This window comes from Nuphar pumila, chromosome 12 (genome assembly GCF_984573655.1).
Source record: "Nuphar pumila chromosome 12, dmNupPumi1.hap1.1, whole genome shotgun sequence".
Lineage (NCBI taxonomy): Eukaryota > Viridiplantae > Streptophyta > Magnoliopsida > Nymphaeales > Nymphaeaceae > Nuphar > Nuphar pumila.
This window is the reverse complement of record NC_143260.1, coordinates 101,233,784-101,305,693: the sequence shown is the minus strand read 5'-3', so window position 1 is coordinate 101,305,693 and position 71,910 is coordinate 101,233,784. Positions and strand designations below refer to the sequence as shown.

At 37.2% G+C, this 71,910-nt stretch overlaps 4 protein-coding genes across 7 annotated transcripts; 2 read left to right on the top strand and 2 right to left on the bottom strand.

The window, feature by feature from the left end:
- Nucleotides 1-1,953: 1,953 nt before the first annotated feature.
- Nucleotides 1,954-7,465, top strand: LOC149821340 (uncharacterized). Its single transcript, XM_089983114.1, has 4 exons — nt 1,954-2,186; nt 4,538-4,641; nt 6,856-6,985; nt 7,074-7,465. Exons 1-4 carry the CDS (start codon nt 2,058-2,060, stop codon nt 7,110-7,112), a joined length of 402 nt encoding a protein of 133 aa, XP_089839240.1. The 5' UTR covers nt 1,954-2,057; the 3' UTR covers nt 7,113-7,465.
- Nucleotides 7,466-8,068: 603 nt separating this feature from the next.
- On the bottom strand, nt 8,069-14,909 carry LOC149821339 (uncharacterized). Its single transcript, XM_089983113.1, has 7 exons — nt 14,601-14,909; nt 12,514-12,576; nt 12,325-12,426; nt 11,965-12,202; nt 11,168-11,241; nt 10,178-10,276; nt 8,069-8,158 (listed from the first exon to the last, which is right to left on the bottom strand). The coding sequence occupies exons 1-7, from the start codon at nt 14,877-14,879 to the stop codon at nt 8,087-8,089; spliced, it is 927 nt and encodes a 308-aa protein (XP_089839239.1). The 5' UTR covers nt 14,880-14,909; the 3' UTR covers nt 8,069-8,086.
- A 23,123-nt stretch (nt 14,910-38,032) lies between these two features.
- LOC149821338 (protein IWS1 homolog 1-like) lies at nt 38,033-53,093 on the top strand. 4 transcript variants are annotated; one of them, XM_089982809.1, is made up of 13 exons: nt 38,033-38,171; nt 38,367-38,841; nt 40,314-40,433; nt 49,142-49,365; nt 49,496-49,625; nt 49,814-49,876; nt 49,976-50,053; nt 50,312-50,403; nt 50,502-50,567; nt 50,657-50,810; nt 52,308-52,437; nt 52,582-52,729; nt 52,825-53,093. In XM_089982809.1, the coding sequence occupies exons 1-11, from the start codon at nt 38,152-38,154 to the stop codon at nt 52,404-52,406; spliced, it is 1,521 nt and encodes a 506-aa protein (XP_089838935.1). In that variant the 5' UTR covers nt 38,033-38,151; the 3' UTR covers nt 52,407-52,437; nt 52,582-52,729; nt 52,825-53,093. The 4 variants fall into 4 exon arrangements, with proteins under 4 accessions (XP_089838935.1, XP_089838937.1, XP_089838933.1 ...); XM_089982811.1 differs by having other exon boundaries at nt 52,564-52,666; XM_089982807.1 differs by having other exon boundaries at nt 52,564-52,729.
- A 2,608-nt stretch (nt 53,094-55,701) lies between these two features.
- LOC149821337 (xyloglucan galactosyltransferase MUR3-like) lies at nt 55,702-66,769 on the bottom strand. The gene is made up of 3 exons (XM_089981936.1): nt 66,599-66,769; nt 62,502-62,564; nt 55,702-57,087 (listed from the first exon to the last, which is right to left on the bottom strand). Exons 1-3 carry the CDS (start codon nt 66,767-66,769, stop codon nt 55,702-55,704), a joined length of 1,620 nt encoding a protein of 539 aa, XP_089838062.1.
- Between the last annotated feature and the right edge of the window lie 5,141 nt (nt 66,770-71,910).

The following is a 71,910-nucleotide window of genomic DNA, read 5'->3' as shown; positions in this document are numbered from 1 at the left end:
GATTAAAACTGACATTTTTGACAATGGTAAAATCTTTTGCCATCACCAACATCTTATTTACATGGTCTACGACATTGCTGTTTTCCTTCATCCTACAAGAATTATATTGCTCTAGAAGGAGCTGGATATGAGTTTTTGATGTCATGTCATATTTTGCTACAATAGCAGAAAACATGCTCTTTATAGTAGGATAATCCTAAAAAACTCTAATGAGGTTGTTCGTCATATAAACTAGCATGATGGTCCTCACTATTAAATTTTCTCTTAAACTTTTGGAAATCAATTTTGTATTTTTCGGTTGCCTTGTCACCTGGTTTTGACATTTCTCTGTCCAACATATACTCTATGCCTTCTAGGGTTAAGGACAATGGGATTTTTTTTCCATACAGGAAAACTTATTCCATTTAACTTATCAATCTTTGCGATTTCAGAAACATAAAATTTGCTCATCATTTTTTTTCTTGATAGCGCGTGCAATAACTTTGAGTGGCACCCTCTCGTAGCGGCTTCAACATGGTACGAGGTTGATGTCGAACTTGTGACTCAAGCGCGACAACCACAAACACAAGCAATGCAACCAGCAGAGAAAGAAGATATCACAACCACAACCAAGGCTTTGATACCACTGTAGAGAAATAGAACAGTAGAGAGAAAAGTAGAGGAAGAAGAGGATGATTTTTGGCAAGTTAAATGGCTTGCTTCAAGGGATTTTATAATGTTTTGAAAATATGTTTCTTTTGTAGTTTTGGGTTTTATTTATAACCACCCTTGGGTTGCCGTTTCAGCTTGAAAAGCTCAAAGTATACTAACAACCCATGCGTCAAAGAAAGTGGGCCCACCAACTCTTTAATTCATGGATTCCAACGGTTCAGATCTCGTGGCAGAATTATGAGATGTGGTTCATACTATATGATAGAATTATTTGGTCCTACCCATTATTAATAGGGGTGTCAATAGGTCAGGTTTGACCCATACCTGACCCATACCAAATCCTGTACAGTCAGGGTTTTTGGTGATAAATAATTAGTTCCGATTAGAATTTGGGTCGGATTCGAAGGATCCGATTAATATAATGAGCTGGGTAAGGTTTGTGAAATTTCATACGAGACCTGGGCCCGAACTAAGTTCTAACTAAGATCCATAATTTTTCAATATAAAATTATAAAAATTATTCATATGGTGGGTCCGATTAGACCCGGATCTCAAATCAGGTCTGGGTCTGGTTTTACGGGTGTCTGAAAAAAACCCAGCCCGTTGACAGCCCTCATTATTAGTGAGTCCGATTTGATCAGAAAAACTACTGAAAATGAGTCATAGCATAGGTTAAAATCTGACCTTATTTTGGTCTAAAATTCTCGATAATCTAACCCCATTGTGATTAGATCAATCACATCAATCAATGGATCTTCGATTCCAAAAAATTATTTAGACCCGATTTAAATCTTTCGAAGGAAATGTCTAATCCTCTGTACCTCTAACCTAGGGATGTAATGCCTCAGATGTAACTTGACATCTGACCAGAACTGAATCTGATTACTAGAACTTGGTAGACAAATTCGAATCCAATTAATAATAAGATTTAGATTCGATATTGAGTTTTACATTCAAACCCAAACCCTAATCTGACTAAACCCGAACCCGATTGTAAGTATCGGGTTTTAAGTCAGTTTGATCTGATTTGATCCAACTCAAAGTCCAAATCCGAATTCAATTAGGTCGGTAATGCCTAGATCCAACCCGAGGGCACCTGTTTACATCCCTGTCTAACCCGAGCCAACTCAACTCGGGCTTATTAGGCGGGTAGCAGGCAAATATGATACCCGAGCCCAACAAGTCTTGGGCCCAACCCGATCCAAAAACTACCGGGTTCCGGGTCCCATACTCGGAGGGTCGGGAATAAAGCTTCCTGCCGTATCCGACCCGGCGTCTAACCCTACCACCATCGGAGTTTCCCGACTACTATTTTTCCCACTTCAGATTGGAAATCGGAATCCGATCTTCCCTTCTTCTTCTTCTTCTTCTTCTTCTTCTTCTGCTCTCTCTCTCTCTGGTGGACTATGGAAGAACGGCAACGTCTCGACGGCCGGAAATCCCAAAAGGCTCGCCGGAAACAGCAGATTCAGAACGGCCATGTCTCCCCGTTCACGTTCTCGAAGCTATTAGATCCAGAAGCTTCGTGGGATAAGGTCGGTGTTGTGTTGGTTCCCCCTCTTTCTTCCCTTCTTATCTGTGTAAAATTTTCTGCTTTTCCCCTTCGGGATTAGGGTTTCGTATTCTCAAATCGCATCCGAATTCCGTAGTCTTGAACGATCGAATCGAAGGGAATCATCTTCGTAAAGCCGGTAATTCTTCGAGATCTTTGGATATCGAGTGAACGATGAAGGATCTCGCGTCGTTTGTTGTCGATCTAGAAAACTTGTTTGGGATTTTTGCTTTCTATGCTCTCGTCTCTGAGTATCAGTTTGAGAGAAATTCCTAATCGATCGTTTCGTTCATAAATGTATGTCCTTTAGTTGATTGGAAAATTGGAGTTTTTTTTCTTTTGTTTCATGGAAAATTAAGTGGAAAATATATCAAAAGCGTCTGCGTCTGGTATCTCGTCTGTGTAAAGTGCATTTGATCGTAAAAGTGCGGAGGCAGCTAAGTTTTTATAAGCGAAGTGTTTTCGAGATCTATTCTGGTTGAATTGATAGACTATCTTATAAAGGAGACCGCTTTACAGCTTCAAATTTTAGTTGTGTTTGGTGTTTTTTGAAGTTCTAATGAGTTAGACCCCGCGCATAACTAGTTCCCAAGTGCTTAACAATTTGGAAGTTCACTTGTTTAAATCTCCTTTGTTTAGGGGAAAATGAATTGCATTGTGCATCTAGTTTAGATTGCGGCCAAGTTTTCGAAAGAGTCAGTAGTAGGATATGTGTGAATCTTAAGAAGGATGAACAAGATATTGATGACCTGATAGAATTCAAGGAAGCCATGCGCGAACTAGTGATCTGCATGGTTTATTTGTTCCTTCATCAATGTTAAATAGGTTTTATGGTTCATGAGATCATGTAGCATGAAGTTGGCAATCAAATGGATAGGGTTACAGAGTTCAGCATGGAGGGGATGTTGACAAATTCCCCATTAATCTTTAGTGCTTATATGTGATAAAAAACTTTTACTTTGTTTCCTAAATCCTAACATAATGATATGCTTATGGCTTACACTAAATCTGTCTTCCATATGCTAAAGACTACATTTCTTATTTCTGGTTTTCAAGTAAAAAAACAAAAAGAAAATCAGGGAGCCTTACCAGAGTGAACTAAAAAACTGTGCACGTAATGAGCAGATCAAGAATGCTTCGTAAATGATGGGTTGGGTGAAGAAGCTGTTCATCCATGAAATTCTAGTGATGTATACCAAACAAAATTAAGCACTTGCTTGTGAGTTGTTCTGCACAACAGAGTGCCATGGGCTTGACAAGCTTGCATGAGGAATCTTGCTTGGTCCTCGATCTTTTTTTCTCTCTCACGTTACAAGATATTCACTGTTACAACTATTGAATTGCTATTTTTATGATTTCAGGACATTTGTGATGCCTTGCTTTTGATTAGGAAGTTCTCTACGTAAGTTGTTGATTGCAAAATGAGAAACTTTGTTTTAACATAAGAATGCATGTTACAAGTAGTAATTCATTGATGCTAGTGGCCTTCCTTGATATCCTCTGTAAACCATGTTGGATACACGTGGCTGAGATACTCGTAACTTATAGTATACATATTCTGAATACATAGGTAGACCGTATAAACTTGGATATCATTGCTATATTTCTTAGATATTTTGGTATAACATCAGTTCAACATTTTTTTTTCTTATTTGTTTATTTCACTGTTAATATTATCTTTTATATATTTTTTTATCGACTCTTCATCAGGAATAAATTGGACTAGCTAGTTAGGAAAAAATGTTGTAGTCTCACAAGCAAAACTTTGTGTGCTAGTGATGCAATGATGTGATAAATTCATAGAAGACGTTATTTGTGTTAAACAACTATGAGTTTATCTTGCAAAGAACTCAGTTTTCAAAGTACTTTTGGTGGACAACAAGCACTTTTTATATGAATATTATGAGCAAATGTCATACAACTGGCAAGTGGCAATTGTTGCTTGACAGAAATCATTCTTTTAAAAAGCTCATCCATGTTGAAACAAACACTTTTCTGGACTGATATTAGATTTGATAAGTGTTCGTATCATTCTCCTAAAAATATCCATTATGTCTGGATAAGTCTCAAGTTGCTAAATGTGTAACATGAGCAGTTGATGCCAAACTGTCTATCGGAGGTTGCGATTCTTCTGGAGATTCTCTTGACTCCTAGCAAGTATCAACTCATAGACCAATGTGGCTTATTCCTTTAGATTGGTTCTGAGTCCAGCTGGAAGTGAGGTTGTTTTCAATTTCGAAGAGACTGTTCTTTCTCTAGTCATACTTATTTGCTCTGAACTTATGATCTTTAGGCGTATATGTACTTTTAGTGGTGATGATAATTATGTTACAGGATCAATTGGGGGATGCTCTACACTGGATTCGGCAAGTTGTTGCCCTTATATGTGGACTGCTGTGGGGAGCAATTCCTGTGGTTGGAGCAATCTGGATTGTCGTGTAAGTTTAAGATCTGGTTTTCTGTTCAAACTGAATTCCTTTTTTTGTCAGAGCTTATTTTTCTTATTTTAATTTCCTCGTTGACCAGCAGGCCTTTAGTTTTCATTAATTGCTTCTTCTGTGCATGTACATGCCTGTTGTATGGTAATTCATAATTGTACCTTTATTGTTATTTGAGTGGGAATTCTATGTTTAGGATGAGGCTGAAGTTGATTGGCCAGTGTCATTTTTGACACAAATCAACATCATCAACCAAAGATCATGCATATCTATGCTGCATTCAGTGGTCCAGTTGCAACCTCCTACTGCATTTAGGTGAAACTGCTGTAGGAGCTTCAAAGGTGCAAGTCCAACCTTCAAAGTCATGAGTACAAAATCTAAACCTGGGAAATATCGAGTTATATAATTAAATTTGTTTAAGGTGAAATCACATGGATTCAAGGCACCACAGCATAGAAGGCATCTTTCTCACATTCTCTTGAGCACGAGTGTTGCTACAAACTTTGGAAATGGATGTAGAGTTAGGAATACCTCCGTCCCTAAAAGTATAAAAGACAAATGTTTTGTTTGATAAGATTTTTCATGCCACCAAAATTTCATTGAAATATCCATAATTTGTATCATGGTCAGATTGTAAATGGAAGTGGTCAAAAAATTTCCATTCAAGATCCTTGATTCCATTCACAGTTATCTCTTTACAAGTCTAATGTGCAACGAATTCCATGGTTCTAGGGTTATACATAGGAAAACTTCTGGACAGGCTTTTGTGTGGTACGTTAGACTGATTGGTAGATTTTACTATTAAAAAGTTCTTAGTTTGTAAAGTAGGACAAAGTTTAAAGTGCTGCAAATAGGTTTTTGTATTGAGAATTATTTGAGGACAAAACTAGTGGATGGTCTCTTCTGATGGAAAGGATTTGGAAGAAAGTAGCTACCTGTTTTACTTATCCAAACTAAAATGCTGCTACAAGGTGTTCTAGAATAGTTTAGGGGGGCTGATCTTATGAAGCTTAATGTCCTTTTTCTGGATATACTTTTTCCTTTGTATTTATTGACCTCAGTTTGAATAAACCTTGGAGTTTCCTAGACTAACCAAGAAAAGGAGTTACAGTGTAAAGCTGGAATATAGCAGAACATAGCAGTTTCTGCATATTATAGTAATTAGGCACGTTACAAAGTGCACCTAGGTGGCATCATGCTGCCAAGATATCAACATAATTTGGCTCTGATGTTCATGGAGTTGGAAAGATTCTGAATCTCTCCAATTGTGTCGATAAGGTGATATGGTAAACCCACTGGCATCAACCTTATGCTTTATGGCTGATCTAGTGAAAGCTCCTTTACATTGATAGAACTTGCAAGAAATACAATTTCTTGCATTAAAAATTTCAAGATTTTATAGATGAGAAAACCTTCATTTTCTCGTGGGAAATTGAACTATGAAGGTAAATGGTCAGAAAAATACTTTCATGTTCAATGATTTTGTTTCTTGTTACAGGAAAAACAAGGTTTTTTCATGAGCTTCGTTTTCTCATAAAACTTTCTGATTTTTTTCAAGACAACTTTTTTGCAAGAGGTGTTAGATATTACTATGTTATCTACAATCTAAAAGAGTTATTTGGGTGCATTGGGATGGGAGCTGTGAAGCCTCTTTAGCTGAGGGGTGGGTCTCAGCTTACTGTCCAAATAAATAGATAAACATAAAAACTTGGAATCATTTCTTTTTGCTTTATGGCTTGGCAAATTATTTCTAGATCTGACATGGAATTTCTCTGCTTTACTCGTTATCTTTGAGAGGTGATGATAATTGTTTGACAGAGTTAAACATATCTCATGGTAGGGATAGAGATGAAGAAACAGCTCACCACTTGTATCATTAGCTTGTGCCCCAATCTTTGGGAATAGGTAAGCAGACATCATATGGAAGAATATAAGTACACGTTAATTTGCCTTGTAGGATAACCTTGTCTCATAAGATAAAAGCAAAGAATAGGAAATGGGCATTTCGCAGGGCTATCTGATGGGGTTTAGTTACAAAGTCCAGTGTGTGCTGGGTTTACCATTCATTTGCTGCATCTCTTAAGGCATGACCACCCAATAGAAAAGAATGAAAGCTGAAGAATGGCTCAAGCCTAAGAGTTTATTCAGCTTTCCTTGTCACCAAGGCTTCTCTATTATCAGATCCTGAAAAAAAGAAATTGCTTATGTCCACAGATTCCTATTGATATCCACATCAATCATATATGGGTACTATGCTCTTGTACTAAAGATTGATGAAGAAGAGTTTGGTGGTCATGGAGCACTTCTTCAGGAAGGTCTGTTCGCATCGTTAACTCTTTTCCTGGTAAGTACACATTTCTTTTCCTAATATATCCAGAAAAAAAGTATACATCTATAATGATAATTTTGTGATACTTGTATGGATTGTGCAGCTTGCTTGGATTCTGGTATACAGCTTAGCGCACTTCTAAGATCCATGCAACTCTGGTGGTGGTACCATAGCAGGGCATCTTTCTTTCATTTTTTTTGCTTTTTGATATAATTTTTTCTCCCTTGTGGACTCCCCTGGAAATACGTTAAGATATGAAGGGAAGGATGGAAGTTGGCACACATAAAACCAATGTTTGATATGGTTTGAGTGACTGCTTCACACTGATCTGTGTCACAAGGATACTCTTAAAAGGGCATGGGACACGGCACTTTGTGTGTAATTTTTCATTTGTAGTAGTATAAATGGGGACACGACATGGGAATGGATTGGAAAATCCCAGTGTCAGACACTTAGGTCACTGATGGTAATGTTTTAGTTCAGATTTGATTTCCAGTGTGCTTTGTTTCTGAATCTGCTCTCTCTCTCTCTGGTATACAAATCCACGTCCAGGTAAATAAATAGATTATATATACGTTAAATTGATGGTCTAATGCAAGTTAAAAAAATCAATACGAGTAGGGGTGTCAAAGGGCCGGGTTTGGTTCAGACTCAGGTGGAACCAGACTTTGACCAAATTTTTGGATATGGTATCCGGTCTGAACCTGAGTCTAATCTTATCTACTATAAGAGAAACCATACCTGGACCTGATAAGAACTACATGAACCAGACCTGGACCATACTTGTTAAAATAATATTTTTTTATCATTTCTACATTGAAAATTTATGGGTCTTAATCAGAACTCTAGTCGGGCATGGGTCTGGTATAAAATTTCACAAACTATACCTGGGTCCATGTATTAATCGAACCTTGAGATCCAGACCCAGGTCTTCTTACTTGTCATCATACCCGGATCCTATAGGGTTTGGTCTAGGTAAACCCGACCGGTTGACACCCCTACATAACAGGTAAATGACAAAACCAAGTATCAGCCTTGAATGAAAATCGTAGGCTTCATTTCCTTGATTTTTTTTTCTCTCAAATGAATTACAAGTTCCGTTGCCATCTCTTGTTTTCATGTTGTCCTCTGCTGAACCAAATAGATACGACCATAAACCCATCGGCCACCGAGCCTCGAGACTGATTTCTGAAAAGAAAACAACAAAAGGAACTTCAATTTGTACTGCTGCCTGTTAATTGGGGGATGGAGATTTGAATGCAAATGTTTTGTTGTATTGACTGAGATTCAGTATGGACCTCCAGTGCATTATGCACAAAACCCAGACCAGCAATTTTTGAAGCAATTAATATATAGACGCCATATATTTTTCAAACAGAAAATAACCGTACCATTCTTGTAAAATGCCTTACAATTTGCCAAAATCTTGGCCATGCCTAAAATTTTGGTTCTTGACTCACAGAAATATGTTGCAAGCCTCCTACCGTTGGTACAAATATATTGCAAACTTTCTCACATTCTTACAAATATGTAATAAATCTCTTGACGTTTGCGCATATATATTGTGCCTTACGTTCAAACAAATATGTTGTGAACCTCCTGATATTGAGAATATTTGTGTGAAAATGTTAAGAGATTCACAATAGATTTGTGTGAATGTTAAGAAGTCCACAAGTTCGTATGTGAATATCGGGAAGTTCACGTGTGAATGTCAGAAAGTTTACAAAATATTTGTGCAAACGTCAAGAAGTTCACAATATATTTATTCAAACATCCGAAAGTTCACAATATATTTGTGTCAACGTTAAAAGGTTCTCAACATATTTGTGTAAAAGTAAGGAAGTTCACGTGCAAACGTTAAGAGATTCAGAACATATTTGTGCAAACGTTAAGAGGTTAGCAAAAGGTAAAAATGTTAAGTCAAGAATCAAAATTTTGGGCATGAGAAGGATTTTGGCAAATTGTAAGGCATTTCCAAAATAACACCATTTTACAAGTACAGGACGATCATTTTCTGTTTTTCAAAGGTTTTTCTTTTTCACTCTCCTATATCTGAACCTTGAAACCAAACATAGGTATTTTTCATGGTGATAGAGTTTTTCCATCATTACATGGCTTCATTGTATCAACAACCAACATAAGATCACAAGAAGGTAAAGGACCTTAAATGATGCTGACATAAAACTACCATAAACATGAACTTGTTTAAAAATGCATCGTGAAGATACATGCAGATTTCGGCATTGCATCTCTTTTCCTTTTATCTTTTAGGTTCTGTTTGGGAGCCTTGAACCGGAGGTGTGGTGGTTTTACCCCATGTTCTCATGCTCTGTGGGAGCAGTGGTGTTGCCAAAACACTGGAGTTGGCAGTCCCAACACCACATTTTCAATATTTTCAACACCATTTGCAAGAGGATGCTTTGAAAACTCCATCCTCCACATTTTGGCAATACATGGAATTGGTGTTTCCATAACAATGAGGCTCACAAACAGAGCCTAATTTTCTTTTAATACTCCATGTAGGGATGCACACGAGCAGGGTTTGGACTGTTCAAACTCAGCTCGGATCAAAATCACTTTGTCCAAGCTCGGCTCGAGCTCGGAGCCAAGCTTGTAAGGCGTTCCAAACTCAGCTCAGTTCCAAGCTCGAGCCGAGCCGAGCTTAAACAATATTTATTAATTTTTTTTTTGTGGAGGGATTTGATCCCCCGACCTCCTTAAAGGAAACCAAAGGACCTGCCATTAGGCCAAAGCGTGTATTTTGATTATTATTACTGAAAAAATTCTATACATACTAAAAATTCTCAGCAAAAAAAGGCACAAAACTCAAGATTCAAACCCAACACGTTCTTAATAAAGACTAACGCCCTACCCATTACAGTAACAATGCAATTCTGATTTTTTTTGCAAAGATATTATACATATGGGGTTTGCAGTGAACCGAGCCTTATTAAGCCTGTTGAGCTTATCAGGCTCGACAGGTCGAGCAAGCTCGGCTCGATAGCTCGTCCGAGCTTCATACACTGGCTCAAGTTCGGCTCATTTACGAATAGGACGAGCCCGGGCAAAGTTTTGACCAAGCCGAGCCCGAGCCAGCTCGGTTCGGTGTGCATCCCTAACTCCATGTACAACAACAAGGGGGTCCAATGAAAATACCGGGGGTTACCGCAGCTTGCAAAAAATAATACAGTAGAAGCTGTAGCCTACCTCTACTTTTGTCCGAAACTCCAGAGAAGATTCACATACATGGCAATCTGCCCTATGGAAAGGCCTACCAGATTTCTCAGCATTCACAAATGCAAAAACCTGCACCACAGTCACAATTCAGCAGCCTAAAATAAGTGAATTGACTAGTTTATTTGCATACAAAATAAAAGATAAGAGCTAATTACTTATCAGGCTCGCCTAACCCACTGAAAATTTCAACAGAAACTAGTTTGTTCCATAGACAAGTTTTCTTTTAGCCTTCCTCCTAAAGATGCTATTGTTTTTACCTCTTATGAAGGAAGCATGCTTACACACACACACACACGTATTGGTTGAAAGTTGAAACTATGAATCAGCCTGCAACCCACATTGCTGGTTTTGAACCAACTAAAACAAATTAGGAAACTGCAGTGGGACTAGATCTTAGAAAGGAAATCTGAACTGGAACTGTCATATTTAGTAGGTTTTGGATCTAACCGAGCTGATCATATTTATTTTCCTGATGTAAGAGAAACCAAGAAAAAACAGGTCCAGCCTCACGAGGGCAAATTTCCTGGTTCGATTCAACTCCATGGAACTCGGACCTAAACATGATATAGAACCTCTGATCCAATGAATCCAGGCACAAGTCACTCTCTTTCATATCAGGAAAAGTTGAATAACAGTCCAGGTCTATGTCCATTTGACACGGAAGAGCCCTGTTGACAAACACAAACTGGAACCTGACCAACCAAAATGAAACATTCAGTTGTCTGTCAATGGGCTAGGTTTGGCTTCAACCAGTTTAAACTAAACTCGAAATCTTTTGACAGAATTGGATTCAGAACCTTTTACAAAGGATTAACTTCCCAGAACCTTAAGCTCCCAGAAGTAATTTTTGATGTTTTCATTCTTTATTTTTCAGACTTGTACAGTTTAGGCTCAACCATTAATGAGTAATCTAACGTGGATACAATTGTGACCATGAAAGTCCAGTTTCGCATAGCAAACCTCTTCTCCACAATTTGGGCACAAGCCTTTTAGAGCAACCAAATCATTCTTCCACAGCTGTTGAAGTGCTCGGACTGTTTGCAAACAAACCATGTTTTATACTGTCAGTGTCTTCTGAAGACCTCAGAATGTCACTGCAATTTACAAGAACAATCTAGAAGAAAATGTAGGCTATGAAGCCAAGGGCCACTCTAGAGTTAGCACAAACATATATATCAGAAAGAAAAAACTCAAAAGTGATAAGACATGGCCTTAGGTTTCTTTCCTTTTCATGAATGCTGATTTACAGAGGAAAAACAACCAAAGCTCTAAATTTTTAGGGTGAGCCAAGTGAATAATTTTAGCAATGATCACATAAACAAGTCTTGCATAGATCTGACAGAAAGTGCACAGTTCTAACCATTATATTCAAGATTCAACCTTGAAAGAGGTACTAGTATTTTTACACAGGAAACTGAATTGGCAGAGAAAGGAAATACTATAAACAAGACTTATGACTTGAACAAAGGACACACAGCCATAATGCTGCACCTGATCATGTTACTTCTACAGTTATACTACTCTCCATCTGCTTATGAAAGGTAAAATAAGCAAACACCTAATCAAAATATATGAAGATTAGGCATCATATTCATTATGATGACACAGTTTAGCAATCTAATGTAATAAGTCATATCAACTGTATAATTATGAACACCAGAAGTTATAACCTTAATGAACCTTAAATTTTTTAAGATCTAAACCATCATTATACTAAGAGAAATGTAAACAAGAAGACGTGAAAGAAGCAACCATACCTGAAGCCAATGAGATAGGAAGCCCAATTGAGGAACCTAGTCCCACGAATAGCATCCCTTTCACCGCGGAAAGAAATTCAAGTGCGGGTCTAGAGCTATGAAAAACCAGTCTCGAGTGGGCAATTTCTTGATAGGCTAGACCCAGAGTGTACACGATCGGTATGAAAATTGCCAAACTTCCAAAAGAAAGCAAAAGAGTCCATATAGTTGCCAATGCCAAAACCTGTGAAAGATCTTCCTGTCCCACCACCGTCCATAGAGGAACAAGTACAGCATAGTTGAACTTTGACTCAAGGAGAAATGCATTCTTCATATAGGAGAAGATACTACATAAACATTTTTATTCTGTCAGAGGAATACCTCAGCATCAGCGTATGTCAATTGTCTCTTGATGCTGCAACGGGGATACTTGACAACAGATTTTGATCCATAGCAGCGCAACTTTAACTGTTTCATGGATTGCTGTGTCAAGATACAGTACTTTTTCAACTAGAATAATGATGTGAATGGAGCACAAAATTACATCCCCTGCAGCAAAATGTCAATTACCTCTACTTTATCGAACATGTCATCAAGAATTAAAGGTTTCCCACTGTAATATGCATCTCGTGCCTACAATTAAAAGAACACCATAAAAAAATAATTTCTTATGCACTAAAAATTTCTCTAGATAAGGAAGGTGCAGAAACAAATCATGACTGGAATTGTTATGTAACTGAAATAAAACACTGCTACTCTTATTTGAAACGACAAACATGTAAACAGTAATATCACGATATTGGAAGCCTTACAGTTATTTTATCCTTGATCTCGTAAACAATAAGAACCTCAATAAAATGTGCAGGTTGCATTGTTTTGATGGTGTTTGACCATGTTAGAAATACAAGTAGAATTGCCATTTTTTCATAGGACATCTCGTCAACATAGTTGATACACAAGCATAGCAGTAATGCACTTTTCACTATAGTTTGGGATTCTCTTGAGGCTCTTTAGTAGCTTTACAATAGCTTCAAAGCAAATAGAGTTCTTTTGAAGGAGGGGGTGGGGAGGGAAGCTATTAATTTGGCATATGAATGGAGACTTTGTTCTTGTTAATTTTAGTTGCTTTCACAGGATTAGGAAAAAGTGCTGCACTTGGATACCTGGGCTTTGAAATGCTGATCAGAATTCCAAACAATGTCAAAATTCCCCACTGTTGGATGACTCGATATTGTGAAACAAATTCCAAATAATACCCAATGTCCAAGTTTTGAACTCCAAGACAAACATGTTGCAGTCCAAAATCCTGGACCTAACAAAAAATACACCCATCATGAAAATTCAGGAAATTCCAGGACCTGAGAATTCTAACTTTAACCTCTCATAGTTAATCCTTAACACAATCAAATACAGAGATATTTAGCATTCCATTCATCTGCAACTAAAAATTTGTCGCTTGTGCCGAGTTCCATAGCAGAAGATACAAAGACGAGTGAGCAGTTTACCTCCCCCTCCTACCCAGTACCTTCCTAAACGTTTGAATTGCTCCATAAGGTAATGTTTCTCCTATGCCTACTGTTTCACAAACCGAAAAAGACCATACCTTCTAACATATTCACATATTTTAGCCATACAAACATCCAAACGTGCCATCAACTCTGCTGAGTCTGCTCAATATCCCGAATTTGCTTTCCACCGATTTCCACTAAATTAGGCCAATAATCACAATGATAATGATAATGATGACGATGGAGGTGGTGACAATGATAACAATTGTTATCATCATCATCACCACCACCACTCTGTCGCTGCCACCACCACATTCCACCAAGTTCCCGCAAAAACTAAAATTGTAGTTCTACACCAAACTGGGCTAATAATAACAATGATGATGATAACGATGGTGGTGGTGGCAATAATAACAATAATAATAACAGTTGTTATAATCCTCACCACCACCACCACTGTCACGGCCTTCACTGCTGCCACCACCACCACCACCAATTTCCCGCAAAAGCTCAAATCGCATGTTCTTTACCAAATTGGGCTAATAATAACAATAATGATAGCCCCAAGGGGTTTGGCGTAGTGGCATAGGCCTAGGCCGCTAGAGGAGCGGTTTAAGCTCAAATTTCACTGGCATCAACCCCTGAGCAAGCCGAAGCAAGGTGCCGCTCTTGGGGTGAAGGGTATGCCACGGTTCTACGCTGCAGGAGAAGCGACTCTAGGTTGGCAGGCTTAGTTAAGCGGCCAGATCTCTTACTCTAAGGGTGGTTTCTCCGTCCTTATGGAAAAACAATAATGATGATGACGATGGTGGTGATGGCAATATTAATAATGATAATAAATAATTATTATCATCATCATGATCACCATCATCCGCCGTCGCTGCTGCCAAGTTCCCGCAAAAGCTCAAATTGCAGGTTCTACACTAATTTGGGCTAATAGTAACAATGATGATGATGGTAGAGGCGCCAAGAATAATAATGACAATAACAAGTGTTATCGACCACCATAACAACATTCTTTCTGCTCGTCCAAGCTCATTTGTTCAATAGGCCATTGAATTCCAACCCCAATGGAATTCCAACGCGAACAAATCCAAACACCCACAAACAAGAATTCGAGAGAAAAGGAAGGAAGGAAGAGGGACGCACCTGGAGGTAGAAGGCTTCGAGCATGTCCTTGCTCGCGGTCTCGATGGGCCCCACGAATATGCACGAGAGACCGTCGGCCAAGGCCAGCTCCGCCGCCTTCTCCCGCCGAGATGCGAACGCCGCGACGCTCCTCGGGGACGACGACGACGAGGGTGGGGTGGCGCAGATTGACGGCCCGGATTTCACGGACACTGGAGATGTGCGGTTCCCCAAGCGCGATGGCGTCCACGCGGGCACGTGCGCCGCGGCCGTGCAGGAAGCTCCGGCCGGGTGCACCATAACCCAGCCCACCGCCACAACCTTCTCCCCCCCTGGATTCTGGAGATTTTTCTATAATACCCCATGTATTGTTTTGATATTATAGTAATGTCATGATCATGCACCACCATCTTCAATTTCTTACTATTTACATCTTCAATGGCATCATATTCGAGCGTTGATAAAAAAAAGTTAAACTTTATTTCGGGATTTCTTTACCTTTACAAGAGCTTATATTACAAGTGAGAAGAAAAAGGAAAGACAGAAAATGGAGAAAAAAAGATCAAGGCTGATGGGATCCCTTATATTTTTTTAATAATATTTTTTTGATAGAACGTTATTTATATTTATAATCGCCCGCATGTTCCTTACCTTCCTAGTTTTTGGATATCGGTACATGCTCAAGAGTTATGCTGATTGATTTACCGTAACCAAAACAGGTTAACCTCTTTTATCGTAATCAGTTGGCACAATAAGAGAGATTTATCATAACCCGCGTTTTTATCTTATCACCTCTAAATGAGTATATATTTGACCATTTTAACACACTTGCAGATGAATTTAAATTATATATATATATATGGTACAAACCTCTCAATTTCTCTATGTACATAAAAGCAATTACAGGCATAAAGAAATCATCATTATTTATTTAGCATTTGGATTGTGGAATTAACACAAGATCCATTTAGATTTGAACCCATATTTTCGTTTGGGTTTAATAGCTTGGATTTGATTTATAAATATTTTAAAGATTCACACAATGAGTTGAATCTAGATCCACATGGATGGATCAGACTTTAGCAATCACTCAGACTAAACAGTTTTCTCTTTGCATCTCAATGAGAACTTGAATGGATCAGACTTTAGTCGATCAAATTGATTGTACCTGAATCAATCTGGCAAAATGCACAACCATTGAGTTGGTAGTTGGACTTTTGACTAGAGAAGAGTTCAGATCCATATTGGCATATAACCATCAAGGTAGTTAAAAGCGATGAGGCGAAGCGAGGCGTTGAGCATATTATGAAGCGAGGCGTTGAAGCGTAAGCTTTAGATTTCATGGCCATGTCCTCGCAGTTCTTTCGCTCGTCCACCAATTCCCGAACCCTCGCCGAAATCCGGCACGAATACTTTCTCAGGTAATTGACCGAAACCACCATGAATTTCGTCAGGATGATCGAAAACTGATTCGAGTTCATCGTGTATATCCATGACCTCTGGCTGAGATCGAATTCGTGTGATTGGGCGAAGAATCCGACGATCCTCTCCGGGTGGCTCTGCCACACCTGGAAGGTGAAACGGAGGGAGTCGGCATCGATTCGAATGTCGTAGACGGCCACCGCCCGCGTACGGATGAAGGGGCGGGGAGGAATCAATTATCAGGCTAGCGTTGGGGTCGCGAAGGAGGTAGATGGGGGCACCGAGGGACTAGAAGGAGAGGTTCCTGAGGGTTCCCGACGGGGTGGAGGGGTTGCCCCACAGGGCGTAGACGGAGTGGACCGCCGGAGATGAGGAATAGACGGTGGCGAGTTCCTGGAGGAGAGGGAGACGCGACTCCGAAAAACCGTTGATGAGGACAGTGAGCTGGTCCGAGCGGAGGGCATGGTGGTCGATCAGACGGCAGGAGTCCTCCTGGTGGCGAGTTATCGATGGCTGGGATGATGTCGTCTTCTGGAGGAAGGAGATCACGAGGATGAAGAAAAAGGGGATGATTTGCGTCATCCGCTTTGTCTCCATGGATGGTTTTTTTTTTCTCTTTTCCGATGTTGGTTTGTCAGATTCTGAAGGAAACGCCGATGGTTTGTTGGATTCCGACGAGGTTTGTTATGTTCCTGTGTTAGACTCCGTCGCAGATTTTGGCCGTCGGAGGAGACGCCATCCAGTTCAGTACGCTTCAGGTACTGACTGTGCGCCTCAGTACCTTGAGCGTGCGCCTCGCCTCTGAGGCGTACGCTTCAGGTGTACGCCTCTCACAACACTGATAACCATCTCTAGTAAATATTAAGGCACTCATATGTGCCACATCATGGTCTATGGTCATGGATCCTCCACTCAATGCATTCAACTGCCATTGATGGTTGAGCCATCCAAAGACATAATAAGCCATGTTGATGTTGATGTAGTGGTAACCACAAGCAACAAGAACTTTTCTTCCTGTAGACATTTGTGCTGCAAAGTTATAAATAAGAATTGACCTTTGGGATTTATATCCCATGTTACTATTAAACTGCAGGACCATTCTCTTGTACAGAGTAGTGATTAGTATGATCACGAATATAAACCAAAAATCAAGCCTGGAGGGTCATACTGCCACCTTTACAAAAAAAAAAAAAATTTGTACGAAAAAAATTCAGGATTCATCTACGGAAACAACCAATTATTGAGGCTTTATCCCCAAATTCAACTGGTGAGATGTTTTGTTGACATCCCACAACACTGTAAATGACTTCCATACACGAAGTCCTATTAAAAAAAGTCGCTGCAATTTGTGCTGTCAACCTTTTTGTTCCCTTCATTGTGCAGACAAGGCTGAACCACAGTGTTTTGCCCTGATCTTCACACAAATTTTTTTGAGGTCAGTCCATCCATGCAGATGCAATCAAGTTATAACTTTATCAAATTTTTGTAATTGATTCCCAACTCATTGTATGAATCCACTCGTTTTAAAACACAAAATTAGAACACAAACAAAAAAAAGGCAGAAATGATAGACGGGCTTATTTGGATCACTGGCTGGGTTCTGAGAGTGTGAGTTTTTTTTTTTTCGGGTGACTGCCGCTTCATCACCGGCGACCCCTCTGGTGCGTCGTCAGCTATTTCAAAGCTGGTCGTTGGCTGGCTGGTTGTTGCGGGTGACCACTGTGGTTTCGCCGGTCACGGAGGTCGCATACATCCCTTTCTTCTGCGTCGCCTGAAAGGGTCGGCAGGACATCGCTACAACCTCTCCCCTTTCTTTTTTGTCTACTGCGTCGTCGGCAGAAGTTTCAGCAGGGAGCGACATCGCCCTCTTTCTCTGGGCTTCCTGATCGTCCAGAAACCTCTCTGGAAGGGACGGCTGCGCCTCTCTCTTTCTTTTTTTTTTCTTTCTGTGTTGGTTTTCAGCACCGGAGACCTCTTGGAGCGGTGTTGCCGGCGATTTCTTCGGCTGACGGCCGGTCGCTGCAGGTGACCGTTGCAACTCTGAATCTTTGGCATCAATAATTTGAAAGGTATTTCTCTCTTTCTTGTTTAAGTCTTTCCTCTGTGTTATTATGAATTATAATTTCTGTCTGTTTTTTTTTTTTTTTTGCAGTTCTACACTTCTTTTTAAATCCCCATTGCTCCTTAACATGCTTTTCCCACTCCTTCCTATGCTTCTGGTACACAAGCAGAGTAGCCCTGGCGTCCTCAATAGGGCAATGCTGTTTTTTGCTGAATTTCTACTCCAAGATGTTCAAATGAAAGATCACGAAGTGCTCTCGTCTTCTTTAATTAATGCAGCCACATCCTTCTGTACAGTTTGAAAATCCTTTGCTTTTTTAAGGTTATGAGGTCGAATTCCACTTATTTCTGAACAGAAATCAACATGTTCCAATGGACGGACATACTCATCGTATAAAATGTTACCCCAGCTGTCCAAGAGCGCTCTTGTTTCCTTGGGAACCGACACCAAGCATCTCACAATCCATAGCAAACACATCTGTCAAACTGCAATCAGAATTCTTGGGGGTTAGGACAGTCGCTGCTGATAACGAGGCTTCCTCATCTGATCTTTCTTTAGGTTTACCTAGGAGAGGGTATGACAATTTCCAAGTTTCACCTGCAGATCATGAATGTGATTGTCCCTGCCATTTAAATGGGAACGACATTCATCCAAATCTCTAACCAGTTTTACTTTTGAGCTCTATTCTGCTTCCTTTGTTTTGAGGGTTTATGCGCACTCCCTGTGAGTCTGCTCCAATGCTCTAAGTTTGTGTTGCAATTTTGACAGCTAACTGGACCTCCCAACTTCAGTTGTTTGGGTTTTCTAGAGTTCATTTATCAAACTCTGAAGTTCTTGGCTTTCCTGTTCAAGGTAGACTTGTTTATATTCCACCTCTTTTAAGAGAGCTTCTTTAGTTGCCAGTGAGCCTCTTAAAGCTGCTATTTTTTCATCCCTCTTTCATAGCAAATCTGTGATTCATTGATCTGAATTTTAAGTAATTTTTCTTTGGTTTTCTTCAATGGCACATCCGCAATCTCGACTTGAAGTCATCCAACATTCTTGATTGAGGCTCCATATTGTTTTGCAGCTTGGCAAACACATTTTTCAGCGTGCAATTCATGCACTCTAGCCTGAAATTCAACCTGAAGTTTTCTGTCAGCCTCTTCAAGATGCATAAACTGCTCTTTCTTCCATTTAAGCTGCACCTTCAGATTGTTGTTTTCTTCCTCTTGCTTGTACATAACACCATCTCTTTGTTTTAACTCATCCAAAGTATTCAGCGTTGCCATCCTTTGAGAGTTTTTCTTTGCAAAATTTCTTTCTATTTTTAGCTCTGTATCCCGAGACTTTCATATTTTGTGAAACTCAATTGATGCATAATCTTTTTGTTGTTTCAGCTTCATCATTTTTTAGTATCATTATTTTTCAACAACTTCCATTAGATTATAATCACACTATATTCATCGGGTAATTTTTATTTCAATAAATATTGGGCTATTAAATACAGAAATGTTGCCCGATAATAAAGATTTACAACCATATATTTATTCTTATGGCTTAAATCACTTGATTATGAAACTTTCTAGTTTGAATCTTTACTCACTTTTCGAAAGAGCATGAGGTTTTGATCTTTTTCTTTTTTAGAACCCGAAAGGGCTTAGACTGAATCTTTACTCACTTCTCGAAAGGACGTGAGTTTTGGATCTTTTTTATTCTTGAACCCAAAAGGGTTTGAGTTGGATCTTAACTCACTTCTCGAAAGGGCGTGAGGTTTAAATTTGTTTATTTTCTTATTGGACCTGAAAGAGCTTGAGTTGGATCTTAACTCACTTCTCGAAAGAGCGTAAGGTTTAAATCCGTTTATTTTCTTATTGGATCCGAAAGAGCTTGAGTTGGATCTTAACTCATTTCTCGAAAGGGCGTGAGGTTTAGATTTGTTTCTTTTCTTATTGGACCTGAAAGGGCTTGAGTTGGATCTTAACTACTCACTTCTCGAAAAGACGTGAGGTTTAGATCTGTTTCTTTTCTTATTGGACCCAAAATGACTTGAGTTGGATCTTAACTCACTTCTCGAAAAGGCATAAGGTTTAGATCTATTTCTTTTTTTATTAGACTCGAAAGGGCCTAAGTTGGATCTTAACTCACTTCTCGAAAGGGCGCGAGGTTTAGATCCATTTTTTTTTCTTATTGAACCCAAAAGGGCTTGAGTTGGATCTTAACTCACTTTTCGAAAAGGCGTGAGGTTTAGATCCATTTCTTTTCTTATTAGACTCAAAAGTACCTGAGTTAGATCTTAACTCACTTCTTAAAAGGGCATGAGTTTTGAATTTATTTACTTTTCGAGGACTCGAAAGAGCCTAGACTGAATCTTTACTCACTTCTCGAAAAGACGCGAGGTTTATATCCCTTTACTTTTCTAGGACCCGAAAGAGCCTAGACTGAATCTTTATTCACTTCTCGAAAGGGTGTAAGGTTTAGATCTCTTTACTTTTCTAGGACCCGAAAGGGCATAGACTGAATCTTCACACTTCTCGAAAAAGCGTGAGGTTTAGATTTCTTTACTTTTTAAGGACCCAAAAGAGCTTAGACTGGATCTTTAATCACTTCTCGAAAGGAAGTAAAGTTTAGATCCCTTTACTTTTTTAGGACCCGAAAGAGCCTAAACTAAATCTTTACTCACTTTTTAAAAGGGCGTGAGGTTTAGATCTCTTTACTTTTCTATGACCTTAAAGAGCATAAACTGAATCTTCACTCACTTCTCGAAAGGGCGTGAGGTTTAGATCCCTTTACTTTTTTAGAACTCAAAAGGGCATATACTAAATCTTTACTCACTTCTCGAAAGGGTATGAAGTTTTCATCTCTTTACTTTTTTAGGACCTGAAAGGGTCTAGACTGAATCTTTACTCATTTCTCGAAAGAACGTAAGGTTTAGATTCATTTATTTTCTTTGAATTCAATATTGATAAATCATGGATCTGGACTTGATCCTCAAAAGGGCTCAAGCTAGATTCAAACATGAACGTGTGTAGACATGTATATGGACCCATAGCTTATAAGTGTTACATACTTTAGTCGGGTCCATGAATAACATCAAACAGGTGAATCCAATTTCAACAAGAACTTTAACTTTAATATTAGCATCTACTGAACTTGTATTATCCACCAAGGAGAGAAGCTTCTCAAAGAGCGCATTAACATTTTTATGAGAATTGATATTTGCAAAAAAATTGAAGTGCTTTAATTTTGTATTGTTGTCTTCAATGACATTCTCAATTTCAAACCTTTGACGCTTCTTTAACAACTTCTTGGCATTTTTCATGCTCATTAACAAACCGTATTTATTATTATGCCATATATGAGAATGACCTAATAATTATCATACAGTTTAATCTCATGCGGTAAGGAGAAAAAAGTTGTTTAACTTAAACTGCAAGATAATTTATTAGGCACATTTTTATTAGCAGTTTATACTCGTGTATGGAGTTACTACATTTGAAAGAGAAAACAAAACTATTTGATGCCCATAGGCAGTTTATACTCGTGCAAGACTTTTCTCAGATTTATTATTTGTACAGTTTATACTCATGTAGTAAGAGTGGTCTCTGTGCACTTTAGGCTCTTGCGGCTAGGAGCGCTCTCCGTGTAGTTTAGGCTCTTGCGACTAAGAGCGTTTTTCTTTTATGCAAAATATTTTTTAAAAAAGCGAATATTTACGACAGGAACAACATATTCACCATCTGAAGATGTCACCCTATAAGCCCCATTTGTAAACACTTTATGGACCACATACGGTCCCTTCTATTTGGGCTCGAATTTACCATGAGAATGTCGAGATGGAATAATAGGATGTTGCATCATCAATACTAAATCTCCCTTTTTGAATGACCTATACTTTATATTTCGATCATAGGCATTAGTCATTCTTACTTGATAAACTTGTAAAGATTGATGAGCTTGTAACCTTTTTTCATCTAAAGAATTGAGTTCATCATAACAAATTTGAGCTCCTTTTTCTTGAGTCAACGAGTTGCTAAGTGCTACCCTTAAAGATTTGAACTAGACTTCCAAGGGTAATATTGCTTCAGAACTGTAGACAACGGAATATGGGGTACAATTGGTGGTCGTTCTGTATGTTGTTCGATATGCCCAAAGAGCTTCACCAAACTTTTCATGCCAATTTCTTTTGTTGTCGTTGACTATCTTTTTCAAAAACTTATAACAGCCAATTCATTTGCTGGGAGAATGATAAGGCGATGAGAAATTTTGCTTGATTTTGAACTTTATATAAAGTTTTTCTACCACTTGATTTGTAAATGATGTCTCATTATCAGAAGTTATTGACTCTAGGATTCCAAATCTATAGATGATGTTGGTTCGCAGAAAATGTGCTACTATTGCCCCAGTTACAGCTTTGGCAAGTATAACTTCAGCCCATTTAGAAAAATAATCAGTAGTTGCCAAAATATATTGATGATTTGCTAATGATTTGGGAGCGATAGGACCAATAACATCTAGGCCCTAGGATGCAAAGGGCCAAGATGAGACCATGGCATGTAGGTATTAGTGTGACAAATATCGTGAGATTTACGAAAATCTTGCGATAATATAGTGAGAAATTGCTTGAAAGTTTAAAATGGCAATTTCTTGTTAGATTTTCAAAATATCGTGAGATTTATGAAAAAAACAAATACCATGTTTTAAACACGAGATTTATGTTTTAAACGGTTATTTATCACAAAAAAATCATGTTTTTTATTTTTAAATAATTTTATTAATATTTGTTTTATAAAAAATATTTTTATAAATTTTAATTTATTTGTTTATTACCGAGGTTTTGCTGAAAAATGCAAGATTTATGATTTTTTTTAATTTCTCGTGAGTTTTTGAAAAATGAAAAATTGTCGATAAAAATGTTTGTCACTATGGTAGGTAGTCATATGGTTGGTGTATAAGATTACTATGAATTTGGCAATTCTTACAACTCCGTGCAAATTTAATTGCATATGACATCATGGTGGGCCAATAGTAATTGATTGTTCATAATTGATTACCCAATTTTGGACCGGGTTGGTGCGCACAACAAGATCCTTGATGTACTTCATGTAACGCTATAGTATCTTCTCTTCTTGTGAGACATCTCAAAAGAATTCCATCATAAGATCTTTGATAGAGGTTGTCATTTAACACCACGAACTAGGGGGCCATCCTTCTTATTCATATACGTTTTTCTCGCTCTTGAGGTAATTGCCCTTTTTGTATGTAGTTATAAATAGGTTGTTGACAATTCTCTTTAATGAATTGTACTGTTACCATATTAACTATGGCTACCCCATCCTCATCAGGAGTTGGAGAACAACTATTTTGAGAACTTTGAACTTCTACAAAATCAGAATATTGGATATTATCTCATATGCTTTGAGAGGTGATTTCATTTGGTCGTGATTGATAGGCCGCTCTATATTCTGCTTGGCTAACTATGTCAGCTATTCGAGAAGATCCTGGTCGCCCCATTATATTGCCTTCATGCTCAATATGTCTTGGCATGAAATGAAGCATAAATGGTATTAACATATGATTATACATCCTGGGTAGGATTGTTTGAGTTCCTATGTTTATCTGGAATTCACCTTCTTCTGGAATCAATGCTCTTTTGACATATCAAGATAATTGTAAAGCATGATCAAATGAAACCAGGTCATTTATACCAAAAGTTAGAATATCAAATGAATCAGCCAGTTCCTTGATGATACTATGATATATGATAAATTGAGGTAATTCAATGTAGCCATTTTGACTTGATAGTCTCTATGGATGATGAGACATCAAATTCTTTTTTCTACAACCATTTTTAATCCTACAATTAATGCCTCATAGCTTGTTGAAGGCAAATCTATTGCACCCGTGAGAGTGAAAGCATGTAAATACTCTTTTGCCCCAGATAGGATGGTGCCAACATATCCTCCTTGTGTGTATATCGCTTTGTAATGCAATTTCCAAATAAGTTATTCTCTAGCAAGATCACTCAGGTCTGTGTCATCCTCATAAGTGATGATGTTCACAGATGCATTAGGAACATGCTACTGACTTGCTTTTGGAATTTGTATTTTTTGATCTTTTGGTAGTGTGCGATACAATGCCACCGAGACTTTTTCTTGTATTTCCTTGCTGATGTCAAATGATGCTGCTAACTTTGCAAGTGCATATGCCTGAGAACTAAAACTTCTCTGTATATAAGTAATGTTGACTTTAACAAAATTATTCAAAAAACATTTTACTTTTAAGTAATGAGGCACAAGGGTGGGTTTTTGAACCTCATATATGCCTTTTAATTGAATGATTACCAAATGTGAATCACCATAAACTTCAAGTTTCTTTATTTTCATGGTACCTGCAATTGATAATCCTAAAGTGAAAGCAATATACTCGGCCTCATTATTAGAACAAGAGGTAGAAATTGTATATGCATGGGGTATCATTGCATTTTCAGGCGTAATAAATACTATACTAACTCCAACTTTGTTGTTTTGTGATGCTCTATCAAAATACAATTTTCATGAAGGCTTTTCTTCTACAATTAACACATTTTCATCTGGTAGATCACACAAAGGTGAATTGTCTGGGACTGGATGGTCAGCAAGAAAATTCACCAATACTTGCCCCTTGATTGCTTTTTGGTGGACAAAAGAAATGCTAAATTCTAATAACATCATTGTCCATTTTGCAAATCTATCAGACGAGACTGTCTTTGAGAGCAGATGCTTAAGGGGTCTATTTTAGAGATTATTTGGTTCTCATGTGCGAGTAAATAGTGTCTAAGCTTTTGAGTGGCAAACACTAGTGCTAAGCAATACTTTTCAATTGTTGAATACCGAGTTTTTGCGTCTAGCAAAACTTGACTAAGGTAGTATAGAGCATTCTCATGCCCCTTGTCATTTTGTTGGGCAAAAAGTGCACCCAATGATTCATCCAATGCTGCAATATATAGGATGAGAGGTTGCCCTTTAATAGGAGCTAACAACACTGGAGGTGATAGCAAGTATTTTTTTATGACATCAAATGCATTTTGGCATTATTAGTCCCATACAAATGGGACCCCTTTTTTGTCAAATATGAGAACGGTTGATACCTACCTGCAAGATTTGATATAAATCTTCTGATATAGGCTAATTGTCTTCACAACCTTCTTAATTCTTTTATGGTTCTTGGTGGAGGCATGTCCACAATAGTTTTTATTTTAATTGGATCAATTTTAATACCTCTATGTCGAACAATAAAACCTATAAATTTTCTTGAATTTATTTTGAAAGCACATTTTGATGGGTTCATTCAAAGCTTCATCCCATGAAGTCTGCAGAAAACTTTACGCAGATGATCAATATGATCATCTTTATTTTCAGATTTGACAACCAAGTCATCAACATTACACTCAACAATTTGATGAAACATGTCATCAAATATTACTTGCATTGCACGTTGATAAGTTGCACCTGTATTTTTTAATCCAAAAGGTATAACTGTATAACAGAATATACCTATTGGTGTTCGGAACGCTGTCAACTCTTCATCGCCTGGATGCATCTTGATTTGGTTATACCTTGAAAATTCATCCATAAAGGATAAGATTTGGTATTTTGTTAAATCATCCATAAGTAATTCAGTAATTGGAAGAGGAAAGCCATCCTTTGGGCATGCGACATTTAGATCCCTGAAGTTAACACAAATTCTGATTTGGCCATTTTTCTTTCTTACAGGCATAATATTTGTCAACCAAATAGGATATTTGACTTCACGAATAAAACCTACTACAATTAACTTTCTAATTTCAATTTCGACTTTCTCAACGAGTTTTGGTCACATTCTTTGTTGGGTTTGTTTGATCAGATTTTTACCTGCTAAAACCGATAATCAGATTTATTGCAACATTTGCTTCTAATCCTAACATATCTTGATAAGACCACACAAACACATCTTATTGATAATGCAATATATTGCTCCACTTCTGTTTTTGTTAGAGATGCACTTATAAAGATAATCTTTGGATCTTCTTTTGTACCAAGGTTTACTTCTTGTAATTCATCATTTGTTGTCTATTTCTGTTAGTATCTACAGTTTTACCATTTTCATCTTTGTCAAGAGAGGTAGTTGTGCTCGTAGGATTTCTTCTTGATTTAGAAGAGTCCATGACAAATCTTTTAAGAAGTTCTTTTGTATACTTGACTTGGTTGATGAAGATTCTTTCTTCAGTTTGCTTTATTTGAAGTCCAAGAAAGTAGTTCAATTCACCCATCAAGCTCATTTCAAATTCTTTATGCATAGCTTTAGCAAAATCTTTACAAAGAGAATCATTAGTAGAACCAAATATTATATCATCAACATAAATTTGCACAATAAGAATATCTGAATTTAGATTTTTAATAAATAGAGTGAAGTCTACTCGACCTATGGAAAAACCAGATTTTTCTAAAAAACTTCATAGTTTTTCATACCATGCTCTTGGTGCTTGTTTGAGTTCGTACAAAGCTCTTTTTAATTTGTAGACTCTTTCTGAATATTTCTCATCTTCAAAGACTAGATGTTATTCTACATAAACTTCTTCATTGATGTATCCATTCAAAAATGCACTCTTAGCATCAATTTGGTATAACTTAAAATTCATGTAGCTAGCAAAAGCAAGCATCATTTGAATTGACTCCAATCGAGCCACTGGTGCAAAGGTTTTATCAAAATTTATTTCTTCTTGGTTATAGCCTTGTGCTACTAACCTTGCTTTGTTTTGAATGACTTTATCATTCTCGTCCAACTTATTCCGGAAGACCCAACTCATTCCAATTACCAGATGATCCTTTGGTCTATCAACTAGATCTCATACATCATTCTGAGTGAACTGGTTAAGTTCTTCAGACATGGCCAAAAGCCAAAATTTATCATCACAAACTTCATTGATATTCTTTGGTTCTATTTTAGATATGAAAGCAAATTTCGCAATATATTCTTTCAATTGCCTTCTAGTTTGGACATCACTCTTTATTTCTCCAATAATCTGCTCATATGGATGATTAGGAAGTTCTTTCTAAACTGGTAGAAGATAAATGTTTTCATGTGAAGTGCTTTCTATCAAAGGTTCTCTTTGAAGTATGACTTCTTCTCCTTCGCTTAGAAGTATAACCTACTCATAATTCTCATCAAATATAATATGTAAAGACTCTTCAATGCAAGAAGTTCTTTAATTAAAAACAAGATAAGCTTTGCTTCTAGAAGAATATCCAAGAAATGTTGCTTCATCTGATTTTGAATCAAACTTATCAAGATTATCTTTGGTATTTAACAAGAAGCATTTACTACCAAAAATTTTGAAATATGAGATCTTTGGTATACAATAATAATACAATTCAAAACATGTTTTACGTAAAAATGGTCGAATAAGAACACACTTTAAAATATAACATGTTATATTTATTGTTTCATCGCAAAAGTATTTTAGTAAATTTTTATCTTGAAGCAATGTTTTATTCTTTCTTTCAACAACTCTATTTTGGGGAGTTGCTCTAGGAAAAGAAAAGTTTTGAGATATTTCACGTAAATCACAAAACTTTAGAAAATATTCATTTTTAAATTCTCCTCCATGATCACTACGAATAGTAATAATAGAGGTAGATTTTTCATTTATAATTCCTCTACAGAGTTTAGAAAATTCAGAAAAAGCATCATTTTTGCTTTTCAGAAAAATCACCCAAGTAAAACGAGAATAATCATCTACTATAACAAAAGCATATTTACTATCATTCAAACTTTGAATTCTAGATGGTCCAAATAGATCTAAATGTAAAAGTTTGAGAGGATGATTTGTTGAAACTATATCTTTTGCTTTGAAAGAACTCTTGATTTGTTTACCCATTTGACAAACATCAGATAAATGATTCTTTTTATATGATATTCTAGCTAGGCCTCTAACAAGATCATTCTTGGATAACTTAGAAATTAATTTGAAGTTAACGTATCAAAGTCTCTTGTGTCATAACCATTGAATTTCATTTGAAGCAATAAGGCATTTTTCATTGAAGGTGGGTAACTCATTAAGATAAAGTTCATATACATTGTTCCTTCCTTTTCCTTTAAAGATGATCTTTTTAGAACAAGAATAAAAAATTAAGCATAAATCAAGTTCAAAAGAAATGAGAAAACCTTTGTCACATAATTGACTAATAGATAACAAATTATGCATTAATCTATCTACTAAAAGAATATTTTCTATTAAAAAAAATGGATTACCATTACTAATTACTTTTCCTTTACTATTGTCACCAAAGGTGATGGTTCCTTCATCCTTACTTTAAAGGGTGAAAAATAACTTTGGCCTTCCAATCATATGTTTGGAACAACCGTTGTCTAAGATCCACTTGTTCCTTATTTTGTGTACCTAAAAAAAATTGGAAGACAAAGCATCTGACCCTTTTTTATATTCAGGTCCATAAGAGTTAGTCTTAGGAACCCACCATTTGGATTTTGGTTTCCTTTGAGAATAATTACTCTTTTTATCATAAAATGATTTAGCATTTCTAAAATGATAAGATGGATAATCATGTCTAGGCTTATATGTATTAGAAGTATCATGATGTGATATGTTTTTACCATGAGATACAAGTCTAGAAAATTGAGTTCTTTAGACCAATGATTGAGAATTTTGACTTTGATTCTTTACTATATAGTTTGGTCTATTTTGAGTATCAAAGAAACAATATCCCAATCTAGTTTTGTTAACCAAGCATCTTTGAGAACAAAGAAGTTTTTTTAGATTTTTTTGACCATTAGTGAACTTAGTCACTATAGAGAGAAGATCATTAGATTTTTCTTTCAAACTAGATATCTCTTCTTGTAAGACATTAGTTCTAATGCCAATTTCTTTTATCTTAGATGCTTGAGAAAAGTTTTTCTTCTTGAGATCTTTCATCTCCTGAAATAATAAATTGTTCTTAGAGTCAATAGTCAAATTTTCTGTTTTCAACTCTTTGTTTTTAGAACTTAGACTCTTAAATTTAATATATAAATCATTAAAAGCTTCTAATAAGTCATCATGATCAAATTGACTTACCCAGTATTCTTGTGCTGCAAAGCACATGTTGACGACTTCTTCATTTGATTCTTCATCGGAAAAAGAGTCACTTTCATCCCAACTTGCTTGAAATGCTTTTTTCTTCTTGAATTGGTCTTTAGGCTTGATTTTGAAAAGAGGTCAATCTCTTTTGATATGTCTAGCCTTTTTGCAGTTAAAACACTTGACTTCATTAGGATTTAATGGTTTAATTTTCTTCACCTTTCTTTGGAATCTCTCATTTTTTATGAATCTTTTGAATTGCCTAGTGATAAGGGCAATATCTTCATCTTCATCTGAATCTTCAGAGTCTGAAGTGGCTTTGAATGCAAAAGATTTTTTTCTTTAGTTCTTCGTCTTATCTATCTTGAAGTTGAACTTCATATGTCATCAAATTACCAACTAAATCTTCAAGAAAAAGGGTATTTAAATTATTGACTTCCTCTATTGATGTAGTCTTTCTCTCACATTCAGGAATTAAACACCTCAGGTCTTTTCTAACTAAATTTACTTGTGAATATTCTTTTCTAAGGGATTTGAGAGTATTAGTAATATCGGTCATTCTAGTTATCATGTCAGAAATTGACTCATTTGCTTCATTTTAAATAACTCAAATTTATGAACTAAAGAGACAATTTTAGATTTTTTTACTTTTGAAGTACCTTCATGAGTCACGAGAAGAGTATGCCAAATTTTATTTTCAGTAGAACATTGAAAGATACGATTGAACTCTACTTTGTCAACAGTAAAATATAGTTCATTCATAGCTTTGGCGTTGAGTGAAGCAGTTTTCTTTGCTTCATTGGTCCATGGGCTGAAATCAGTTGATAGTGCTTGATACTTTTTCGAAACGAATCTCTAAATTTTGAGATTTATGGATTATAAGAATATTATCATTCTTACTTTCCAATAGCCATAGTTTGTTTCGGTAAAGAGAGGAGGATGAACTGAAGAGCATCCTTCTTTGTGCTGAGAAGACAATATTGTTGTCATGCTAGATGACGGTAAGATCAAAAGATAACAAACCTTACTCTGATACCAAATGAAAGTATTGTAGGATCGATGCAACGAGTACTAGAGGGGGGAGGGGTGAATAATGCTTTTAATCTTCGTCTTTGAAATTTGAAGGAATTTGAATACTGCAAAGCAATTACACACAAAGAATACAAGAATTTTATCTTGGTTCGGTCTTTCAAACCTACAACCAGTCCCCAAGCAAAACCCGTTTGAGATTTTCATTGTCACACTTATGTTACCACAAGATCAAATAGACCAAAATCGGTCCCACTTTCAGCAACAATCCTGCTGAAAGCAGACTTCTCCTTTAAACCAAGAAGACTTTGTCCTTTTACAGAAAAATTGAAATAACCAACTTATAATCAACCTATGAGCCTTTCTTATGAATGCAAATAGAGTGAAATAAGCTTCTAAGGTTGCTGAAATACTCAACTTACAATTTCACTAACTCACAGAAAGAATTGGAGTGAAAATTTAGAGTGAAAATACTCAATGAGTGAGAAAACAAATACTTGAATGAATATGAGTGAAAAACAAAGAATTTGATCTTTCAAATCAATGTAATTTGATTCAATTCAATCATTCTGAGTGTAGATCACACTCTTATTTATAGCTGAGGAATTTTATATGTTGGTGGTATGAAAGGGTGTCAAAACAATCAGTTTTGAACGGTCAAATCGTTTGAAAAATAAAAAGATGAACCTTTTAAAAGTTTTAAAAAACGATAATATTAGTCAACTGAAATCAAATATTAGCAAACTGACAGTTAAAGTCAGTCAACTACTGTGTCTAGCCGAATAGATTTAAATTCTACTTTTGAAACTTAGTCGACTAAAGAAAAGTTAGCCAACTGATGAAAATCATCAGTAGATTGAAAAAAACTTTCAGTCGACTCCTGCTAAATTTTTCAGAAATTGAACATTCTAGTCGATCGACTAAGAGTCAATTAGTTGACTAATCAGAAAGTTAACATTTTGCTTTAAAAAATTGGCACAAAAAATCGGTCGACTGATGAGTCTATTGGTCGACTGATAAACCTGAAAATGTGGGTAAAGAGCTTTCTAAAATGATTTTCACCAAGGATTCTTTTAGAAAAGTTTTTCTTAAGTATTTTTAGGTGAAATGCAATCAAAGTAAGGCTCTTACAAGAATCTAAGACTTTTAAAGAGATTTACATTTGCACACTTGTCTTCACAGATTCTTCAACGAATTCTTCAATTCTTTTCATCTTTCTTCATTGCCTTAGCTGAAATTCAGTTGTTCCAGTTGTTCATCATCAAAATCTTATACTTGAATTATTGTGTACAACTTCCTTGTCTTAAGAGTAATAAATTTGATTAAGTTTTTTTTCTTAGATTGGAGCTTTGAATCAAATTTCTTAAATTAGGGCCTTTTATAGTTAATTTGATTTATGGTTTTTTTGTTTGATTATAGTTTTATTATTTGTTTTTCTTTGATAAGGGTTTGGATTAGGATTTTTTATTTAATTTTATGGATTATTTTTCTTGTAGTTGAAGGTTTTTTGGTTTATTTATAATTTATTTTCTTGTATTTTATGGTTTTAAGATTTATTTATAGTTTATTTATGCTTTTTGCATTTGTACATAAAAAAATATAAATTCTTATTTGTTTCTCAAATTACCCTAATTTTAAACATTTTTTGGTACTTGAATACAACTTGAGATCTATATTTGAAGCTAAAATCTATAATTTTTTTGATAAACTTTCATAATTAGATCCAATATGACACATATTAAAGTATTTATATATATCAAGAAATATCAATTCTTAAATTTTCTTAAATCACCCCAAATTTAAATAGTTTTGGTATTTAGATCTAATTTGAGATCCATGTTAGGGCTCAAATCCTTGATAAACATGTTAAAACGCTCATATGGTGGGTGGATTGAGTCGTATGATAAAAAAACAAAGTTATGTTGCACATTATCTTTATGTGTCCAAGTTGTTCATAAAACTCAAACGTCAGACACGAGAAACACAACTTGTTCACTCGAAACAAACGTTGAATGTAGTACAATTGTTACATAATAGACAAAATATGTGTTTTGCTCTGTACGATTCCATCCAATCTTGGACAATAAATCAAATGCACCTTAAGGGGGGTGGAACACCACTTTCATCCAGTCAAAGAGAGAAGTGAGGGGCGCTTTGTCGTTCGTCGCTCTTCCTCCATCTTTCCCTCATTGTCCATCGTCTCTCTCTCTCTCTCATAGAGATAAGAAAATTGAAAAACCTAAACTCTTCTTTTTCTTCCTCTCTCCCTCTGTCTGTGCATGGAGAAAGTTGTTTCGGGAAAAAAGCCCTAAGATTTTTTTTGGGTTATTGTTTTCCTTCGAGAGCAGATCGTTAATAGATGGGTTACAAAGACAATCCATGAGTGTTTCAATTCTTAATGGTCTCGCCCTTTTTCGAGTATCAATTTATGATCCAATCCGAACTAACCCTACCCCTCACTCCTTCACCATTTGCTCACAACCCTTAGTGGATGGTGGGTTGTTTGAGCAAATCGGTTCTTATTTGAACCCGTTTATTTCATTGAACACATGATATACTCCTTCGTACTCTTGGGTCCTTTAAAACTAGTTTAATGATTCCAAACCGGTTGCAACCCCTTTTTAACCCACCAATGCTTACTTTAGACTAGAACCTGACTTGAAATCTTCAAAATTTGCCCCCATCTGAATCCAAATACCTATTATAACTGAAATCCCTATTCAAACCAAGCGGGTCAGAACCAATTTTGAAATTTTAGTCATAACCCCAACCAAACTGGATCTTATTGAACCCAAACAAAGCCTCAATTTCAATATGATCTGAGTATAGATCAGACCCAACAATATTATGGGTTTAGATCTGGTTCAAACCAAACTTACTATTCTCAAACTCTGATCCAAAACCTGGCCCAATCAAATTTGAGTCCAAATTATAATTCAATTAGATCCTACCCATGCCTCATCACCATTCGATACAACCTAATCAAATCTTATCCATATCCAACAACATAAATACTCAATCCAAATGCACGCTACCCAAACTCACCTTTCTATATGTAAAACCCAGTGTTAAAAAAAAATTGGACCCGGGTCGGGTCTGGACCCGACCCGGATCCATACCCGATCCAGCCTCAGCCCGTCGAACGGGCTGGCAAGAGGCGACATACAGGGGGCCACCCACCCCCTGCGGCCTCTACAAAAGGAGCGAGAGAGGGGTAGGAGAGGCATTCCAGTCTCTCCCCCGACTCTCTCTCGTCTCTCCCCCTCTGTCTCTGCTCTCCCTCCCCGACTCCATCTCTCTCTCTCTCTCTCTCTCTCTCTCTCTCTCTCTCTCTCTCTCTCTCTCTTGTCGTTGAACTGACGGAGGCGAGCCCCTCTTCGTCGAGGCAGCCCGGCGACCTCCCACCTCTCCGGCGACCTCTCTCCCTCCGGCAGCCCAGGTGACCCCCTTCTCCTCTCATTTCCCCCCCTTTCTTCCTCTAGGTTTGCCGGAAGTCCGACAAGTGGTCGGCGGCTCTTGCCGTGCCTTCCTCTTTTTCATCAGGCAAGGGGCTCTGCCCCTTTGCCTTGGTCTCTTTTAGCATGCAAGGGGCGGAGCCCCCTGCCCTTTTTACTGTTCCGGCAGGGGCCATCGGCCCCTGCCCTTCTCTTTCAGGTAGGGGCCGATGGCCCCTACCCCTCTCTAAACCGACAGGGGCCTCTGGCCCTTGTTCTGTGTTCTGTCGAGCAAAGCTCGACAGGGGCCATTTGGCCCCTGCCTCCTCTTCCGAGGGCCGTAGGTGGGCATTTGGCTCCTGCGACCCCCTCTCTCTCTCATTTTGCCTTTCGACAGGCCAACGGAAGGGGGGTGGGAAGCCCCCTTCCATTCGAGGTAGAACTGTCGTTGGCCCTTGCCTCATAATTCTTCAGGACTCGGCAGGGGCCCTTGGCCCCTGCCTCGTTCTTTTAGAAAGCCAACAGGGGCCAAAGGCGCCTGTATCGTCTTTTGGGAGGCTAGTAGGGGCCTTTGGCCCCTGCCGCCCGAATACGTCCAACGAGCAGTGGAAATAAGCCCCTGCCCGGCCTTTGTTTCGTTTTTAATTAAGATTCATGATATTATCGTACTCTTGCAGTGTTACGCAACGGAGCTCGTTCATGCCCCGCGAACCGAACCGACGATTACCTACGCTCGTAGGCAACCTCTTTCTCGCAATATCCTGAGGTAGGGGAAATTGCACAAGGACTTAAATAACTGAAGCTAGCTTAAATAATTAAAGACCGAAAGAACAAAAATATATATTTATATACGTATAAGTATATAAGTATGCTTTTAGCTCAAGGATGCGGTTTTACGATCCTTGTCCTTTATTTACGCATGTTTCCTACTTTCTATCTTTAATTTGCCGCCGCGCTTTGCACCCAGGCTTTTGCTTTCACATTTCCTACTTTCTGTCTTTAATTTGCCACCGCGCTTTGCGCCTAGGCTTTTGCATTCACATTTCCTGTTTTCTGTCTTTAATTTGCCATCGCGCTTTGCGCCCAGGCTTTTGCTTTCATATTTCCTGCTTTCTGTCTTTAGCTCAAGGACACAGTTTCGTGATTCTTGTCCTTTGCTTTTGCATTACTTGTTCTATGTTTGCCGTCACGCTTTGCGCCCAGGCTTTTGCTTTCGCATTTGCTGTTTTCTGTCTTTAAAATTTGTAACCTCGATGGATAAAAGAAGTCCTTTTGTATCAAACATACGATTATGCAAATAATGTTGGTTTTGAAGCATCGCAGTGGGTCATCCTGAATCAAGCATTCGAAAGGAGTAGTTTTTCTACTCTGTTTAGTATTTTTGGCGCAGCTCGAGTTTTTCCAAAATCTGGGACTCGAGCAAGCTTGTGAGCGTAATTTTTTCATGCGGAATCCGCATTTACCGTTTATCGTTATCAGTGTCAAAATTGGTGTTGCATGTTGACACTACGATAACGAATGTGAGATTCGAGAAAATCAGATGCCATAAGTTGGCATATGATATTGGTCATTTCAAAAGTTTAGAATGATGACATAATATCTTTGCAAATTATGTTGTTGAGGCTCCTATTGAGGACCTAGAACCCTTTCTCGTAACGTGCTCATAGACATACATGGCATGCGAGTAATATGACGGATGTTGAGACGGTCATTCGACCTTGACCAGTGTTATGAGCACATTGGTAAACCACACTACACATTGATTGATTATCGCCTTCACAGGTAAGATGCTCGATTGTGTCAAAAGGCCAGAGCATGTAGAATGGGTCGTTGGTTAAGTAACCCCTGACACACTCATTCGTTTTCTTGTTGTCTGTCAAGGGAGAGGACAGATTGGTACACACACTTTAATGGACAGGTTGTTAACAACCATTCTATGAGCAAAGACTCGATGTCCCCAGTCATTCGAGTTAGGGAATGAGACTACCAAATATTATCCTATGTGGTAGATCTTTTGGACTTCTGCAGAAGTAGGATGCATCCGTAGCTACAAACGCCTTTGGGGAATCCTCTCTCGGCTAACGGCCGTCCCCTTAGGAACGAACTCAACTAGCTATTCGGGTTATTCAAAATACATAGAATAATAGACGCCTGAACTAGTCTCAGTTGCTTCTACGAATCACGTCTGTGCGTACCTGTAGGTCAGTTAATGATGGAACATAAAGTAACTTGTGCACTCCACTTGATGAATCATAGAATTCTGTTTTATGCTCAGTGATTTCAATTCATTATTAAATGTTTTGTTATATCGTGCAGTATGTGCTAGTTAGACTTTCACTTATGCTAATAAACTGCTCATGTTAGTTCAGTAATTATTTAGTTACTCATCACACATAGTTAATTATTTATGCTTCTTTCAGACATTTCTGTCTACTTGTGCACCTAATAGTTTTTCATGAAACTAACCCATTTTATGGGTACAGGTGATGATTAGGTGCTTAGCAGGCGATGGCGCGATTGCGAGATGTCTTCAAGATCCACTGTTACCACTCGCAACTCTTGTCCTGATCGTTTTGGGTTTTTGTTACAGATTTCTTAAGGAAATCCAAATTTTGTACAACTTAAAAACTATTTATAATACGAATGTTTTCATCTAGATATTTGCAAGTTATGCCTTTGTTTTTTTGCTCTTTTAGCTAACGTGCCCAAGATTGTTGACTTGCCCTCTTTTCTTTTAAAGAAATGCTTCCGCTGATTTTATAAATAAACTCTGAAAAGAAAAATGATTTTCTAGCCTTTAAACCGTTTTCAAAAGGTTTACAAGTTCAAAATTTTGGGGCGTTACACTATCAATATAAGTTACAACCTCACCCAAGATATCCAAACCCATTCCCTTGTCTAAAGTAACCCTCAAGTCCCAAGATTCAATCTCACATTCAAAGAACAAATTATCAAACATTGGACATTGAAGCAAAGTTGAGACAAAAGACACTCACATGTCCTTAAAACTACCCATACACAAGTAAGAGAGACGCATGTGAAGTCCAATTCCAAGGAATCTACTTTAAACATCTCTAAGATCCCATACCAAGCTTAGATTCAATTAAAAAAGATTCAGATCCAAAATCATGTGATGAGTCCAAATTTATTTTTATTCCATATTCTTAAACCCATCTTGAACCCTAATATCTCCATATTTGAAAACCCTACCACGAAACTAGACTTGAAACCATTTGATCCAATCTCAAAAGAACCACCTCATGCTTTACCTGTTATACATATCCAAACATCACTCACACCTAGGGGTGGCAATCGGGTCGGGTCGGCGGGTTGGTGGGTCGGGTTAACGGGTTGGCGGGTCAGAATACTTCAACACGAACATGACCCGTTTATTAAACGGGTCGGATGTGGCAAACACGAACACGATCCATTTATTAAACGGGTAACCTGACACGACATGGTTAACCCGTTTAATAAACGGGCCGGGTCGACACGACACGACGACCCGATAACATAGACACGATAACCGACCCGAGTAACCCGAATAAGCTGTCTAACTCGAATAACACAATTAGAAACACAAAAAAAATACATATTATACTTTTTTCTGCAAATCGAGTAAAAATTAGGGGTGGTAATCGGGTCGGCTGCGGCTGGGTAGGAAGGAGTTAGGTGGGTGACTAAAGTGTAAAGTTAGGACTAAGAGTTAGGGTTAGATAAGTTAATATATATATAAACAGGTTGCGGGTTGATGGGTTTGTGTAAACGGGTTGACCCGCCCGCCTAACCCGTTTATTAAATGGGTCAAACGGGTTGGCGGGTTGGCATACCCCTAACACGAACACAACCTGTTTAATAAACGGGTTAGGCGGGTCGACCCATTTATGACACAAACCCGTTTAAGCCAAACCGTAACCCGGCTAAGAAGCGGGTTGGCGGGTCGGGCCAGATTTTGCCACCCCTACTCACACCCTCCTCACCTAAACGAAATTAGACCCAAAACTTGAGTTTGTTTGGAATGCAACATCAGCATGTGAAGCCCAAATTGATGAAACAAAAGATCAAGGTTATCTCTTCATCTATATCAACAAACAGATGCAGCTGAAAATTATGGATGATTCAAAAGAAATATTTTGAACTTTCATAGCGGATCACAAAGCAGCTAAGCTACGTAGTTTCATATTGTAGACCTCTAACTCACTAAGTGGAACAAAATTAAAAAACACCTAAGCTAAATTTAGACTTGAGGGCAAATCTTCCTTAGTTCGAGAATAATGATGCATTAGGATACTAGAAGACCCTAGTTCGCCAGGATGAATCCATTTTAGATTTTAAAAGTATTTGGATATTGGATCTACTTAAGATCCAAGAATTTATTTTTCTATAAATATTGGTTGTGGACAGATTCAGAGAGTTTCATGCAATTTCTTGTGTCTTTTCCTTCGATAGTTCATGCAATATCTTTAGTATTTTCCTGCGTGGGAGTAGAGTTTTATTCGCATTGAAAAGATCGAAGTTGCATGAGCTATCGTTTTCCTCGAAGAGCAGACGATGGGTTACGAAGACGATCGGTGAGTGTTTCAATTCTTTATGGTCTCGCCCTTTTTCGAGTTTCAATTTATGATCGGGTCGGAACATCTGTTTGAAGTTTCTTTTTTGAAAACCCTGTTTTCGCCGTTTTGTTGGTGGTTTCAATATCGATTGATTGGGGAATTATGGTACCCCTTTTCCGATCTCCCTTACTTTTCTTTTTTGGGGTAATTCAGGTATCGTGATGAAGATGGGGAGCCCCTGATGGATCCTGACATGCCTTCCGATCGAGAGGATTTTCTGGAGCCCGAAGAGGAAGAAGACTGGCGGCAGGAGCGGTCGCCGACCCCCGTTCTCGGTTCTGGTGGGGAGGAGGATGCGCCTAAGGCGAAGCCCAGGAAAAGGCTTATTAAGAAAAACACCTTTGAGAGCACCGTCGATTTCGACGACGAGGCTGCTGCTCTAGATTACGGAGACGGGCACTCGGGGAAGTCGCTGTGGAGGGAGGATGCGGGTGGTGAGCCGCGCAAGAGGAAGAAGTCAAAGGAGGGCGGGCAGCGGTGGGATAAGAAGTCGAAGACGGAGAAGAGATTTGGGAAGAGTTCGGGATCAGGTGGTAAAGATGGAGGCTCTGGGGGATTCCACAGTCATGGTGGTGATTTGGAGATGATGAAAGAAATGTGGGATTCGATCGCCGGAGCTGATTCTGAAGTAAGATATAATCGCCTATGCCATTTTCGGAAGTTCCCATTTTCTAAAAATCCTTTTGGAACACCTCCACAGCGATTTCTGGTTATTAAGACATCGTTACATAGTTGGTTTTCTAGATTTAGCACTTTATAAGGAAACATTTGATTTTGTGGGTTATACTAATTCTACTACTGAAACTTCATTAAAGTTTGCTTTACGAGAAGACATTTAGTTCATTGAACAACCCTGTGATGCATACTGCTTTATCAGATGGCAAAATTGTTTCAACTGGTGGTTTATAATAAATTACCAACCATTGGTTGAATGAATAGGTCCTGTCACATGTTATTAGAGCATAATCAAGCTGGACGCATCAGCCGTGAAAATTCTATAAATCGTAATTGATCTGCCAGGATAGGTCAGTATCCTGATTCTTCTTGTAGTTGAGGAGACTGTATAGAAGGACATACCCTGTGGCCTCAGTAAGACGGAGGAAACCACATCACTTCATCTGTTTAGCATTTATTAGTTGAAAAAATTGAAAGAGCATGACAGACAATTTCTTTTAGCAGCTTTGAACCCATGTCCATCTTTTTGTTTGCAAGCTTATTGGACAAAGTTGGAGGGAATGGCCAACATTTTCTTTTAACAGCTTTGGTAGCATGCCCATGTTTTAGTTTTTTGATTGTGTATAGTATTTGTGCATATGAAGAGGTTCTTTAGCGACAAAAGAGTACTGGCCTGTTTTAATTGGCTCCTCAAATAACGAAAATGGCGTTCTTGTTTTGATGGTTGTACCATTTTTCTAAGATTCAGATCAAGGAGTCCTCAATTTTAATTAGATCTTGGTCAATAGTCCTTTCATGGATGCCTTTTTTTTTGTTTTCCACATTGAGATTTTGCATGCATATTTCCATTCATGTCACATCTTTTGAAGTTCGTTTTCCTAGCTATCCGAAGGCATTATCTGGAGACAGACTCTTCCATCTGTTAAAGTTGTACACTGTTCTGTGCCAATGTCTTCCTGGTTTTCCTTCTTGATGAATGATATCTGCTCTGAAAACTTGTGTTGATCATTCAGTTGTTATCCGCTGATATTGACATGTCTGCAATGTAGATGAAAAAATGGAGTGCATCGTTTAGAACCAGCTCTGTTTCTGTTGTTTGCAATTCTGTTTGGTTGTTGACGTTTATCAGTTCCTAGTTTTGTTTTGGATCATAATTTCAGTGTTGCTGTACAGTCATGCACACACAGTTGAAAGACTCTAAACTGATAAGCTGATTTTATATGCACATTTACTTGTGCATTCTCTCATTCTTGTCTTTGTCTAGCTTTATCAGCTGTTTATAATGATTTTATTTATACTCTCCTCATTCTTCTCTCTCTTGGCTTTGCAAAGGCTGACTTTTCGTGACCGACATGGTCTAGCTTTTGCATCTGAGATTTTGAATAGTGTTTGATTTTCTTCTTTTCTGTGGTGGATATGGAATAGGATGACCAAAAAGGTGTAAGAACTAAGGATGATGATGGATTTATTGATGATAGCGGTGTAGACCCTGCTGATCGTTTTGGTAGTGACGATGAAGCTGGTTCTGCTGGAGATGCTCCTCAGGTTGGTTTCCTCGAGTAGTTTGAGGATGTTTCTGCTTCTTGTTCTAGCCTTTTTCTTATTTTCCTTTTCTTTTTGTGATCTCTTTATTTTGGACTAAAAACCTGGGACATGATTTTCTGATGCTATGTGATATTAAACCAAACCAACCCCAGATCAGATGATTGCTCTGTTTTTCCTCTTATACAATATCCCCTTGTATGTTTTTTGTGATGGAAAACTTCACAAAGGTGTCCATACCCCCATGCTAGTCATATTCGTTTGGCATGGTTGCCCCAGATATTGTTGCTGCCTCTTGGGATGTAGAGTAGGAACACTTTTACGATTGTTGATAATTCTGTTAAAATGTATTCTTCAATCATTGTAATCATATATATATTATATATATAAAGGTTGATACATATACATATATGGTATATATGTATATGTATCTACCTAATTTTATATATATATATATATATATATATATATATTTCTCTATTATTAGCCATAGGGGTAGTTTAGTCATTTCACTTATTTTTACGCATATTCTATCTAACGAATATGATTGTAATCTTTTTATTTTTTTATTTTCGTACTTCTCAAGGTACATTTGGGGGCCCACTCTTAGAGACGTTGGGCCCCTCCAACGGTCACAATTGTGACCATTGGAGGGACTCCAACGTCTATAAGAGGAGCCCCTCCTTGCTTCTCTTTAGTGTTATAAATAGGGGACTCCCCCTTGTATTTCGATTATTCTTGTGGGAGCTTTAGCTCCATTGTAAAAGGGTTTTTACCCTACTTCTCATAATAAAGAAATATTCTTTTGGCCTTTTGACTTAACCCCTTTGTGGGTTTATGGGTTTAGCACTTTATGTGCTTTTGGTTGCCCCTTAGTGGGTTTGTGTATTTGCACCTTAAGTGTGCATTTATGGGCTCATTATCGAACCCTTTGTTTCCTTACATGGTATCAAAGTGAGGTTGTGATCGGATTGTCTTTTGGTGCATCGGAAAGCATGTCGCTTAAGAAACTTCAAAGAATGGTGAAGTATTCATTGTTTTTCTTCTTTTTCTTGAAGTTATTTGGTATGTATCCCTTTTTTTAAAAGTATTATGCATTATGAAATTATTTTCTTGCATGTGCTTTCGTTATAATTATGTTTTGCACATTTAGTGTTTGTTGTACTTGAGAACCCTTACTTTTCACATCACTTGTTCGCATGTTCTAAAATATTTCCTTTTAAAAATTGTTAAACTTTTTTTTTTCTAGATATGTGATTGCTTAAAAATGGGTCATATATCATATTTATTCTATGTCACATGGGTGCAGGTGCGGGTGCGGGGATTCGGCACCTCCAAAAAACCCGGGTGCGAGGGTGCAACAGGGGCAAAAATGTAAAAAAAAAATTATATATATATATATATATAATTTTTGAAGTTTTAACAGTTTAACATTTAACAGTAAACATTGTCATAAACTCATAATATGATTCATCATGCATGCAGTATATCAACCTAAATATCAAATTATCAATCAAATAAGTAAAGCAATTACATAAATCGACCTAAATATCAATCAAATAAGTATTGCATAAAAGAACTAAATTACATACCAAAGGATATCCTGATGAAGTAATGGATGCTAATAATTTTCTTCTTCATCATCAAATGCATCATTAGAAGGAATACTGGGCTCAGCTAAATCCATGTTTGTTACGTTGAATTCATGTTCTCCCTCGAAGTCACACTCTTCTGGGTTTACATCCCAAAATTTGGATGTTCCTTGTCTGCATTATAAATCCAATTTGAAAATGATAAATACAATACAAGTATATTTAAATGAAAACTAAGAAATAATCAAATAACTAAGAGAGCAAATTAGTACCTGTATTCATCATTGCTTCGCGAAAGTAATCGAAGATTTGAATGAACATATACTAAATCCTCTGCACGCTTGCTGGTGAGTTTGTTTCTCTTCATGTTGTGGATTTGAGAATATGTGCTCCAATTTCTTTCACAACAAGATGAACTAGCAGGCTGCGATAGCAATCTTAATGCAAGACGTTGCAGAAGAGGTGTTTCTGATCCAAATGTTGACCACCATGTGATAGGATCTATATTATCTTCTTCTCTCGCGAATAATGCCGGTGCATATAATCTCAACAACAACAACAACTACGCCTTCATCCCAAAACAATTGGGGTCAGCGATATGAACCAAAAAAGAAATTCATTTTGGGTCTTCCACATGAATCCTTTTCCTCCAATCATTTCTATCCAACGCCATGTCCTTGGTGAGGTTCAAAGCATTCATATCCTTTCCTATCATCTCCATCCAAGTCTTCCTAGGCCTACCCCGACCTCTTTTAACTAATATATTTTCCCATTTCTCCAACCTTCTAACTGGAGCATCATTAGGCCTTCGCCGAATATGTCCAAACCACCGTAAACGATTCTCTCGCATCTTATTTTCAATGGGTGCAACACCTACCTTCTTACGTATCTCTTCGTTCCGAATCTTATCTTTTATTGTATTTCCACACATCCATCTAAGCATCCGCATCTCAGCTACACTCATTTTTTGAATATGATGTCTCTTGGCAGCCCAACATTCCGTACCATATAGTAAAGCGGGTCTAATAGTCGTCCTATAAAACTTTCCCTTCAACCGCAATGGCATTCTACGATCGCACAACACTCCAGTAGCACTTTTGCATTTCATCCACCCAACCTTTATCCTATGATTTACATCTCCATCAATTTCTCCATACTTTTGAATGATGGATCCCAAATATTTGAAATAATCATTCACCGGTGCATATAATCTCGAAGATGAAAATTTTCCAAACTCTTGTGTGACTTGATGTAGAAGATATGCTTCTGGAAAAAGTCTTGTCATACACATATTTCTATGTCTTGATAGCTCTGGGTCTAAATTTGGAGGGACACGACCAATACCACCAGCCCGCCACTTATTTGCATAATATTTTGGATTAAGAGAATGTGCCATGCAATGCAAAGGAGTGTTGCTCTTATCCCATTTTCTGACTAAAATTGAATGAATATGATTAAAAAAATCTGAATCATCCAATGCAGGATTTTTTTCTTCATGCATGAAAACTATAGTTTGTATTTTTTCAATCATATTATCCCACATTTCATAAACTCTGTGAAGCATGGGCTCACCCTTATCAACTTCTCTTAACATTTCCCAAATATGTTGCGTAATTTGAAGGAAGTATACCACTCTGTCCCAAAACTCATCATCAAGAATGAATTTCTTAATTTCTTGAGCCTTCATATCATCATCAACACGATAGAATGTCCAATTTTCATCAGTCACCATGTTAATCAAAGCATTCTTCACTCTTTTAATCCTCTTCATCATCACAATGATGGACGCAAAACGTGTTTCAGCGACCTTCAACAATTTCAAATCAGAATGCCTATTAAATATAGCATTAGCACGATGGTGGTTAACAACAAAATTCTTAATGCTTTTGACATTTCTTTCTAAATCTTCAATCAATGAACATAAAGCATATGCTTGTGAATTTTCTTCTTCTTTGGGGTTGCATATGCTCTTTAGGGCTAGATTTAAGTTGTGTGCTACACAGGGAGTCCAAAAAATATGAGGGTACTCACTCTCCAAACTCAACGCTGCACTTTTACAAACCGGAGCGTTGTCTGTAATGATTTGTACCACTTTCTGACCACCCACTCCTTTTATCACTTCTATAAACAATCCCTTCAAATACTCTGCATTTTTATATTCCCCAGATGCATCAACTGCTTTCAAGAATATTGGGTTACTAAGCGAACAAGCAATGAAATTGATTAATGGATGCCTTTGAATATCTGTCCATCCATCAGACACAATGGAAACTCCATTTTGCTTCCATGAATATTTTTTAATTTCTAGCAACCTCTCCACGTTTGCCCTCTCTTCTGCAAGAAGTGTGGTTCGTATTTTTTCTGAACTTGGAGGCACATAACCACTCAAATTACAATTTGCCAAGAATGTTACTAAATCCTTCCAATAAGGATTTCTAGCCGCATTAAATGGGAGTGAACCAGAATAAAAATACCTCCCAACTTTTCTATCCAATTCTTCTCTTCCATATGTATTGAATGTTGCTTGTATCGTTCCTCTACCTCCTAGATTGACTTTTCTTTTTTTTTCAGCATCTTCTTGGTGGCTTGCAAATGGCACACTGACTGCAGAAGAATCGACCATTGACTTTCTCTTCTCATATTCTTCTTGTATTTTCTTGTATTGCCTTCGCATTGCCTCATCAACTTTTCTGCAAGCTGAAATGCCATGTCCTGGTATCTTCAACAAATGAGCCTTCACTCTTGTGTAAGACCCAACAAAATCTCTTTCGCAGAGCTTGCATCAAAATCTTTTGTTTCTACCACCTCCTTCTCCAGTTTTTGCAAGTTTATCTACATGTATCCATAGTGGCCCCACATCATCAATCCCACTGCAACTATCAGCAAAACTAACAGCAGAACTCACATGTTGGGATGAGGATGACGCAAGTCCTTTCCCTTTATCCGTCATTTTTATCCTGAAAACACAAAAAAAAATACATTACAATTTTCAAATCAATTCGAAAACACAGGGAGAAGGGGGGGCTCAGCCCCTCCCCTGCCAACCCAACAAGAGAGCGAGAGCGAGGGGGGCTCGACCCCTCCCCTGTCGACCCAAAAAAAAAAACAGATGGGGGAGGGGCTCGACCCCTCCCCTGTCGACCCAAAGAAAAAAACAGATGGGGGAGGGGCTCGGCCCCTCCCCTGTCGACCCAAAGAAAAAAAACAGATGGGGGAGGGGCTCGGCCCCTCCCTTGTCGACCCAAAAAAAAAACAGATGGGGGAGGGGCTCGGCCCCTCCCCTGTCGACCCAAAAACGAAAAACACAAAGGGGAGGGGCTCAGCCCCTCCCCTGTCGACCCAAAAAAGAAAAACATAAAGGGGTGGGGCTTGACCCCTCCCCTGTCGACCCAAAAACGAAAAACATAAAGGGGAGGGGCTCGGCCCCTCCCCTGTCGACCCAAAAAAAGAGCTAGATGGGGGAGGGGCTCGGCCCCTCCTGTGCCGAAAAACGAGGGAGCAGGGGAGGCTTAGCCCCTCCCCTGCCGACCCAACAAGAGACCGAGAGAGGGGGGGGGGGTGCTCGGCCCCTCCCCAGCCGACCCAAGAAGAGAGTGAGAGACATACCCGCGAAAGGAGAGGAGGAGCCTGCGAGGAGGAGCTGGGGCGGCGGCGCTGGGGGCGGCGGCACTGGCGGCGGCGGAGCTGGGGCGGCGATGGGAGAGCTCGAGCTCTGGGGGAGAGAGAGGAGAGATTAGGGCAAAAATTTTTTTTGCCCTAATCCTCCTTTTCATCGGGGGAATTTTTTTTACGCCCAAATTATGGACAAAAATGACCCTGGGTGCGTTGACCGCACCCAGGGTCGTGTTGATCGCACCCGGTGCCGCACCCGCACGCGAACCCGCGTCGCGTCGCGTCGACGCGGGTGCGGCATCTGTTTTGCCGAGTCCCTGTGACATAGTATTTATTTAAAAAAAAAAATTGATGTCAATCCTATTTGAACTCGTGTATGGCTTTAGGAGTTTTTTTATTATTATGTTGACTTCAAGTATTAAAAGCTTGAAGTTCATATTTTTCATGCCTTTGTGCATGTGTATCCGTGCCTTTGTGCACTTGTGAGAGTTCTCCTTGTGCCTTTGTGCACACTTCTTGTTTGTTAGCATTGCGCTTATACACAAACATTTTTTTTTATATATAGAGATTTTTGCATGAATGAACATACATGGTTGTGATAAAATTTGCTTATATGTGTAGGAAGCTCTTAAAGAAAGTTGGGTTGAGATTGAAATTTTTTTAGTATACGAAGGATTGTGATAATTCACATACTTCTCTACACTTCATCGATTACCCATCACATATAATAGTAATTTATGAAGAATCCTTTATATAGTGATGTTTTTCAAAATTGTCTTCAATTATGCAAGATTGATGATTTTTGCATAATTGTTGACTTATAAGTTAACTTATAAAATTATATATGTTTTCTTGCTAAATGAGTATTATTGGTCTTTGCTTAATACTCACGACTCTCATATGAAACCTAATTTGTTTTGAGGTTCTCTCTTGTTTGTGTGTCTTAGTGCACTTTTTGCGAAAAATTGATATATGAATTTGGTAATTCTTGAATATGAATTTCTCACATTTAAATTAAGTTTTTGTCTTTCTTTTTTGTATGAACCTAAGTGGTTCTTGTTAATGATAACTATTTGTGAGAATTCTGCAATCCTTGTGAAAAGAAGGATTGTAAAGGTCCTTCAATGTTTTTGTTTTATTTAAAGAATCTTGAAATTTTTTTGTGGCAAGTATGTTTTATGAACCATTGTGTTCATTAAGAAAGATCTTTTAAAAGAACTTCCCACATTATATAGAATCTTAATATGCATTTCATATTGTGTTTATTGCATAATAAGATCTTTTGGTATAAAAGATTTCATTAGTTTGGATTTTCTTCTAAATGGTGCAAGTTTATAAACTTGTTTGTTTGTATTTTTTCACATAAGATTTTCAAACCTCTTGATTGTATCACTTCTATTAAAGGATGCCTACGTTGGCCATAATATGTTCTCATTTTCTTGCATTGAATTACACTTGTTGAGCATATAATTGCATAATTAAAGCTTGAGAGTCTCAAGCTCTCCTCTTTCTTCGAATATATTTTCGTTACATGCCTTTGTGCATGTTTGCATTATTTTACGCCTTTGTGCGTATTTGTTCAAGTGTAGTTTGAGTGCCTTCATGCACATCTTTTGTAAAAGCATTAGTGCTTGTTTAAATACTCTTTAAAGAGGCTTTTATTTTTTAGTGCCTTTTTCAAGGCTTGTGTATGTATTGTTCCTTAGTGGACTTGGCTATTGACTCTTTTATTTGTCCATTATAGGACATTGTAAGTGATTATAGCACTTTTTATGTTTTCGCATATCTCATTACAATCAAATAATATTAAAGCTTGGTTTTACTCTTGATTATCCCAAAAATGGTTCTTTCACATAAGCATTGTGTTTTCAAAAGAATGTTTTTTAAAAAAAGTATTCTTTGCCTTTTATGACACTCTTATGTTGTCCATCACAAGTTGTTTTTGGCCTTGTTATTGTTATATCAGAGATGTTTGTTGAGGTGAGTTATGTGCACCTCGTGTTATGTCATTCTAGATTGTCAACTTGTAGTTTAACTCTAAATGGTTTGTTATGTGATCTCTGATTATGAGTGTGTCACTCGTTTGTTTTTTGGCCGTTGATTTTATGAATTCTTTTAATTGTGTATACCTGTGATGGATGTCAATGGTTTGAAACCATAATGTTTCGAGTTATATTGAAAAATTGATGTTCTTTAATTGTATTTTCATTACAAGCTTTCTTACCTCAAGTGTTTTCTCCTCTTATGACTCTTATTTAAGTGTCATCATATGTAGACAAGAAATATGTTGGCTTTGTTTTCTTGATCTAGTAGTTGAACACACTTTTTTTGAGCGTCATTATACGTAGACAAGGATTGTTGTTTCACACCATTGTGTGTGATGTTAGCCCATGGTTGGCTTTTGTGTCCTTGTTCTAGTCGCTGATATACTCATTTCAAGTGTCATTTTATATAGACAAGAGATGTGTTGTCACACCTTAGTGTGTGTTTTAGCCCATGGTTGGCTTTGTACTCTTGTTCTAGTAGCTGAACATACTTGATTTAGAGTGTCATTATATGTAGACAAGAGCTGTTTATTCACATTTTTATGTGTGATTTGTAGTTCATGTTGGCATTTATACTCTTTTTCTAATCGCTGATACACTCATTTCAAGTATTATTATATATAGACAAAAGATATTTACACACATTCGTGTGTGTCTTTGGCCCTTTGGTGGCATTATATTTATATTCTTGTTCTAGTCGCTTATACACTTGATTTTAGCACAATTGCTATGTGTACATGTTTTTTTTAATTAAAGAATACATTTTGATTGTTTTGTCTCATAAGTGAACGTCAAACTTTTGAACTCTTGTGTTTTATACACTCTCTTTTATCATATGCTCTTCAGCATTTCCTTTGTGAAATCTCCTTCAAGAGAATTGCTCAATTCAATAACACTTGTTTTTCTCGTTTTGTAAGCTCAAGTAATATACTTTATTAAAGTATGATTGGAGCATGTTCATTAAATGACCTTTTTAGTGTTGATTCATTTCATTACATGATATCGTATGCATATGCTCACAATGGCTTTTTAATCCCTCACTCAATTAAGATTCATATATATTTTCTTATAAGTTGTCTCTTTGAAGGCTCTTTATTTTGTCCCTTCATGGACTATGTCGTATTCTCCATTATGAGTTCTTGTTTGTCCATTATTGAACCGTGTGAATGCATTAAACATTCTTATTATACATTTTTGCATACATTTTAAAATTTTCTCACTTTTACTTATTTTCAAGTATGTGACTTTTGAAAGTTAGTCTTCTAAAAACATTTTGTATGCATACATAATTATCTTGTCCAGAAGGATCCTGTGCTTTAAATAAGATAATTAAACGTTTATTGAAATGCATAGAATATCTTTTTGCATCATTGCTTTTTTTTTATGAACCATATGATATGGTTTTGTTGCACACCTGACTGAAGTTGTTTGTTACTTCTTCCTTATGCTTTGGCATTTTCAGGCAGAGGAAGGAGAGGATGATGATGAAATCAAACAGCTTTTCAAGATGGGTAAAAAGAAAAGTAAGAAAAATGAAAGGAGTGCCGAGGAAACTGCAATGCTTGTTGAGCAGTTTATGGCAAGGCTTGAAGTTGCTGCTGAGGAAGATGCAGAATTAAACAGACAGGCCAAACCTGCTATTAATAAACTCAAGTTGTTGCCCATGTTAACTGACGTTCTCTCCAAGTATGTGGATTTTAGGACGGTAGTACAGAATGTAGGAAAATAATTGTACCAATAAATTGTTGCTGTATGTAAATTTTATAATTTTGACTGGTGATGGACTATGCTGATTTCCTTTTGTAAACATCTACAGGAGACAACTGCAACAAGAGTTCTTAGATCGTGGAATATTGTCTGTTTTGAAGAATTGGCTGGAGCATCTTCCAGATGGATGCTTGCCTAATATAAATGTTCGAACTGCTATATTGAAAATCTTGACTGATGTAAGTTTTACCTTTTCTTACTTTATTATAAGGATGAGTTCACACACTTGAAGTCTTTAGTTTGGTCCACAAAAATTCTTTGCTATTTTCCTGAACTTTCTGTTTGGCAGAATTCTACTTAAAAACCTTTTGGTACACTTCATTTTGGTTTTGATGTTACAGATAACTAATCTTGCTTCTGTGTTCAGTTGCCTATTGATGTTGAGCAGTATGACAGGAAGGAACAACTTAAAAGAAGTGGTCTGGGCAAGGTTTTGTGATGTTCCTTTTACGTTTTATGTGGTTTTGAAAATGTTTGTCAACTGCTCATACAGGAAGGAGCATTAGCATAACCTTGTGTTTTTGTGCAGGTGATCATGTTCTTGTCAAGGTCTGATGAAGAGACTGGTTCCAACAGAAAACTTGCTCGTGACTTGGTTGATAAATGGGTATGCTCCATGTATTTGTGCTCCATTATAAGTTGAATGGTTTTGACTTGCTTCTTTGAAATGCCCCTTTTTAGTGGAGGCATTTGTTTTGTTTTTTTGCCTGCTATATCTTGATTTTTGCCAACCATATCTTGTTTATGTCATAACTTTGAAATATCTTTATTCTGTTTATTGAGATCAACTGATTCTTTACATGTTTGAGTTTCATCATCTGCAAATTAAAAATGCTGATGCCTATATGGAATCTATTTGGTGCAGAGTCGACCTATATTCCAAAAGAGTACTCGTTTTGAGGACATGAAGAATTATGATGATGAGAGAGTTCCCTTTCGAAGGCCACCTGTGAAGAAGTATTTGGAACAGAAATAGAAAATGTTTACATGCTTTATTTCTGTTGACCTCCTGATCTAATATTCTGACATGCCATTGTTACTCTTCTATTGAACAGGCCAGCTGCTAAGGCTGCAGGTCTTCAATCTAGAGATGATGATCTTGATATAGCAGAGTTTTCACAGTAAGATGGGATTGTGGATCGTTTTATAATTTTGATATTGCTTATGTTTTCTGTTGTGTTCCTGTGTTGATTTTTCTTCCCATTTTTAGGGAACCAAAATCTGGGCAGTCAGCTCCCAGGTTGCATGCTTCTCGACCAGAAGCCTTGCCTTTGGATTTTGTAGTTCGGCCTCAATCAAAGATAGATCCAGAGGAGGTGAGGGCACGTTCTAAACAGTTGAAACAAGATGAACATCGGATGAAGGTAATTTTTTAGTTTTTTCTGGGTCTTTGATAAATTGATTGCTATTTGCATTTGCGGCCCGAAGCAATGATGTGTTAAGTCTTTCTATTGTTGTAAATGTCCATATGGAAAAAATCTGTGTTCCTTTGTATCTGGCACTAGTGCGTTAGAGTTGGATTTGTAATGGAAATTGATGGCTTTAAGCTGCATATAAAATAAATCTTTGATCTTCTTTTCTTGTTTATTAAGGGGGATAATCTTATGGTTAAAGAAGAGAGATTTGTTTTCGCCAAGCAAGATCCGAACTGCAGATCAATATGCTAGCTTTGCAGTTTTCTTCATTAACTTTGTTGTTTTTGTTCCATTGATCAACTCTTTTACTTGTGGATTTCTGGGATAACTTTTGTAGGTTATACACTGAGCAGGTCAGCTGATTTTGAGGATTTTCTCCATAATCAAGCTTGTTTAATCTGTTATAGGCTCAATCACTTATGAAATCTCTTGACTTGAGCTGCCACTCTGAAGTTCAAGCAAAATTTACTCCTTCAACGTTGGTACTTTATGCCTTATTTAAGTATTTGAGAATGTTAAAACACTATTGAAAATCTCTTGGATTAAGAATTGAATCATCATATAAAAGGTCTCGTTTGGGTTCTAGATGAACTGAAAAAGATTGGTTCTGTTACTTAATCATTGGGTCCAATGTTTTCTTTCCGCTGTGTTTTTCGTCTTTTAGGAAGGTTTTTAAAATAATCTAAAATTCAATGTTCCGCGATGCATCAAATTTCACAGTAGAAGATCCCTTTTTTACCTTTTCACCAAAACAATTTGATCCAAAAGCGTGGTTTTTTAGTAACAAACCATGACAATTACATACGCGGTCTGATTGAGTAAATAACACATGCCGCTTCGACTTTCTGCAAAAGGGTACTGTTGTATAGTATATTAGTATCACAGGTGCATGCTCACACACATTTGCACCATATTTGAAGACTGTTTCAGACAGACATCAAATATCTTAATTTCTTTCTTTCTGGTGGTTATTGAATTAGGTGCTGCATTTCCTGCAGGCTGCAGCGAAGGAAAAGCAACTTGTGTGCTGTGTTTTCTCCTGCTTTGTCTTCATTGACTTTAGCTTTTAAATGTGTTCAGAGTCACCTGCAGACCTCTCTATGCCTAGTTTTACAGATTGTTTGAGTGGAGCTGGTTTCTTTTTGGTCTGTGTCTAGACTAGAATCTGGATTCTCTGTTAGACCTTGACAAAATATCTTCTGCTAATCCAATTTTGCACTGGTCATTTGTTACTGTATTGGCCTTTGTTTTGGGGCAGTTCTTCTTACATTATCTGAGCTGCTGATCCGAATTACTCTATAAGGCAGTTCTTGTTCCAAAAAGAAGACTTCTGCACTGTTGCTTGACTGCCTGGTCTCAGCTTTGATGCAAAGTTCTAATTGTTAATCTTATTTAATTTTGTTCTCGATTCCATTATAAATTTTCTCATCTCATGGTTGGAATCAGATGAACAAGAAGTTGCAACAACTGAAAGCACCGAAGAAGAAGCAGCTGCAGGCACAAAAGCTCAGCGTAGAGGGCCGTGGAATGGTCAAGTTTTTCTAGACCTCAATTGTTATCTAATGGAAGGAATAAGGTCCTTATCGGAGTTCTGTTGTTTTCCCTTCTGTTCATGGAAAATTCTTGGAAATGGTGAATGTGTATGAAGTTATCTAGGCTTTTGCGCATTGAATTCTCTTTTCTTATTAATGCTTGTTCTAAGGGGTATGCATGGATGAAGATACGGGGTCCTTCCTCGTTTCAAGCCATAGTTGCACACTTCTGCGGATTGGAGCAGTCGAGAGCTTACTATTGCTAAACAGGAGGTAAATCTTCCACAGAGTAACCATTCAAAGGTCGCATACTTTTGCTGTTCATTTCTCAAAACAGTAAGTGGTGTGTAAGTTTTGGATTGATCTGGACTCCGAAAGATACTGGGTAATTATAGCGAGGTTAATCCTTTGCATGTTTGTTTGATATTCAGTACTTTTGCTTACTAAATTTGGCGAAATTGGAATGAAGAAACACATTTGTTCATGAAGCAGCTCTCTCTATTATGGTGCCTTCAAGTGTCACAAACACGGACTAGTCCATGACCTCAAATGCTGTATTTTGTTTCTTTGGTTGCAAGAAGGCGGTAGCCAATTCTTCCCCAAGATGGTGGCATCCAAACAGTGACTTCATGAACTTGGTGTGTTGCACTTGACTGTATTTAAAATAACCTTTTCTATAAAACGAATTATACGTGCAAAATCTTGGTACTTTTGGTGTTTTGAAGAGAGAGAGAGAGAGAGAGAGAGAGAGAGAGAGAGAGAGAGAGAGAGGGTTTGGATATACACAAAAAGAGAGAGAGAGAGAGAGAGAGAGAGAGAGAGGGTTTGGATATACACAAAAGGTGCAGCCATGCCCCCACAATTGGGTATGTGAAAGGGCCTTGTTCGATTCGGATGTGGGTTTACCAAATCTGTCCTAATCAGATGTGCCTTAAAATGATTTATATTCGGAGTTGGAGTTGAATGTGAAATCACTCCAACCAATAAGCAAATTCCACAGGTTTACTTGGAAAGGCGACCAAACCTTTTGTAAGTTGTTCCTCTACATGGATCTGTGTATGTGGGATTTCATCATACAGTGCTGAATCTGATGGAGCTAAAAACTTTTATCAAGCTCATCTAAATAGGCTCACTGGTTCAGGTCAATATTATTAAGACCGGTCTGAATTGGCCAATTCTGATCGAATTGGCTAAACAGTGATTCTAAAAGGGCCTATTCAGATGTTTTTTTAATCTTTAGGCGTGCTAATTTTTTTCACATATTTTTAATGTATTTTTTTTTCAAATGGTGCATGTCATCTGATGGTAAGAAATTGTCGATTCACAAACAACTCGATTTGATTCTTAGGTTTTTTTTAAGAAAACGATTCGTCTAGTGAACCGATTTTGACACCATTAATTCAAGTTGTCAGATATTGCACTAAAACACACACCATCCATGCACACATCCACAAATAGCCTTATGAAGAGATCTAGGTCTTTTTTTTATCTTTTCTTTGTGTAGGCAAACTAGGGCTGGGGTTAATCAGACCGCGACATGTATGGAAGTAAAGAAATTAAAAACAAAATTACAAGCTATTGTGAGAAACCAGTCAGGTGGTTTGTCCTTCCATAGTCTGTTATTACCCATTAAACACATGAGAACCAACCTGTGATTAATATAATTGTTTGATTAGGAATGTAAATGGGTCTCATTGGGATCGGATTTAGCCATTACCGAGTCTGACCTAATCCAATCTAACATAATCGGTTCCGAATTCAGTGTCGGATAGGCTCAGACAAAACACTAGCTTACATTGATAAAAGTCCAATATGTACGGTCCAATCAATAAAACACTCACCATCTGATTATCATTGGCTATAGATTTCAGATCTTTCTTTAGTTGGATGATACTCTTGATATATATATATATATATATATATATATATATATATATATATATATATATATATATATATTAGAAGGTAATAGCTTCTTATCACTTTTTTAGCTAACTGCCCAGCTAACCAGGCTTTCAGAGGGTTTTTCTTATGTTTTATTTAAATCTGACCATACATATGTGTTCTACATGCTTGATTTTATATGAATCAACTCTTGGATCATCCTATTCCAATACACAGATACGTTTTTATAAGGTTTAAAAGATCATCTGTCTAAGTATATATATAATGGTTCTAAACCATGACACCATATGGTGGTACACACTCTTGTTCCTATAGATCTAGCCACCAAATGGTAGATCTAACCCATAGACACAAATATCAGTGATATTTTGAAAATATAGCAATATTATTCTTGTAAATTCAACAAAGAATAATATAGGTAAAATATCGCCAATTTGATAATATCATGATATAATAAATTAGTTTTACTGTTTTTATTTACTTTTGATATTTTAAATATGTTTTTGTTTTTTTATTATTTATATTTTTTGTCTACACATGATATTTTCTTACTTATTTTTGTTATTTTTTAAGCTTTGAGGTTTTCAGAAATTTATCACCAAACCTATAATATCAAGAGAAATAGCCTTGCCGAGATATAGTCGATACAGGTATTTGTGACTATGATCTAACCTTATAGATGTGTTTAGCATGATTTATTTACTGTGTTAGAAGGTTTTACATGTCTAATAAGTTATAAATTTCTATTTTCGTGACTGCAGTTCATAAAAATAAGGCTGGTTTAAAAATGACATAAAACATCATAGTTCAGTAAACTTTAACACATAAAAATAGTAAATGAAACGTGCTAAACATGATCCAAAGGTTAGATTTTGCTTTTGAAGTTTGGATTTATATAAATCAAGTGTGTACCATCATCAGTAATGATTATGCAACACCAACTTAGAGGCACCCATATATATATTATAATCAATTTAAGTATGAATTGGCATAGGCCACTTCAAAAGGTCAAAGCTGTAGTCATGTTTTGCTTAATCTGAGTATGTGGACGTGTATATCACTGCTTGTTTACAAGAAAACATGTTTTGGACTGAATTGTGGCGATGAAAAACTCATTTTTTTCATTGCAAAAATTTGGTAGAATATGGGTTTAGATTCTTGTAAAAACCTATTTGAGCACACTAAATCCCTATTCTAGTAGTTGTTTTTCACTAAATAAGCTATAAAGATACAAGGGTTCTATTTGCAAAACATGCAATCAAACATAAAAAAATAACAAGGTCCACATTGGTTCATACACATTGTTTTTTTTTTCTCCCACTCATTATGTACAATGAAAAAGAAAAAATTAGTAAAGAAACAACAAAGCTAAAGATCTCTTCATCACATGTCAAAGTAAATCCTTATCTGTTATCTCCTTTTTCCATTTTATAGAAGAAATGATCCCACTCATACTCTCCCACTACTCTCTCCTTGCCTGGCTCTAGTAGAGGATACTTCCAACTGTACTTCTCATCAAGATGATCATCATCATAATTGCCATTAACCATGTTAATCCTCATTTTGGTTACTCGATCGATCATCGCCTGAACTGATATGTCAAATGCATCCTTAATCTTTGTTAGTTTAGACTTCGGATCGGCATATATTAACTTAGGAATAAGACTAATCACCTCTTCCCTCATCTTTCTGATCTGATCTTTTGACAGTTTAAGCAACCTTTTCTCAATAATAATCTTTTCATCTCTAATTTCGTCTTCCGGAATGAGAACCGAATACTTCGAATAGTTCCGTGGTAGATGCCATACATACTGTGTATATGCAGATCCTGGATGAAAGAAAACTGGTATGCAGCCAGCCAGAATTGAATCAAAAGCAGACCTTCTAGTGAATGAATCACCCTGAGGTTGTAGGCAGAACACAGAGCCCTGGAATACCTTCATAACATTGCTAGGAGAGTAACAACTATTCTTCCCAGTGCCACATTCTAACAATTTGCAACGAGTTGATTTCTTGCACTGCTTAATTATCTGCCCACGGATCGAATCCATGAGTTGCGGGCGTGCTGCACCCACAAAGGAGAACAGCCATGGCCTGTTCAATCTCCTCACTTTCCTCTGCCAATCAGACACCTCTTTATCCTTTGAAGGATGGAAGTATGTGGGGTATGGCACAGCAAAGTCATGTGCATTCCATGGACTAGATTCTATAACCAACATAGACATGTTCTTGAGCTCGGGTAAGAGCAGAAGTTTGTTCCCCCAACCAGAGTCCGAATCCGTCGCTCTTTGAAAATCCCATGTGATCCTTCCTGCTACAAGAAAATGATCCTTACCTCCCATAATTCTCCATTCAGGCCTTCTTACCAACCACTTAGCAAGCTCAAGAGGATTATCATCCCTTACAGAGATGTTATAGGCCCCCCAAAGGTACCGAGCGACGTCTAGCCCCGCATAAAATGGAACGAAGAATGCGGCTGCCATGGAAGGATCTTCTGTTAAGCATTCATAGTGTCTCATTCTATTATTGAAGATCAAATCTAGTGCAAATTGATCAGTAGCATACCATCCTTTTCGCGAAAAGACACCCTCTCTGTTCTTCAAGGGGGGGCCTAAACCATAATTCATAGTGAACTGGCACATATCAACCCACAAGTTGAGGCTTTTACAATTCCTTAGCATGTCTGAATTGAACCTTCTTGGCAACGTATGAATATAAACATACTTTCCAGCACAAGGATCACTATGGTTATCCCTGCTTCTCAATGCTTTCATGAATGGAAATTTGTCCTTTGGATCCACATAATCAGTCTTCTCTGTGTAATCTGTCTTGTCCATAAGTGTAAACATCTTGACATTTTCGTCAATCGTCGTCGCCGCAGAATGCAGGTCGAAAAAGAGAAAGGATAACCATAAGAGAGGTGCTACCAATATCAACAACCAGAGGAGTCTCCGAGATGTACCATCAAACATCTCCATGCCTATCCTTGCTGATCCTTGGGGGCAGTTGCTGCTTGTTATGAATTGCTCATTGAAAATCCTTTTCCTTAGCTTCATAGCATGACCAAGAAACCTAATAGGATAAAATCTATGTTTTTACATAGATCTCTGACGAATTCCAAGGAATTCAATCTAAGATAGGAACCAACATGAAACAAAGATTCAAAGGCATGATTTGAGTAGAGGTCTTGCTTAATCATAGGAAGAAAATAAGGTTATAGGGAAGGAAATCAAATCTTTAGCTTGAATTATGGAACTTCTATTGTTAGTTTTGTATCCTTCTATAATGGCTAGCTAAAGAAAGGATAACAAAAAATTGTGGTTTCTTTTTTTCTTTTTCTTTTTTTGGGGTGCCATTGAGTTTTAGCAATGGAGCAACAACCTGCATGGAGTCTGAGAGGGACCCACACAAAGGGAGGGTTCTTCGGAATCTGTTACCCAAAACTGAGCAATAATTCTTCTTTACTTGCACTATTTAAAGAAAATTTCTTACGTTTCCCACTCTTAACTCACAAGCCAATGAACTTTCATTTTAATAAAAACAAAATCCTCTCAAAAAAAAAAAAAAACTCACAAGCCAATGACTTGACGATTTGTCACTTGCCATCAATATGCTATAAATCCACAATTTAACAATAATTTTTTTTTTGGATAGTCCAAGAAAATAACACCCCCATCACGGACCCTACATTGGCTAGCATCGGGTTGGTAAAACCCTTGAGGCCCCCCTTGCCCACCCGGGAGTACACCCAGCTTCGACCTTGTGGCAAGGGGTTTCACTCATGGGTTTCGAACTTGTAAAGTCCTGTCAACTTGGTGACATTCACAGCTTGCCCTTACCAGATGAGCGGAGCCCTTGTGGGCAACCCTAGGGGTTGGCGTAGCGGGATGGGGGACTGTTTGACAGGCAGTTTAGGTTCAAAACTCATGGGTGTCACCCTCCTGCGTAAGCCGAAGCTTGGCGACTTGAGGGGTAATCCCTCAGAGTTTTACGCTGACACGGACAGAGACCATAAGTATGACAGGCTGAGCGAGCATGGCTAAGTCTCTGCTCTTAAGGCTGTTTCTCTGAGTTAAAAAAAAAAATTTAACAATTATTTAAATAAAAAGGAAAAAGGAAAATGGAAATTTTAAACTTTTTTTTGCTAGGCCAAGAAAAGCCCCCGTTATCATGACATATTGGTAGACTTCCGGTTGGTGAAACCCCTAATATCCCCCTGACCACTAGGAAGGACAACCACCTTTCACCAAGGGATGCTCCGGATTACATCCCCATCAACTTATGACATTCACAAGTTTCACTTACCAAATGCAGTGCCTTGGTGGGTAAAACTAAAATATTAACTTACATGTGGAAATAATTATTTTTTTTTAAAGAAAATATAACTGCTTTACAAGTAAAATATAAGATATGATATCTAGGGGTGGCAATGGGGTCGGGTTGGTGGGTCGGTTTGGCGGGTTGGCGTGTCAGCATACCTCAACCCGAACCCGACCCGTTTATTAAACGGGTCGGCTGTGGCAAACATGAACCCGACCCGTTTAATAAACGGGTAACCCGACACGACCCGCCAACCCATTTAATAAATGGGTTGGGTCGGGTAAACGGGTTTTCAGGTTCGCGGGTCAGGTTGGCGGGTTGACGGATCGGGTTGGCAGGTAGTCAGGTTGGCGGGTCGGGTTGACAGGTTGACGGGTCGGGTTGGCGGGTTGGCATACCCCCAACCCGAACCCGACCTGTTTAATAAATGGGTTACGCGGGTCAACCCGTTTATTAAACGGGTTGGCTTAAGCCCAACCCGAACCCGCCTAAGAGGCGGGTTGGTGGGTCGGGTTGGCGGGTCATGTCAGAAATTGCCACCCCTAATGATATCCACTCAGAACTTAACAAAAGAATATGATCCTATCTAGGAATGTCAGTGGACTTGGGAAAACAGAGCTCCGCCCTGCCTGGCCCCGTCTCCGATCCCCATTAGTAAAATAACTAAAATACCTTTAGGGATGACAGTGGACTGCGGAGAAACAGGTCCCATCCTGCCTCACCTTATTTGGACCCGAGATGAAGGCAGGGATGGAGGTTAAAATCAAAACCTGTTCAGGGATGAAGGCGGGGATGGAAGGCAGAATTTTGAGACGGGGCGGGGGTGGAGACCTTGTCCCCTACCTCGGCCCCGGTCCACTGTCATCCCTAATCCTATCATAATTAACAAATGTTTAAAATGACAAAATAATGACAGACAAATTCTAATGAGAAATTGAAAATTTTCATGTTTCTTGTGTTTTTATTTTTGTCAAAAATAAATAAATTTAAAAATTCTGTTGTAAGACAAAATGAAAATTAAATTAAATAATATTACATATTTTCTTAAAGGAAAAATAAGGATTAAAAAAATACCATAATAAAAACACAAACACAAAACTTCTATGTTTATACTAATTTATAAAGAAGCAGTGGGGGCATTAGGGAGCCAAAAGTTAGCTGTATTATAATACTTTAAAAATGACAGATTGTTTATTTATTTTCGTTTTTATAAGAGATATCATTCACGCAACATTTGCAAAATAACATGGTGACTGTTGTGGTTTTTATGGTAGTTTACTAAATTGATTCTGGATAAACGTATTTTAGTAAAAAAAAAGATAAATTAAAAAGGCTATCTATAGTAACATTAAAGAGGGAGAGATTAGGAAAGCCATTTAGGGAATCTCATGGAGAGAGAAATTACAAAGTTAAATCGAAAGACTTTAGAGAGAGAAAGATAGAGAGAGGTTACCAACATGTAGAGTACTAGGGTTATAACCGGGTCGGGTTTGGTTAGGATTTGGGTTGGGCATTTTTTACCTATTTCCTGAATTGGGTCTAACAATTAGACCCAAACCCGTTTTAATTTTATCTGGGTTTGGGTATGGCTAAATTTGAAGACCTATATGGATTAATGGGTTTAGGTGTAAATCAGTTCAAGTCTTAAGTAGACCGTTTTTCAATCAAGTCTATCTGATAGACCCAAACCTGACCCAGTTTGATTTGGGCCAAGAATAAGGTTTGATTATGGATTCTAATTTCAATTATGATTGGAAATTATGGATCCATACGGGTTAAAATGTTTAATTGAAAAAACATGTGGGTTCCAAATGGGTCGAGTCTAAATATTACTAAGATGCAGACGTGCAAGACTTAAACAGTTCAAGTGTAAATTAGGACGAATATAAGTGAGTGGGTTTGTTTTGATACAAGTTCTATTAGGATTTTTAACTGTTTTTTGATAAGTGGATTTCTAACTTTTTAGAGTTAGAAAAGTTATCATAAAAAAAAACTATTGGATTATTGATAATGATATGTGCAGTTAGGATCGAAAATGGGTCAGATATAAAACTGTTTTGGGTACATAGTGTGTTTGGGTCCAAGTATAAAACCAGAGTTGGATCTGTATTTGACATACACAGAACTAACCAGCCTTTTTAACAGTTCCGAATTTTAAACCTAACCAATGTTAGATACATATCGGATCATGAATCGACTTTAAAAACAATTCAGGGAATCGACCCATTTTGAATTTGAACCGAATTGAACTGAATCGGCTAATTTTGAACAAGAAGATTACATGTGTCACAAAAATATGAAAACAATATTAAAATATTAACAAATATATTTGGCCATTTTTTATAAAATTTAAAAACTTTTTTAGTCATTTTTAAAAATATTTAAAAATAAGCCGAATCAGTTTGATTTCATATCAATTTTTCGCGATACTATATGAATCCACCGATTCACAACGATATTGACAACATTAGATCCGACCCAAACACATGGACATCGGTTCAATTCGGGTACACCCAACCTAGTTACACCCACAATAGAGATGTCGAATTTCTCTCTCTCCTAAAAATATATTAATGATTGAAAGTTAAAAATTAACATTATTATTTGATGCTAAGGTTCTGATGGTGTGAAAGTAGCAGTTAGCGCACGTCACCTTATGTTGGACGTTGCAAGTTCGAATCCCAATGGTATGGTTGTATAACTGGTAGGGGTCTGCCTAAACCCAGCTCTCTCCATCGAAAAAACAGGTTTAGTCATCATGTTATGTTTTTCTCACAATGTTTGATTTTTTTTTTTTGGGTGTGTGTAGGCACATTCAAAAGTACATTTTAATGAAAAGATCACGATATTTTGAAGTTTAAAATGGTGTAAAAATGTCGATGATTTTTGCTATATTTTCTAAAAGTATCACCAATATATGTCACTATGGATCCTATATCTTGATCTAAACTTATAAATGAAAAGACCTATGAAGCTAAAATCAAACTAAATGTCTAAACCTAGCCCAATTTATACAATAAAAACTAATAAAACCCATGTTCGAACTTACTTAGATAAAGACAAGATCCACTTAACCGTTTGATTATGACCCATTGTGAGACTCCAACAATTAAAACCTTGGTAGAAATTGGACATAATAGGATCGAAGCCTAAGTCTTCGCCTACTCAAATTTGGAAAAAAAGGGACGAGAAAAGAACTTATATAACTAGAAAAATAATTAAGAAAAAAGTTGAATATCAAATACCAAATTCAAAAGTAGTGATTTTTTCATGAATCCTTAGCATTTCAATTGAAAATAGGATTCCTTCTTCCCTCCGAAAAAAAGGAGTCCTTTGAATGTTCTATACAGGGATGCACACGTTAGAGTTATTCATGTTGGGTTAGATGTCATTTTCTGATTTGTTTTTTAGTTCTTTAGTTATCCCTCGTGAACCGCACAAAAGAGGTCGTATCTAATTTTTAGGGCATTTTTGGTAAAAAGCTCTGTTTATAGCAACACAATGGGGCACATTCTTCCAAACCCATTTTGCCAAATGGGTCACCATTGGAGATGTTGGTCTCGAACCATTGTCCCAAATATTGGTATCGGCTATATCTCAGTGAGGCTATTTCTTGTGATATTATAGGTTTGATGATAAATCTTAGAAAAGTTTTGGAGCTTAAAAAATAAAAAATATATAAAAATAACAAAAATAAGTGAAAAAAATATTATGTTTAGATAATAAAATATATATATATATATAATAAAAAATAAAAATATAAAACAAAAAAGAATGAAAAATGACCATAGTGTGCGACAAAAATGACACATTTTCTAAAAAGCCTTGAAACTTTTCAAATTCGTCTGCTGTCGAAAATCGTAAATACTATTATGTTTAAGACCATTTTAGCCTTTGCAACTATCATTTTCGGTGTAAATTTCCTCCATATGCGAATTTCCTTTGTCTTCAACGGAAACGCCTTAGCCGCACATATTTGATGCAAATTTAGTAAATTTTTTACATGAGGTAACTAAATTATTTGAAAAGTTTCTTGGTTTGAGTTAAAAAAAATTATAGTCTTTTTATGAGCAGTTCTGAATTTTTCATGTGAAGTAACTCAGGTATTTGCTATATTTGTTATATTTTTTGGTTCGAGTTAAAAAAAATCAGAGACATTTTATGCGAATTTAGAAAATTTTTATGCAAAATAACTCAAGTATTTACAATATTTTCTATGTTTTTTGGTTCAAGTTTAAAAAAAATCATAGTTTTTTATGCGAATTTAAATTTTTTTTACATGAAGTAACTCATGTATTTACCATATTTGGAGGTTCGCGTTTAAAAGAAAGTTCTCTCGCACTTATTTTTTATGCAAGGTAACTCAAGTATTTGCAAAGTTTGTAGAGAAGAGTTTCTAGCACATTCTTTTTTGTCAAAAGGGAATGTCATGGGTTTCTTCTTTTAAGTATCTGCGAATTTGTTTTTTAACTTGAATTGACAAACCTTGCAAATACTTGAGTTATCTCACGTAAATAATTTATGAAATTCTTTTAAAATAAGTGTGAGAGAACTTTCTTTTAAACTCAAACCTCACAAATAGTTGAGTTACCTCACATAAAAAATTTATTAAATTCGCATAAAATATATCCGAGCAAACTTTTTGTTAAACTTGGGCATTCAAATTTCTCACATATTTACGAGGTAACTTAATGAAAGAAACCCAGATTATTTCCTTTTGACAACAAAGAATACGCTACAAACTCTTCCCTACAAACCTCGCAAATACTTGAGTTACCTCGCATAAAAAAATTTATGAAATTCACATAAAATAAGTGCGAGCGAACTTTCTTTTAAACTTGAACCTCCAAACAATACAAATACTTGAGTTACTTTGCATAAAAAAATCTTAAATTTACATAAAAAAACTATATTTTTTTTTAAAAACTTGAACCGAGAAACATAGCAAATATCACAAATACTTGAGTTGCTTCACATAAAAGATTCAGAAATGTACATAAAAAATTGCAATTTTTTTTTTAAAATCGAACCGAGAAACCTCACAAATAGTTGAGTTACCTCATATAAAAAAATTACTAAATTTGCATTAAATATGTGCAGGTAAAGCATTTCCAGTGAAAATAGAGAAAATTCACAAATTAAGGAAATTCACACAAAAAATGATAGGTGTGAAAGCTTAAATGATCCTAAAAATAATAGTATTTATAATTTTAGACAATAGACGAATTTGAAAAGTTTCAAAGTATTTTAGGAAACATGTCATTTTTGCTAATTTTTAAGATATAAAAATTAAATAAAAATGGTAACAATAATTGATAATATCACGATATTATCATGAGAACAACATGATATTCTCATGATAATATCACAATATTATTAATTGGTGATATTTTTTAATGATCCATTTGGGGGTCTCTCAACAATTGAACTCTTTAATATTTAATTGTAAAGAGAGGATTCTACCAATCAAGTACTTGGGCATACAGCTTCATTTGGAGGTTTTTAGTGAGTCGCATTGGAATGTGATAGAGGATAAAATACGTCAAAGGTATTAACAGCTTGGAGACTTATATGGCTAGAGCAGAACAATCAAATCTTCCTTGGTAAAGCTTGCGACATTGAGGAAATTTACAACTAGCTACAGTGAGAACTCGGAGTGAGGGCTCGCCTAAAGTGGCCCTCTTCCAATGGACAGGATCAGGGAGCGTAGGGCTGATTTTTCACTCCAGTCCTAATGCGGTCTCTTGTTTGCTGGTTTTTTTGGTTTCTCTGATAGCTGTTGCAGTGGCGAATGAGGGCTGTGATAACTCATCACCAACCACCACTCTCTCTCTCTCTCTCTCTCTGTTCAATTGATGCAACTGCTATTATATTATATATATAATTTTTTTTCTCAAAAAAAAAAAAAACATCCTAATTTTCTTTCTTCGGGTCGTTATTGTTAGTACAATGGATAACTTGATGCTAGGAATTTGAATTTTTAGATGCTTTGAGAAGTGGTTAAGGAGAGACTTGGTTGAGAGCTGCCAGTCTATTGTGAGACTTTATATAAGCAGTTCTGCTTGAAGTGTGCTGAATGGGTTTCAGGGTATCGCTTTCTTATACATAGAAACTCTTGGAATATGATACAGGTATGGAGTCTCTTTCGTTTGAGCATGAATTTTAATGCTGGGAGGCTAATAAGTCATTGCTTGTGGATCTTTGTTCATTTGGAGGCATGGAACCGTTAGGGAAAACTGTATAGTAGAGGATGCTATCTTCTTCTTTTGGTTAGTCAAAATAAATGAAAAAATATTTAAGATGATTCTTGATGTGTGAATAGCATATTGTGATGTTCCCTGCATTTTGCATGATGATGTTGTTTGGAATACTGGGGAATGAATATATGTATATATATATATATATATATATATATATATATATATATATATATATATATATATATATATATATATATATATATATTCATGATTGATTTGAACTCTGGTTTTCTTGGGTACCCTGAATTCTGCATTTAGGCTGTGTTATTGCCTAGGATAGTCAAAATGGGTGCAAATGTGTAGACTACTGATAGAAACGAGAGTACGCCTTCTTCCCTGAACAGACTCATTGTCTTCATTGACCCACTATCATCGTCTAGCTCTCTTACTGGGATGTGTTGTAAACGTCTGTGGGGCTTAGGTTTTGTTTGACATTGTGCTCTACGAAGACAGGAAAGTACCGAATCATATTTTCAATAGAGCTGCCTGCAAAATTTAAAAACACAATAAAATAGATGGAGAACAGATTATTAGGTCCTCTTAACTACAAGAAATAACACTTTTACTGACGCAACCCCGTTTGCATGCTACTAAAAACATATTTTCACTGGCGTTATTTTCTTTAGCGTCAGTGAAAAAGTGAATTTTACAAAACCTTTTTTTGTATATTCTCCTGTTATTTTGTTCTTTTTTTTTGTTTTTGAAAGAGAAAGGTGGTGGTGGTATTTTGGCATAGGGATTGAGGGTATGGGTAGCAAGGCATGTTCAGGCTAGGCTTGTTTACTAGTGAAATGAGCTTGTGGCTTGGCTCGTGTTCATGTTTAGCTGAGCCGAGCTTGAGCTTGGCTTGTACCTGAATGAAACAAGCCAAACACGAGCTGGCTCATGTAAAAATATTTCATGTTATTTATGCTTAATATATACATTTTTATATATTATACTTGAAAATATATAACTTTTTATAAATTACACTTAATAGTCTATATTTTATGTATATATTTTTCATTTGTCCTTCTTTCTTATATATATATTTTATGCATAATTTCTTTATATATTACACAAACTGTATATTATTCATAAAAACATATATATTTTATCTACACACTCGAGCTGAGCCAAGCTGAACACCTTGTATTCGAGCTTGAAGTTTAAGCTAAATGAGTTGCTCGTAGCTCGTTCTCCAACTATACAAACTGATCACGAACGAGCTGAATTGAGCCGAGTCACGAGCTGCTCGGTTCGTTTACCAGCCCTAGGTAGGAGGGGTGGGGGGGGCGAGGAGTGACCCACTACAAGAAACATGTGCCCACTACAAGAAACCTGTGGATTAGCGACGACCTAAATTCGTCGTTAATCTGACGCTAATCCGTTGTTGAACTGTTTAGCGACGGATTAGTGTCGAATTAGCGACTGAAAACTTTCATCGCGATTTTTTCGACGCTAATCCGTGCCAGAACTTATCCGTCGCTAATTTGCGACGGATTAGCGACGGATATGATCCATCGCGAGTCCTTCGCTATTTTTAATTAGTGATGGATAATATCCGTCGCTAATCCGTCGTTAAATTTAAAAAAAAAATTTAAAAAAAAAATTGCTCGCTGCCGACGCGTTCTCCGGCAAGGAGCAATTTTTTTCACAGAAATGGCGCATTCCGGCAGGCTGCGACTCCGCGCGGATCCAGGGGAAGCTCCTCTTCAAGTTCCAAGTCTGCCACGAGAACCAGCCGAAGAGCTTCACGGCAGTGGCGCGTTCTGGGGGGAGCTCCTCTCTTCAAGTTCCAGGTCTGCCACGAGAACCAGCCGAAGAGCTTGACGGCGGGGGCACTCAGCTTCAGCTGAGACTCTACGCGGATCTTCGCGAGCTGCAGGGGGAGGAGCAACGAGTACGACATCTTCGCAACTCCGGCAGGCTCTTCGCGACTTCGCGCGGATCTTCGTGAATCCGGCAGGCTCCAGTGGCTCCCCAACAGCAACCACCTCTTCGTCGCCACTCTCTTCGACTCCGGCAGGCTGCAGTGGCTCCCCAACGCCTCCTCTTCGTCGCCCCCTTAACGTCTTGGCTCCGACGAAGCCACGGTGGCTCCATCTGCGACTTCTCGTGGGGATCAACTCTTTGTGCGTGTGTCGTCAGCGGAGCTTCGGGGATGGTTTAAATTGAACGGGGGGGGGGGACAAAGGGCGGAAAATTTTTGAACGGAGGGAGGGAAAATTTCGCGCCTCAGGTGGGACGAAAATTAGCGACGGAATTAGCGAGGGAATTTTTCTGTCCCTAATCCGTCGCTAATTAGCGACGGATTAGGGACGAAAAAATTCCCTCGCTAATTCCATCGCTAATTAGCATTTTTTTTAGTGTTTGGCGACGAAAAAATGTTGTCGCTAATCCCTCGCTAATTAGCGACGGCTTTAGCGAGGAGATATTTCCGTCGCTAATTTTGCAAATATTTCAAACGTTAGCGACAAATAGTTTTCGCTTGCTAATCCGTCGCTAATTGGCGACGGAAAAAATCCGTCGTAAATTTTCGTCGCTAGGTAGCATTTTTCTTGTAGTGACTGTTGTTGGGATTTACCGATAAATAAGATATATATATGTGTGTGTATATGTATATATTAATGATTCCTCATAAATTTTAAAATGGAAAAACCAAATAGCATGACCATTTCAAAAATTTGCAAAGAAAAAGTGTATTATTTTGGCTTCAGAAGGTAGTTTTGTCTCTCTTTGTTTTAATTATTTTTCTTAGCATTCTTTTATCAGCAAATAACATTTAAACGGAAAGAACCAAGTTTATGAATGTCGACAAATTAATAGAGCAACTATTGGTTCATGCTTTTGTGTGAGAATTTGATGAATGATTGTAATTGATGTAAAACACTTGCCCCTATTTTTTTTAGAGAAGATTGTCCTTATCTTATATGAAAGATTGAGATAAGCCTCATGGGAAAATTAGATGGGCAGGAACGTGTAATGTACCAATTCAGCAGTAAAAAGGTTGATATTTGAGCATGTGTGAAAACTTTTAGCCTTGATGAAGATAAAGGTGAAAAGAAAGAGGGTTCATGAGGGTTGTTTATAAATATAAGGCTGGGTTTAATTATCTCAATGATTGTATTTGTGAGAGGCTATGTAAGAGTTCAGTAACAAAAGTATTCTAGGCTCTATGATTGAAACTGAAATTATTGAAAGGCTATGCATTAAGATATTGGAATGAGTGCCAAAGAAGGTGATGAATGGAAAAGATCATAGAATTGAGAAACAAGAATTAAAAACTTGTGAGAGGCTTCGTAAGAGTCTAAAAAAAAAAACAAGCAAGTTGTTGGAAGTGGCTTCCTTCAGGTAACATGTTATACTTGGGAGCTGCCATTTGTCACTATGTAACTGGCTTGTAGTCTTTTGGTATTGGCTAGTATTTAGAAATAGACAAAGGGTGGGGATGATTTTGAGATTAAACTTTCATTAAATTTTACATGGGCATGGGACTCCACGCGAGTCTGAGACATGTATTCACAATTTTAATTTTTATTTTTGAAAAAGAAGATGCAAGGACATAGATTTTTTATTATTTCACTTAAGAAAAAGTAAATTTATGATATTTCAATATATATATATACAAAGATACTTTTAAACAAACATAATTAATAATAATTGAAATTTATTAAGCATTATAAAATATATAGGAACATTTTAAAAAAGGCACTTAAAGTTTGCATTAATAAAAAACACACCTAAGTTTTTGAAAATTTTAAAAAGGCATGTAAGTTTTTGCACGGTTAACCAAAAACAAACTTTCATCCATTTAAACTATGTTATCAATAAGCTAAAATGAGTTAAGCCAGTTAATTTACTAGCTAACCTTAGAAAACTCCTGGGCCTTTTCAATTAACCACCATATTTTTTAGGCGTATTTTTAAAATTTTCAAAAACTTTGGTGCCTTTTTTATTAATGCCCAAACTTTAGGTCTGTTTTTGAAAATTTCAAAAATATATATTCATACATGTCATGTGGTGTGTCTACATGCCATCTCGGTAGACACAAGACCCTAAATGACGTGTCCCTGTGACATTGTTGATCTGCCGTGAAGTCCATAAGACAAGCCAATATTTTGGTGCTATGTGTGTTCAAGGAATTTAGGAACATGACTAAAAAGGGGAAGTTTTTTTTTTTTTTGGATTATCAAACTGGGTTAGGCAGATCCAATTACAAACAATCATCATGAACATTCAAATACCTAAAAGAAATCAATCAGGTGGTTTATTCTTCCAACAACTGTTATACTGACCCGAGGACTCTTAGGGTGTCAACGGGTGAGGTTTGGTTCGGACACAGGTGAAACCAGACTTCGGCCAGATTTGTGGGTTGGTATCGGGTTTAGACCTGAGTCTAATCGGGTCTACTATAAGAGAAACCATACTCGGACCCGATAAGAACTACATGAATCAGACCGGGATCATATCCGGTAAAATAATGTTTTTTTATCATTTTTACATTGAAAATTTATGGGTCTTAATTGGAACTCAGGCCGGGGCCGGATCTGGTATAAAATTTCACATACTACACCCGGGTCCATGTATTAATCGGACCTTCGGGTCTGGACTTGGGTCTTAATGGGGTTTTCTTATTTGTCACCATACCCAGACCCTATAGGGTTTGGTCTAGGTCAGATCCGGGTAAACCAGGCCGGTTGACACCCCTACTCTTAGGGCAGTTTGATGGCACCAATTAATTCTCCCCAACAAAAAAAATGGTTTTAGTGGGACCCATGCGTGCCCATAAAATGCGCAATTAATTCTCTTTTTTCCACCATTTTAGAATGTCAAAATCCTCAAAGTGCCGGAGAAAAAGTTGCTTGGGAAACCACATGACTTTTTCCCAGATAAGTTTCTTTTTGGAGAAACTTACTTATGGTTTCAAACACACCCGAAAAAAGTGAAGAATTTTGTTCCAAATAATCTGCTGAACTTTAAATATTTCAACAGAAGATTATAAATGTGGTTGTTTTAGATCCCATCAAATTTTTGAAGGGGAAATGTTTGCTACCCTCATGGTTCCAAACCTTAGTGAAAAACTTTAGTTAATTATTTATTTATGTATTTGTTTTTGCACATCTAATCTTCCATTGTGATGTGTACGTGTTTGGTTTACTAGAAACTGGCCATTGAATAATGTTTCCGACATGTATATTGGATTTTCTTTAGGTTGAAAAATCAACACCCTATAATGTACCAAACTTTCAACCCTTAAAAAATACTTTTATGTCAAAAAATACAATGGAAAGGTGGATACATTCCTACTATTTTGACCTGCTTAACACATTCATGAGGCCAGGTTTGTTAAAAAAATCATTTTAACCTTCTTTCAAGCCCAACATTTTGTATATGACTGGGCACGAGGGAGAGAGTGATATGTCAAATCACTTTGAGAAAGTGATCTAACATCCCCACCCTCGTTCCCTCAATGTTTCAATCTCTACAAGTTGTGGGGCCACAAAAGGTTTTCCATGATATCATCATTGGCAGTCGACCATGTCCGCTATTTTGGATCTGAGTCAACCCAAAGTGACCGGTTTTGACACAAGGCACTAATGAAGGCATTAGTGGGGCCATGTATGTAATCCACCACTCTCCTCCCACTATAAATTGAAATGTGGTTGCTTGATGAGTGCAACCATAATATCCTTTTTCTCTCATTCAGGTTCAGGGTCCTCCTCACCATCGACTTGACAACTTGAGCTCAACGTGAATATCAATAGTTTGAGAAGAACGTCACGCACCTGTGCTAACACATGTTTCATCCAGTCTTGGTTCATACATTCTGGCAATATTTTGAGAGCACCTACAATGAGTTATGGGCCCACACTACACATATTTGAGGTGTACTGACATTCATGTGATGCTCACTTAAACTTTTGTCTACGTTATTCTCCCCCGACAGACTCTCTTTTAACATTGAGAAGTTGGACGATGATGAAGACAACGTTGTTCGGTGACTCACCGCCTGCAGGTCGACAGAAGTAGCTATTGTTTCCCTGTGAAGGATGGCGGTAGTCACAAGGTTGCCGAATATGGGTTCTCTGCAATCAAAACTTTATTTATGCATATAAGTTAAAGCATGAATTTATATTTTTTTATAATATAATACATATTTTGTCATAAATATACATGCATTATCATATGTGCATGGTCATGTTTCATAATACGAATATGTTTGCGATAAAAGATCTCGATTAACTAACACATGCAATCAACAAAGTGATCTGAGTTATGTTGATTGAGAATTTTTTAGACCGTATTAAGATTCAGTATTATGATTGTGTGCGACTTTACGAAACAATGATTTTATCCAAAGGTAGGTCATTATATTCTAAATTTATATAGGGTGTAATAGTAGATGTGTATACCAGCTCATGAAGCATATTCATACCTAAAGGTATGATGCTGAATTGTCACCGGTTACATGATCTGCTAGTTTTACCAATTAAATTCAATTTCTTGTGAATTGAGGAGACAAAACAACTATGAGTACTATAATTTCTACCAAAGTGAAATGATAATGACCCAATTATACTTGTCTCAGAAAAGATAAATAATAAAGGATCTTAGTTTTTACCTTTTCAACATAAGTCGTTTAAACAATTATAAGATCTTTTTTCTTTTATTTTTGTCATACCAGGTTTTTTCATTATTGACGGTTCAAGTAACATCCTCATGTTAGATGAATCCAATTTCTCAAATTGAAAAGAAATAATACTATTCACATTGAGTTATATGAACCTGAATTTGACTCTTAGGATTGACAAACCTCCCACTTTTAAAGAGTAGAGTACAATCGAAAAAAGGCTACCTTTGAGAAGTGAGAGCGCTCGAATAGACTTAGCATGTTGTTTTTATAATCTTAAGTGGCTAAGAACATTTGAGGCTCCATCCCTCACTGCAGGACAGTAAAAGAATTCTTGTGAGCCATTGAGGCTCATTTCGTCAGTTCTAATAAGGCTAGGGTCAGTACACTGATGTCCAAGTTGGTGTCTATAAAATATT

Bases quoted from the DNA above. Each gene is read 5' to 3' on its own strand.
- LOC149821340 (XM_089983114.1), top strand. From the start codon at position 2,058: ATGGAAGAACGGCAACGTCTCGACGGCCGGAAATCCCAAAAGGCTCGC. The intron at 2,187-4,537 runs GTCGGTGTTGTG...ATTATGTTACAG, and splicing joins CAGAAGCTTCGTGGGATAAG to GATCAATTGGGGGATGCTCT. The intron at 4,642-6,855 runs GTAAGTTTAAGA...TTATGTCCACAG, and splicing joins GGAGCAATCTGGATTGTCGT to ATTCCTATTGATATCCACAT.
- LOC149821339 (XM_089983113.1), bottom strand. From the start codon at position 14,879: ATGGTGCACCCGGCCGGAGCTTCCTGCACGGCCGCGGCGCACGTGCCC. The intron at 12,577-14,600 runs GTGCGTCCCTCT...TTTTAATTGTAG, and splicing joins TCGAAGCCTTCTACCTCCAG to GCACGAGATGCATATTACAG. The intron at 12,427-12,513 runs GTAATTGACATT...ATCTTGACACAG, and splicing joins ACATGTTCGATAAAGTAGAG to CAATCCATGAAACAGTTAAA.
- LOC149821338 (XM_089982809.1), top strand. From the start codon at position 38,152: ATGGGTTACGAAGACGATCG. The intron at 50,054-50,311 runs GTATGCTCCATG...TATTTGGTGCAG, and splicing joins GTGACTTGGTTGATAAATGG to AGTCGACCTATATTCCAAAA. The intron at 50,811-52,307 runs GTAATTTTTTAG...GGTTGGAATCAG, and splicing joins AAGATGAACATCGGATGAAG to ATGAACAAGAAGTTGCAACA.
- LOC149821337 (XM_089981936.1), bottom strand. From the start codon at position 66,769: ATGTCGTACTCGTTGCTCCTCCCCCTGCAGCTCGCGAAGATCCGCGTA. The intron at 62,565-66,598 runs GTTCTCGTGGCA...TTTCCGTTGAAG, and splicing joins GCCGTGAAGCTCTTCGGCTG to ACAAAGGAAATTCGCATATG. The intron at 57,088-62,501 runs GTCTTAAACATA...GTGGATCCAAAG, and splicing joins TAGTTGCAAAGGCTAAAATG to GACAAATTTCCATTCATGAA.